Source organism: Xyrauchen texanus, chromosome 1, assembly GCF_025860055.1.
Source record: "Xyrauchen texanus isolate HMW12.3.18 chromosome 1, RBS_HiC_50CHRs, whole genome shotgun sequence".
NCBI lineage: Eukaryota > Metazoa > Chordata > Actinopteri > Cypriniformes > Catostomidae > Xyrauchen > Xyrauchen texanus.
In genome coordinates, this window is record NC_068276.1 from 10,354,283 (window position 1) to 10,426,371 (window position 72,089).

Consider the following 72,089-nt stretch of genomic DNA (forward strand, 5'->3'; position numbering starts at 1 on the left):
GTGAAAAAAGCTCTTGCAATGTACTCTGTTTTTGGCCGATAATTTTATTTGCCTCATTAATTACTCGTGTTAATTTGATCTTCTGTCTCATTGTTAAGTTTCCGTACCATGATACAATATGATATCAATGCCAACATTTCTAAGCTTCCTAAGTAGACTTAAATGCTGTCTAGTTTTCTTATGTGTATGGTCCACATTCTCCTGAAACGAAAGTTTGTCATCAATGATTGTACCTAGATATTTAAAATTTGAGACTTACTTTATCTTTATACCCTTTATAATAACTTGTTCATATGGGGGGCCGGCTATACCTTTCCTGTTTTGATTCCCACAGCATAGTTCCTTTGTCTTCTCTATGTTCAACCATAGATAACTGTTGTCAAAACATTGTACAAGACTTTCAATACACTCAAAATAGGTAGAACAATTCTTATCTGTTTGGCAAGAAATTCAAACCAAATCATCTGCGTATTTGATCAGGGTGAGATCATCCTTATTACACCGAAGCTCTTTAGTATAGACAGATAAAAGCAGAGGGGATAGTATGCATCCCTGTGGTAACCCTGTATTTAAAACTATAGAATCAGATAAAATTCCATTAACACAGACTCGTTGGGGCCTATTACTTAAGAATTTCTCAATCCATAAAATTAACCAGCTACTTACATCTAAATCTCGCAACCTTTCTTTCAAGATTTGTGGCTGTACAGTATTAAATGCTGATGTAAAATCCATAAAAAGCATTCTGACATGAGCATTTGTTTTATCTAAATGATGCTGAGCCTTATGAAGTAAAGTCAAAGAGGCTATTATTGATCTAATAATACCACTTATTTTAATCTGTGCAATGATGCCAGCGTCATTTAGTAAGTTTACATTTAATGGAGAGCAAAATATTGAGTCAGGAGCATGATATTTGGAATCAGCTAATCTACTGCTGGTCGTTCACATCTGGGCTAAAACAGAAGGTCACCAGTTAACATGAAAGCCAGTTGAACCATAACACCGGCATTGTTATGAGGGTCTGATCCTGGGACCAAATTTTATGGTATTTCGGCTGGCATTCACACAGAAGGCTCCCCTGCATTGATCCCGGGAATATACCAGGATCAGAGCCCAGTGTAAATGAGGTTTATGATGGCTCCCTGAACTGACCCCAGCTACATACCGGTCAGAAAGACGCAATGTCAACAAGCCCACCACAACTCCCATAAAACCCCAGCACCTTCTTCTACCTCACCCTTTTTATTTACCGTCAATAAAAGTTCCTCTGGGGAAAGTTCCTGAGTTTTCACTGCATCTGCTATCTGAGTTTCATTTGTCCCACAGGTGTGAGGGGATTTCTGTCAAGAAACTCATTAGTGTAAGATTAAAATGGCAAGACTCTTAACACTGACTGATGCAAAGACTTAAGTGATCTAGAAATTTGCTATTTTCAACTTTAAACCTTTTGACATGACATCACATGTGTTTAGAAATTAGAAAAGTACACAAACCTCGCAGTGGAATGTATTCCTCTGTTTCTTTTTAACTTTGCTGCTTCTAATGGAGCATGTTTGTGCATGCTAAAGAGCTTGATAACATGAGGAGAGCTCTGTGACTCTGGTCCTGCCCAGATTGTGAAACAAAAACACAACTAGTTGAAGCTTGGTCAGAGCAGTGGTTTTCAAAGTTTTTTTCAGTAAGAAAATTTACAATCCCCCCCCCCCCTTTTTTTTTTAGATTTACAAACTATATACAAACAATAATGTTATATAGGCCTTTATATTAGCAAATTAAATAATAAATAACAACCTAAGCTAAATGTAAAAAATAAATATATACTGTATAATAGCAGGAACATTCTGGCCACTTATTTTAAGTTATTTCAGGTATTGTCCTCTAGTATAATATTACCAAAATGTATAATTTCAGGGGTTGGAGCAATTCCAATGATGATCAATAATCTTTAATTCAGTCAGACTGACTAATTTGGCAATGTGTTACACACTGATGAGACTACATATGAAACTGCACTTGTTTCAAACGCATGAAGACTTGTCGAACCAATATCATGTTGAACTTGTTATAATGGACACGTAGATTTTGTTTCAGATTTTCTGTGTCCTAGTCACCTACATTATTAATATACATTGTTAGCGAGCATCAGAATAGCCTACCAGTCTTACAAAACAAATTTAACCATGCATTAGGCTGCATTTCCCACAAAAACATTTTACTAGCCAAATGGCGAGTTGATTACTAAAACTCCGTATCTTTGCACCCTTGATATAACACGGAGGAGGAGGAATATTTGTATGAATGAACAAAGGTAGAGCTGTGTGGCTTTAAAATAGATTTGCAAGTGTATATGAGATGTTTTGTGCATGCACTATTGCACGCACTCTCTGGGTGAGAGCAGGGAGATTTCATAAAGCAGCGTATTTGAGAGCACACTTCCAGTTTTTAGCGAGAGCCAAGGACGTTCACATACGAGCAGAGATTCATGGTCGCGCAACCGGTTCATGGATGCGCTCTCGCATGTAAATAAGTATGTAAATAAATATATAATGTATATATGTAAATTCACTCTTATTTAATTAAATAACTGTACATACCCCCAACTAGCACATACTGTATATCACCACTTGCAAATACCTACACCATTCTATGTAAAATGTCCTATCTTTTGTATGTCTTATTTATACTCTAACCTTGTTTTATATTATGTGTCTCACTGTAATGTTCTGTGTTCACTTGTTTCTCATATCACCAAAAACAAGATTCTTTGTGTTCGTTAACACACTTGGCAATAAAGCTCATTCTGATTCTGATTCTGCATGTGTTCAGGACATTAACAGTATTATAACGCCATAGAGCTACGCTCTATTAAGCTAGACCATGGTCTATCAAACAACATTTTTATAGTATTTATGTAGGCCTATGTTTTGATTTCACTTGGTGAATTTATCATCAATCTCCGCACCTCCCCTGACATGCTCTCCTGATATGCCTTGGACATATCCACCTTGGTTATCCCACAGGAAACAAATTATGTCCTTCCCTCACAGAGCCACACTAATGCAATAATAATTTCGGTGAATGGGAGTTTCGGTGGGTGACCTATGTGCCTAAAACAAGTAGGGGTATGACGCCCCAGCCCACAGAGCAAAGATTTCAGAAAATAATCACTGTATAACAGGACAGTCAAGATCAGGTATTTTAAATGCAACATAACATTCACAGGTTCTTGGAGAATGAAGGAGTATGATGTGACGTCACCAGAAAAGCTAGGTGATGCAAACATTCTTGGAAATGCAAATTGCTGTGAAGTAAGAACACAGAAGCTTTGTTTCAAGACCTAGCTGGCTGCTGTAAATTAGAAAAACAATGAATGTGCAATGCTGATTGCTAGCTAGTAAGAACAAGATGCCCCCCTACTCTCCCTGGTACTGTATAGAACCATTAAGTCTTGTTTGGTGTGTTGAAAGGTCCAACATTTCACTCATAGATTTTTTTGGCAATTTGATGGGCTTGACATCGTAATGAGGTGACCATTGTTCCATTGAGTCTAGCCTCAGACAGCTAACACTGTTTAGTCAGCCAGAAAATTAAGAATATTGGTCTGGTATTTTGCCGGGTTGTTTGAGTTAGGCTGCTCTTATGAAGGCCAGTTCAGCACTCTCATTCATTCAGTCCAACTGAAAGCAGCACTTTTGTGTTAAAATCTAGTAAATATTTCAGTAAGAATGGAACATTTATGCTTTTTTCCCCACTGTTTTTCAGGTACATTGTATATATTTTAAAATATATTTATTTGTGAGACACTTTCTTTATACTCTCCATAGTGACTAACAGTGCATTAAAGCGATACATTTTACCTTGGCATAATGCCATGCTCTTACCAGTTGAGCTACATGAATTTTATTGTTAATATTTTGGGATTATTGAACACTTGACAGTGTGGACACTTAAAAAGTTTGAAAAACTGAGATTTATCTAGTCCACACACAGCTACATGTATATCTAAAATTTATTTTTATGGAAATTCACCTGTCACTAGGTAATACGATGTGTGTTCTGATGTAAAACCTGAATCAAAGCCAGTTTAAAACAACTTTTATATTGTTCAGGAAGGAAGCATCCCCTCCTCTCCTCAAACATCAAATATACAGTACAATTAAGTGATGCCATTGCACATTCATATCAAAACATGGCCCTTCTGAGTACAATGTTTAGGTCATTTTATGTATATTAATGCTCTCTGGAGTCCCCCACATTGCAAAAAGCAAGATCACTTCCCAACCCAAATCAACTGAATACAACACTTAAATATAGCAAAGTTTTCCTAAAATTAAACATCTGCCAATGGTGAACAAACAGTAAAATCACTTTGATTACAGAATAGTTCTTGAAGCTAGCACACATATCTAACCACAAAATAAATAAATAAAAATACAGTATTTAGTATAAACAGGGGGAAAAAATTAATGCATAGGCTGGCATAATCTTTACTAATCAAGTTATTTCAGAATCAAGCAATTATTATTCTTGAAACAAGATTGTTTAACTTAATGTTCATAATTATGACTTTTACATAAGTTCTGAATAATAGAACATAACAAGTCACAACTATGCTACCTCTTTAAAACATAAATTATCATTTTGATTTTGATCTAAATAAGCCTATTCAAGACTTTCTCCGAAAAAATTGTTTAAAACTAAATGGAAATGTTGCTTCTCGAGTGAATCTATCATGTTCTATGGACGTTTAGATATTTTAAATGACAAATAAGACAAATTAGGAATATTATGTTTTGTAGTGTGATCACAAAGAAATGCACAGGACTCTATAAAAAAAGCATTATTTAATGTTTATGCTAACGCATTGCGATCAGTAGGCGCTTGCCCGCATTAACCGAGCAACTGACACGTCACTCTGCGCATTCTGTTAGCTGCAAAACATATCATGTGCATCATGCGATTGCAGGCTTTAATTTCAGTTTGCCCATTCCTCAACCTGTCTCCATTAGCTCGCGGTCAGCATTAAGGTAAAACTACGTAATTCTAGGTGGACACACAGAGAGAGAGAGAGAGAGAGAGAGAGAGAGAGAGAGAGAGAGAGAGGGACACACACACACACACACAGAGAGAGAGAGAGAGAGAGAGAGAGAGAGAGAGAGAGAGAGAGAGAGACTTCTGCTCACCAAACTCCCGCTGCAATCCGGATGAAGCGAGAGGCCATTCCATTTTCAGTGGTCAGGAGGACATCGCTCACAAGCATATATGATGCTTACAGAATGTTGTGCAATGCATCTGCAAAGAAATATTTGTGGATTAATAATTCACTTTGCAGCGAAGTCTTTGTCAGTTAAAAGATCCATGTGCAGTTTTCCAGTCTCTTTCCAGAGGACAGCAGATGGGACCGTGGAATAGGTGTGTTTTTTACGCTTATTGACAAGGCTATTTATTACGAAGCAATCAGAAATATTGCATTTTCAAATTATTATTATAATTTAGAATTATGGAACCATTTCAATTTCCATATTTCGGTCAAGTGATTTAAGTATCTTTTCATCCAGTTGAACAGTATCGTGGGAAGAACGATTGTAAATAGCCATGTTTCAATATAAACTGTATTTACGCATCGAGTCAGTGATTCGCAATTTTTCCGTGGCTTTCGCCCGCGAAGATATTATACACGCATACTTGCATTGAAAATTGATTTACAGTAACATTATGCAACTGATGCAGCACAGTTGCATGTGAGACACATCTGTTTATTAATGCATTCTTGCAATATTGCATTTAATTCAGTAGCTCAGCCACCTGATAACATGTAATGGAAAAATAATATTCTGTTGTTCTTTTCTTTGTCAGTGTTAAGGATGGAAAAAATATGCAAGATTAAGGGTACCAAATGTAAAAGTTTGAGAATCTGTCAATCTGAAAAACCATTTTGATCCACCACAAATTTAAATATTAGAGGGGACATGTCCCCCTAAACATCCAGGTCTCAATGTTCTCTACAATAGTGGTGATGTAGGATTTTTAAATGATTTTAAAATAATATATAAAAGATTATAGTCTTGCATATGGATCAGGTCACATTTATCTATTCTCATATTCACATCTATTCTCTGCAGGTTGTGATTTCTATACAACAATAAGAATCAAAACAGCAATGGATGCCATGCCAGAGTATTCCCTTTTCTTTGTGAGGATTTTGGAGGAATTGGATACTAAGTACAGCACTGTTTCATATCAAGATCTCTGTAAATCTCTGTGTGCCAGATTTGACTTGGTCCATTTGGCTAAATTAAGGAGTCTACTATTCTACACAGCATGTTTGGATCCAGCTTTCCCCGCAACCTTATTCAAAGACAAGATGAGGTGCTCATTGGAGGATCAACAGTCCAAGAAGCTCATGGTAGCTGCGGATATTGTTACCATGTTTAATCTCATCCAAATGAATGGAGGTATAGCCAAAGACAAGCTGCCAATGGGTCAAAGACCCAAATTTCACAAGAACCAGTCCTTTGAATCTTGTCGATCTGACACTGATGTTTATAAATTTAACAAAAATGATAGACCCTATAACCTCTTGGACACCAGGGGTCATCATGTCTCTCGGAATTCACCCTGCCCTAAATCTGACAGCAACGACTGCCAGCAGTTTATACCATCATCAGACCCCAACTTTCTCTTGGGAGTCACCAAGGATCTGAAATGTAGGGCAGCATCACTGGATAAGCTACAGCATCTGCCACAGTACTCCAGTGTCAGTCCTCCACAGTGTGAGATGCAGAGCACGTACTTCCCCATGGACATCGACAGCGAGTCCACCACGGACCAGGAGTCTCTCCACATCAATCCAGGAAGCAAGGATGTTTTCATGTCCAGTGGAGAGCCTTTCACCGTGCACTCTTGTGTGCAAAAACTGAATACTTTCAAAGAGGATTTCCACAACCTTGTTGCCTTTTCACCTCATGTGATCACCACAGAGTGCAAAGCAAATTCCAAAGCTGGTGGAGATTACCACAGGCGGGAGCTGAACAAGACTCCGACTTTTTTCAATCACAGTTTTGAGCTGCCGTACAGCAACCCTTACTTCGAACCTATGAGCTCACCCATACAGAACAAAGGGCGAGTGAAGCATGAGAGTCTGGACGACTTGCAAGCATCCACTTATTTTGGACCTACAACAGTCTCCGAGTTTGTGAGCAGCAGGAGGGCTTCTAGCAAGCATGGAAAACAGCCAGCCTGGCCAGTCAAGAGCTTGAGCCTCAACAATGAAGAGGGCCCTGACTATGAGAGGCCTTTCTTGAAAAGCAAAGGGGCTACAGACAATCACCGTTATAACATCAGCACCATGGACAATGACAAACAATTTCAGTTTGCAAAAGAAAAACCCACTGCCTCTCCCTCAGGTTTCTCCAAGAAGACCAATGGAACTAAAACAAAAGACATGAATTCTGTGGTTTGCGGACCTAGTGTTGAGAGAAGAGAGGTTGGGAAAAGGTATAAGGACAAGAGCATCAACTGTCCATCATTTCAGACAGTTAATGTGGACAATGGTATGAGTGTTGGGACACAGACAGAACAAACTGAACACAAGAAAGATTACACTAATCATAATAAATATGGAGAGAGGCCACCGTTCAAACACTCAGATGAAGACTCTGAAATTATTAGTGATGATATTAGTGACATCTTCCGCTTTTTGGATGACATGAGTGTGTGTGATTCTGTTGGAGTTGTGCAGTCATCATGCTACAACAGCAATGGCTCGCTTTTTCAGGTGGCAAAATCAGATGGTGACAGCTCACCTGAACATGACACGATCAAGCTGGGCAAAACTGGCATCAAGCTCGACCGACTCTTCCAGTCACTGGAAAGCTCAGATGATGAACTCAAACAGAGTGTATGTAAGCTGGTACTTAGGATTGGTGAGATTGAGAAAAAGCTTGAGTCTCTTTCAGGGGTGAGAGGTGAGATTTCACAGGTCCTCTCAAAGCTTACTAAACTGGATGAGAAGATTCAAGAACCAGAGACTAATGGGAAAATGAGCGATAATGGCATTGTGGAACAGAATAAGACTGACATGAACCTCTCGACTCATGTATTCCAGTGTAACACCACAGGACACAACATGAAGGTCGAAAAAAATTCAGAATGGTGCTGCTCAGAGGTTGAAGGAAGTGAAAGCCTGAGGGTGAAAGCATTAAAGAAAAACATGTCCACACGTAGGTCATCCAGGTCGCTAACCGAAGAGAACAGCGCCACGGAGTCCAAAGTGGCCAGCATCACAAACTCACCTCGAGACTGGAGGACTGTTTCTTACTCCAGCCATAAAGGGGAAGAAGGAAAAGAAAGGGAGCGACATAACGAAGGCAAGGATAGACACAGGAAACCCAGAGAGGTAGCGTACATGTATATTCACCAGCGTTGTCTTTATTGTGTGTTTGATTTGCAGACATACTTCTGTGAGTGTGGTAGCCTAAATTCTTATTGGAACAGAAAAAAAGTGAATATGATCAGTGTTTCCTGCATTGCTATTCAGGAGCAAACAAATTACATTAGTATTTTTAGTAAATTAGTTGTGTTGTGTTGTTATCATCTTATCCTTGCTGACTGCATTCTATGAACATATAGGTAGCTTGCTGTCCAACCCATGAAAAAATCGTTTAATTGGTGCATTTTGACTGACTCAGATGAACAGATTGGTGATCCAGAGTGTATCAAACACAGGATTGTTTACTGAATCAGTTAAAATAATTCAGTCACTGAACCGCATTTTATTTTGCCCAACTAGAAATTTGTCAAGAAATGTTACCGTGTTATGTGTACTTGAGAGCAATGTTAAAAACACAAATCTATAGACCTTTTCCAGTTTTGGGAAGTAACGTCTTTGTTCATTTTAGGTTAGTTGGCAAACTTATTCAAACAAGCATTTAGTAGCTGTAACTCATAGTGGTAAGGTTTACATGATTTTAATCAAATATGGAATATGCTGTTTGGTGGCTGGATGCTCCTTGGATTACTGGAACTATCAATTTTTTTTATTTTTGAGTACAAAACACATTAGGATGCCTGAATTTCAGTAGTGAATTGATTTGGCTAGATACAACAATTGTAGGATATTTAGCACATATTTTATCTCAGGTAAGTGAACAATATTTTTGTCAACTATATGTTTGCTTGATAGGTAGAATCTTGCTATTAGTTAAGTCTTATATTTCTTTAGGAAAACTAAAAGTGACCTTATAGATCACTCCCATTCCCTTACTAAAAATCTAAAGTTCTGAGAAAACTTGCAGAAAACTCATTATTTTCACACGCAAAGGAGCTTGCGATTCACCACAGATGTTTGCCAGAAGTTTACAGCACATTACCATTAATGGTGAACCTGCAGCAAACCTTTATCGACAATGAAGAATTTGCCGCAAAGCTCATTTACATGTGAAAATCACGAGTGGCGAATTTACTGCAAATTAGCGTTTTGGGGTTGGGTTGCTCTGTGACCATGTGCTACACTGACGGATTTCGCTGTTGCACAACGTCTAAGTGTTGATATCAGTGTCTCCCTATGAACGCATTTATATGCGCGTTCTCCCGCAAAGTGTGGGCCCTCCCTGCAGCCAGGGGCCCAGGGGCTTAAGCCCAGGGATGTGTGTGTGTTAATGCATACCTGCATATAATCATGTTGGCTGTCTTGGGGTATTACAGTCCAGAGAGAGCACACACACACCATTTAACAGCAGCCACTAGACATGTAAACAGTAAATAAAACACGACAATTCTGTCGATAGCAGCTAGCTAAACATTGACAAATGACAATATGTCTCTGGTGGATAATTTCTTTGCTCAAATATAGCAAACACAAAACTGGTTAAACAAGTGGCATTTATATTTTTTGTTCACTGAAAAAAATACTGAAGTTTTGCTGTTTGTTTATCACTTGTCAATAATCGCAACTGTGGGATTAACTCCTGTATTCCATTAAATTGTAATGCTTCAGGACCAAACATGTGCAGTTGCATTGTAATTCCTATGTTGTTGTTTACATCATTGAAACGGTCTGTACGGTTTAATTAAAAAAAATAAAAAATAAATAGAGTTGAATTGGGGGTGGAGGGATGGGTTGTCTGTGCCTCCTGCTGTAAAACAGAATCTTGTAGGAATTAGTGGTTTGTTTTATAAGGTGTTGAGTGTAAAGTGTGCTGCTGTCTGAAGCAGGTAAAGTAAAAGTAGATTATTTAGTAAATCTACATTTACATTACACATGTGGTTATGCATTCAGCTATTTTATCGACTGCCACGTGACAATCGTAATTCAATTCACTTAGAAAAATAATAGCACACCTATGGAGATGGAATTGTTGCATATTAACATACAAATGGAAAGAGATTCACAAATAAATTAAATATTTACAAATATATTTTTTAACTCACAAACACAACTCTTTCCAGCATTCATTTGTGAATCACGCGCATTCATTTCTGGATCGATTCCTGTGCATATGCGGATCGCTACACACATTTGTTGATTTTGAAACAAAACTAGCATCAAGATGTACACACAAATCTACAAATAGGTGGACTCCACCCATCATCTACTCAAGCCAATCAGATAATGGCCACAATAATCGGACCAATCGTAGCACATTCTATATTCAACCAATCATGCTTTGTTTTACTGTCAGTGTGGGACTAGTGTCACAGCTTTCATGTTTATGGAATAAATTGCATACAGATAAGCTCCAAGGTTGCAGACTTTTAAAGAAACAAGACACCATCAGGGAATACTGTGATTTAAGGTTTGTATAATTTTCTCTCGGTTATAAACCTGTGTAGTGTCTTGTTAAATGTCGACAGCTTAAAATGGCCCATTTGCTGAGTGTCCTGATCATTATCTTTATAGCAAACCTGGATGAATCTGCTATTTTAATTTTAACCAAGTTTCTTGACTGAAATGTGTCATCAAAACCTTTACTCTTAATGTTACATGGCAGATCCAAACAGACACACTACTAGACACTACGAAATATCAGTAGTACAGATAATGTCTTTATAAAACATGAATCATATTAGATCATCTTAGGAGCACAGACCATAAATTAATACCCTTGTTATATCTTTATCTTTTATATATGATAAAAATTGCCCTGTTAACTCACTTCTGTTTACCGCATCTCTGTCTTCTTGTTTACATCAACAAAACATACATGGGAATGAACTAGAGCGCCCTCTAGTGCACAGAAACATTGAGTGCATATATCACATATTCTTCCCCACATAGTGTTGTTGTACTCACTTCAGTAACAATGTTAACATGAACAATGTTTTTTACCCGTCCATATATATATATATATATATATATATATATATATATATATATATATATATATATATATCATGACACAATTATACCTCTATATAATACAATACTTATAGTAATACCAGCAATATAGAACAACTGTGATTAAACACTATAACCATTCTATTAACTGTTGTGCTTTCTCTTTTAATCTGTTGATATGCACCCCCTTTTTGAGCAAAAACCATGAAAATGACATAGCTGAACTTAAATGGTTGTATTTACTGGACCCTTTGGACTCCGGACACAGTTGTAGTTTTTTTTTTGAAAGAAGACACTTTGGGCTTTATTTCCCATGTTTCAGAATTAATAAATGTTGTTATTTTTTAAATTAGAGAAGCTGAAGTTAATAGTAATGGAAATATTTTGTGCTGAACATGTTTTTATAATCTAAAAAACAATAATAAAAGTACCAAGACAACCCAGAAATCCAATGTTCTCAAAGCCACAGGTCTAAAGAAGTTATGTTTCAAATTAGAAGATGATCTAACAAAAAATTTGGTTCCTGCAAGCTTTTTTCTCTGTAAAATCTCTGGAAGTGTACAGAGTAAAGTTAAGGCTCCGCCTTTCAAGACGACCAAAATCGGACTGCACTGCTTGGCTATTAGGAATAAAACTATGTCCCATTATTACCCCAATACCATTGTGTCCTTGAGCAAGGCACTTAACTCCAGGTTGCTCCGGGGGGATTGTCCCTGTAATAAGTGCACTGTAAGTCACTTTGGATAAAAGCGTCTGCCAAATGCGTAAATGTAAATGCATTATTAAAAATAGACTTTGGAGACAGGCTTGTTTTGTTTATGAGACTCTAATATATAAGATAATATACAGTTTTACAACATGAATGCTGCTCAGATTGCATAGCGGTTGAAGAACGATGACGAAAGTTAATTCTTTCAGGCGAGATCTCATGTAAACAATTGAGAATATATCAATATTTCTTATATTTATCACTTTTATGGACAAAAAGTGCTATTGGATGTTTTTAATAAACGCTTGTCCTGGACAATTGACTCAAGTGTGGTGAACTGGATTAATCTGGCGATCACGTTTTCATTAAAAAAGTATGAAGTCCCGTTTTGATATTGCATGTTTTCAGTTTTACTCCTGGCACAAATAACTAAATTGCTGTTTCTGGAGCATTGCTATCATGAAAGATAGGATATCAATGTTGAACCCTTAGACCTTCGAAAAGATGTATAATTTGTTAACATTAATTACATTTATAGATGGTAAATTATATATTAAATGTAAGCAGAGTGACGACTTATCGACTTATACCCCAAGGTAAACCTTACAAGCTAAACCATATTGGGGGCTTAATTGTATGTTCAGGCTATCTCTTTGTCTCTTTGCGTGGAGTGCATAACACCTCCCATGTTTCATTTGGGAATGAATCAACAAGTTGTTCTGACCCAGTCTGGATTGGATCGAGACTAGGAAGTGATGTGTCTTCTGACATGGGATGTTCACAAAGATCTGTCAGATTACCCTCAGGGACATCAATGACCTCTGGTCCAATCTCATCTCCGTTGCCACAATCAGTTAGACTTGCCAACAGCTGATCAACATGATCAAGTGTACTGAATGTCCCACATCGACAGTGTATGATAAAAGCAGGGCCTGTGAGGATATGTGAGTCCCGTTATCACTAACCAGGACTTCTGGGAGTCCATAATGACTCAATCCCCTCAACACCTGAATGGTCTTGGTAGACATAGTTGATTCTATCACACACACCTGGGGCCATTTGGAGTGAGCATCCACCACCACCACCAAGTACACGTGTCCTTCAAATGGACCTGTAAAGTCCACATGTAAGCGTTTTCAAGGTGACTCTGGCCATTTCCATTACTTGTGACATAGGTCAGACCTTGTTTCTTTACAAACATCTGAACACAGCACCGGTAAGTAATCAAGATGCTTTACTTGAAGCAACTCCACCGTATCCAGCTTAATCCAGCTAGGTGTGGTAGACAGAGGTAGTTGTGATAACCCATTCATATTACAATGATGTGCACTCTCTATACTTGATATCGTAATCATTTGTAGTTGCCAACAACAAAGCAAAGCGCTGCATCCGAGCTGCAGCCATGGATGGAATGGCTTTTGTTGGACTGAAGATTGTTGTCAGTGGACGGTGGTCCATAAGCAATGTAAACTTCCTCCTGTACAGATATTGGTAGAATTTCCATACTCCAAAGACAATTCCAAGTGCCTCCCTTTCAATTTGAGCATAGTTTTGATGTGCTTTGCTCAATGTTCTTGTGTGGGAGGATGTGTGAGATGACGCGCCAACACTGTATGACGATGCATCGCAGGCCAGTCTTATTGGTAACTGTGGATTATAATGTGTCAAAACGCTCGGTGACAGCAACAATTTTTTCGCCTTGTTGAACGTAACCTTACACTCATGAGACCACAGCCACTGCTTTCCTTTGCACAGAAAAGCATTGAGGGGTGCTAACACTGATGCAAAGTTAGGGATGAATTGACTGTAATTGTTTAGAAGTCCTAGAAATGAACGAAGTTGACTGACATCCTTCGGTGCAGGTGCATCCACAATTGCCCTGACCTTTTCTGGTGACTTATGAAGACCCTGAGCATCTATGATGTGCCCCAAATACTCAGCAAATCTTTAAAGAATTCACATTTCCCACATTGGACACATTGCCCAAACTCATCCAGACAACTGAGGACTGTGTCTACATTCTTGAGATGTTGCTCGTCATCTGACCCAGTCACTAATATATTATCTAGATAGCAATAAATATCGGGAAGACCTTTGTAAGATCTGATCCATTGCCCTGTGAAAAATTGCAGGAGCCGAAGCAATACCAAATGGTAATCGATTGTAACAGAACAGCTTTGGCGTAGTGATGGTGAGACATTTGAGTGAACCTTCTGTCAAGGACACTTTTAAGTATGCATTTGAGAGGTCCAGTTTGGTGACACGTTGGCCCCCTACCAATGATGCGAATAAATCCTCTATTCACGGAATCAGGTAACGTTCAACACAAAGGGCCGGATTCACTCTTACCTTAAAATCTCCACAAATACTCACATTCCCATTCCTTTTAACAACTGGCATGATAGCCGTAGCTCATTTGCTTCATGTCATAAGGGAGATGAACCCCAGCACCAAGAGTTAATTTATTTCGGCCTCAACTTTTGGCTTCAGTGCACAGGGGACATTGCGTGCTTGGCAAAATCGTGGCTGAAACTGTGGTTTGAGTGACACTGTGGCCTCAATACCTTTTAGCAAGCCCAGTCCTTTCCTGAAGACATTTTTGTGCTTTGCTTGCACCGTTTCAAGTGACTCCTTAATCATGCTCTTAATCTCATGCCAGTTCAGCCTGATTTTCTTGAGCCACTCTCTGCCGAATTGTGGTGGGGCGGATCCTTCCTCAACATAGTGGTCATAACGAATTTTGTTAATTCATTTTCACTTTGACTATGATGACCCATACTGGAGACACCATCTCGCCTGTATACGTTTTCAGAATCACATCTGTCATGTGCAGTGGTTTATGGGCTAGTCGTGTGTTTTAAAGTTCTCTTGAAATCAAGGAAACAGCAGCTTCGGTGTCTAATTCCATTTCCAAGATTTCTCCCTCTACATTTGACTTAAGATAGATGTATGACAATTCCTCCTTTCTAATCATCACATGCATTGCAAGCTCTGTATCTGTAGTGTCAAAACTTGACGAGTCTTTAACATTCATCTGATGTATTTTATTTAATTTTTTATTTATTTTTTTTGTTTCTGTTGGACATTTTTCATCCTCACCGACTCAGGAAATGTGGCCTTTTTACCACAGTTGTGGCACTGCTGTTCTTTGTAATAGCAATCTTTCTCGTTGTGGTTTGTTCCATAGAGGTAACACTTGCTTCCCCCTTCACTTTCAAAGAGCCACTTAACGGTTGAGATTCCCTCGCTGCCGTTTCTATAGACACTGAAATCTTCACGGCCTTTTGGAACGTGAGAGCATCTTCCGTCAGTAGCTGTTTCTGTATAGACTCTGTTTGCAGCCCGCACACAGTGATTTCTTAGTGCATCTTGCAGATGCGTCCCAAATTCGCAGTGTTCACTCAGTTTATTCAAAACTGCGACACACTGTGCTACTGTTTCTGTTTCCTGTTGACAGCGGTTATGAAACTTTATGCAATCACTATCGTTTAAGATAAATGTTCTTTCAAAACAGTCACAATGTCTTCGTATATCTTCACACCCGGCTTATCCGGAGCAAATAAACTTTGCAGCAGTCCGTATGTAGATGAACCATTACACTCAGTAACACCACGACTCGTTTCTCATTTCAAATCAAATCAATTTATTGTCACACTACCATGTACACAAGTGCAACAGTAGGTGAAATTCTTGTGTGCAGTTCCGAGCAACATAGCAGTCATGACAGTGACGAGACGTATACCAGTTACAGTAAACAACATACTTGCACAACACAATTTACATATCAAATGTGTACACATACTTACACAACACAATAATTATATACAATGTACAGTAGACAATACACACAATATAGAATACACAATATACAATAAGTAAGAGTATATGAAATATATATATATATAAGTAGTTGTATTGAGGAGAATATGTTGACAGTCCAGTGTGAGATTATAGATTAATAAAGTGCAGTGCTAATTATTGATCCTGATAGATCAAGTGTTCAACAGTCTGACTGCTTGGGGGAAGAAGCTATCATGTAGTCAGCTGGTGCGGGTCCTGATGCTTGCGATACCGCCTGCCTGATGGTAGCAGTGAGAACAGACCATGACTCGGGTGGCTGGAGTCTCTGATGATCCTCCAAGCTTTTTTCACACACCGCCTTGTATATATGTCCTGGAGGGAGGGAAGCTCACCTCCGATGATATTTCTGGCCGTTCCCTTTGTAGGGCTTTGCAGTTGTGGGCGGTGCTATTGCCGTACCAGGCGGTGATGCAGCCAGTCAGGATGCTCTCTACAGTACTAGTGTAGAACCATGTGAGGATGTGCTGGTTCATTCACTTCCTCAGCCGTCTCAGGAAGAAGAGGCGCTGGTGAGCCTTCTTCACAACGGCCTCAGTGTGGACGGACCATGTGAGTTCCTCAGTAATGTGGACACCGAGGAACTTGAAACTGCTGGCTCTCTCTACGCTCCATTAATGGTGATGGGGCTGTGTTCTCCGTCTTTCTTCCTGAAGTCCACTACAAGCTACTTGGTTTTATTGACGTTGAGGGAGAGGTTGTGCTCCTGACACCAGCGTGTTAGAGTGTGCACCTCCTCTCTGTAGGCTCTTTCATCATTGTCAGTGATCAGACCTACCACCGTCGTATCGTCAGCAAACTTAATGATGGTATTGGAGCTATGTGTTGCCACACAGTCATGTGTGTATAGGGAATACAGGAGTGGGCTGAGAACACAGCCCTGCGGGGCTCCAGTGTTGAGGGTCAGTGATAAGGAGGTGTTGCTGCCCATTCTAACCACCTGACGTCTGCCTGACAGGAAATCCAGGATCCAGCTGCACAGCGAGCTGTTTAAGCCCAGAGCCCGGAGTTTCTCATCAAGCTTGGAGGGCACTATGGTGTTGAATGCTGAGCTGTAGTCTACAAACAGCATTCTCACATAGGTGTTCCTTTTTTCCAGATGGGAGAGAGCAGTGTGTAGTGTAGATGCAATGGCATCATCAGTGGAGCGGTTGTTGCGGTAGGCAAACTGCAATGGGTCCAAAGAAGTGGGCAGAACAGAGCAGATGTAATCTCTGATTAACCTCTCGAAGCATTTGCTGATGATGGGGGTCAGAGCAACAGGACGCCAGTCATTTAAGCAAGTGATTATATCTTGCTTCAGTACATTTGCAATGTCATCTGCAGAAACAAATTGTCCAAACATTACTACGTAGGTAGCCCACTGTTAAGCTGACACATCAAAGGCATCTATATGACCGATAAACACAGCCATTTCGCTGGGTCTTGATGAATAAGTTCACTACATTCATCAGATCTGCCGTATTCAGTAGCCAGTGCTTCACGTCGCACTAAATCATGAGTTCGACAACGATAGTACTCGTCGTAAATATGTTATATTTTGATCTTTTATTCATCATGAATGATACGCTGAGACGATTGCCCTGTTACATCAACACGACATACATGGGAATGAACTAGAGTGCCCACTAGTGCACAGAAACATTGAGTGCAAACCCTATATTACACCCTGTACAAGATCCCGCTCCCGCTTTTGTCTTCTTAACTTATTCCCCTACTGGAGGACTGCCAGTTCCTGTACTGTCTCTTCAGATCTTTTTGAGGAACCATAAGTGCCAAAAATCCATGCATTTCTGGTCCAAGCTGTAGTTAATTCTAGTAAATGGTCACACAGGGAACTGGTAGGTAATCAAACTCATTCACATTAATGAGAGGGAGTTTCCAGTCAGTACTTCTCCAACAGATCCCATTTGATCCTTGATCAAGTGTAAGTCTTTTAATTAATTTATTTATTCAGTTATTTTGTTGCCATTTCTTATGAAATATAATCTGAATATTTGTATTAATTTGGTAGATGCAAAGTGACTTACAGTCAGGGTTGGGATGGTTACTTTGAAACGTATTCCACTACAGATTTTCAGAATACATGCTGTAAAATGTTAATTGTAATGTATTTCATTAGATTACTCAAGGTCAGTCATTTATTCTAAATACTTTGGATTACTTCATCAGCACTGGTAGATTATTTTTTTTTTCACTTGTTTTGACTATTAAAATTCTGCCAGTACAGTAAGACAAAATATACATGTTAAAAATACATTCTTTGAAAAACCTAAATATCTTATGCAGTGTTCTTTCAACAACAAGATAAATCTAATTGATCATGTTTTGATCAATTATATCAAAAATTATTTTTAGATATTTTTACAGGAAAACAATACAAATTATTATCAAGAATAAGATTTTTGCCCTAATATCTAAGGTCTTACTAGAAAAATAAATTATGATGCAACATGAATTTTGTTGATGAAAAAATATATGTAAAATGGCTAGAAATAATATTTTATCTTAGCGTAAAGCTGACCATTTACACAAGATTTATTTCTATTTCTTGTGCTCCAGACTTATTTCAAACTTACTTCTCTGTCTGGTCGTATGAATATAACACTTCATAAGAATGTGTTTCACCACTGTTCAAATGCACTTTGGATCACATCATTTATATGTATAAATTTTTCCATCTGAAAGGACAAAATATTAAATGAAACAAATGACAATAAAATGCAAAGTAATCTCTTCAGTAATCAATATACTTTTTGAATGTAACTTTATTCTGAATCCCAATGATTTAAATTGTAACTGTAGCGGAATAGAGTTACTTATATTTTGTATTTTAAATGCGTATTCCCGTTATTTGTATTTCATTACTCCCCAACCCTGCTCACGGTACATGCAAAGTAAACATTTTAACAGTCCGTTTCCTGGAAATCAAACCCATGACCATGCTAGTGGCTCTAGTGGCGAGTGGCATGAATAATATTTATAAGGATATGTGAAGATAATGGTAAATAATCTTTTACGGTTTTAATAGTCATTCTTGATGACCAATTCAAGCTCTCCAATAAATATTTCACATAATGAATTTGATAATTTCAAGTTCAATGTTTTAATTTCATCATCTAGCACTGCCAGTATACTTGGAGGGTGTTAATATGTTGGATAAATGCATGGATCAGTATGATTTTAGCCAGAATAACTGATTGGTCTCTGCAGCTGCCGTATGTGTGTCTCTCTCTCCTGAACTGCTGCATCTGGCTTGGCCTTATCCCTCTCCTCAGCTGATTAGCCCGATTGGGGGCTGGCCGTGCACACTCACGGCCCGGCTCCACCCTCCTCCTCGTCACAGTCTCATGGTAAAGTTAATTTAATAAATTAAGAATAGATTGTCTTAAAACGCATGAACCCATGAACTGGATGTCTTAAAACACATGAACGAAGGAAACTCCTGCACAAGAACTGGACAGGTTTCTTCTGCATTAGTCACTTAATTTACGAAAGCTATTTCAAAATGTGGTGGGGACAAAATTGGCAAAGGCAAAAAAGTGGTAAGGACACAATTCACATGATGTCATGGAAACTGGAAGTGTAATAATCACAGTATTTGAGATAAGGAAATGTAGTTAAATATAGGTTTAGATGTACAGTATGTCACATTGAAGGACACTGTGCTTGAAATTTCATGTCAAAGTATAAACACTTTGCGGAGAGGATAGTTTGGTTATTTTGCATATTCATTTGTCATTTTTTCACTCTGTTTCATATTGTTATGATATGTTAATTGACTTTGCACTTATTTACTGGCCTGCCCTGATTCGACTGAGAAGTTACACTATAAAATTTTATTTCAGAGATTTGTTGTGTTTGCTATCTTTTTTTAAGAATGTTTTAGCTTACATTTAAAAACATACTTCCATCTTTTAAAATCAGAGCTGTATATAGGGTTTCAGCAAAGCACTCATTTACCAACCATCTGTAAATGTTTTGGTAACACTTTGTGTTATTCAAGTTTTATTGTATGCGACCTCTTTTGTTTTGTTTTTTCTATCTATGCCGTTTGAAAAGAAAAGTGAGGGACAGGATGCATACAATAAAACTCTTAATTCACACAGAGAAGTTAACCTAGACTTTTTGCATTACTTCTTTATTAGAGAGCACAATGAACCAAACTGCTCCGCAAGCATTTGAACTGTCAGTGGAAGACATGAGAGAACAGTCATTTCCAGACAGGCTCTTAGCACAACAGCTCACTAAGTGCCCTTGATAAAGGGCAATGTAAACTTTCTCTTTCTCTCCCTCTCTCTCTCTCTCTCTCTCTCTCACAAGCCCAGACAAAATTGCCAACCAGCCAAGCGATAAGCTCATTTCAGTGCTGGCCGAGCTACTGTAAAAGCACATTGTGTATAAACAGGCAATGCTTTTAGTTGTTTAATTTGAAGGCTGTTGGCAATGAGGTTTAAATAAAGACTGTGTGTACCCATTCAATTTAAAATTGCATCAGGCAAAGTATATACTAATGTATACCCTGAATAGTCTGATGTATTTAGAACACCAAATTAAGAGTGATCAGCTCTGTTCTAAAATCTAGTGAGCTGCCATGTTCTGCCTGTATACAGTAAACAGCTACCTTCTGACAACCTGTCCTAACCGGACATGATGCTGTAAGATTCCAGCAACAAGCAATCTATGTCCACACTGAATGCAAAACTACTGTGCAATGTGGCCCAATCTCTGCCAATCAGGATGTACATGTAATCTTTTTTGTGCTGTTATGAGAAGCTGGATTTTGGACCAATGAGATTTCATAGAGTGGGTGGGGCTACTCTGCGCTACGCAGCCAAATAAAAGGATAAAAGAATACGACACTGCCTTACAATTTGGCCAAAAGAAGGTATCTTAAAAAGCAGCATAATTTAGCCTTTAAAGCCTTCACATTGGTAACTTGGTAAATTAACCGGTTACCAGCATTTAAAAATAACGTTCTCACTCCATAAAAAATTAAAATTACTTTGTTCCCATTTTCGGTTACGATTGTTGGGGCTTCGTTCAGGTCCGGTTTTGGTTATTAGCAATAATTAATAATTATCAAAGATTATTATAATTAATAGAACATTGATTAGAATCAACATTTGCTTATTAATCCATCAAATCAACAATAATCAAAGATAACTATCAATTATCAAAATTAATAGAATATTAATAAGTGCCGGGGCACCACCCTGGAATCAGGGCCTAATAACCAGACAATATAGCAGTCTCAATACAGGATTGTTCTCTTAGGAAAGTCGACATCTGGAGAACATCAACATACAAAATGGGAACAATGACAGCTTGAATCCAAGGTCTGATATACCCTGCCAGCCCTTGGCACAGGTGCATGCAGAACAATGCCAAAACACTTCTCTTTAAAGTATAACAAAGTTTATTAATGCAGTAATGTAAATTAATAATCAATACAATGCAGCTGATAAACCTCCAACTTCCAACAACAAACTAAACAGTAACATGAGGTAACAGATAAGCCTATAATACATGAGAGGATGTTAGAGGTGTGTGTGTTTGAGTGAGGAGAGGAGGAGTGGAGGAGTGCACAAAATGGCAGGCGTGGCTCTTGTGGAAAATGCTTGTAATCCGTCCACCATTGTCATTGGTGCTTTAACCATTTCACATGTACGATCACACTGGTTTGATCCTTCCAGAGTGGTCCCTGGTGTGTACCATCATAACGGTTTGATCTAACTTCATTAACTGGCAAATTATTTTATTAAAATCTGCTTTCCCACTGTTTAGCTGCTGCTGTTACGGAGAGACTTGCTAAGCAATGCAATTTACATGTCTAAAACAGCTGCTCGAACAGTCTTTTCAATCACAGGAAATGTTTATTTTATGTTTCATGCATTCAAGCAAACACATAATACTGACCATATAAGTTTACTGTCCAGATCCACACGCAGCAAAACTAGATGATAAACTCACCAAACCTGCTTTCGCATTGCTGTATAGCTGCCGTTGCTATAGAGAGAGTGACTGGCAAAATGCTTTTCATTTACGATTTCAACCACAGGATGTGTTTATTGTATTCAAATAAAAGTTTCACGCATATATCTACACACACATGTCTATGACAGCAGTGAGAAAAACAATCACATTTTCAAAAGCAATGTTTTATTCACATTTTATTTACAGCATATTATGTTGTTAATTATTTTTATTTGTTTATCTGTGTATATATATTATCAGACAGACCTGCACTGCAATTTAAAAAAGTGAAAAAATGTAATCATGGCTATGACCATAGCCTATCACCAGTGTTGGGAGGGTTACTTTTGAAATGTATTCCACTACAGATTGCAAAATACATACTGTAAAATGTAATTTGTAATGTATTTCGTTAGATAACTCAAGGCCAGTAACGTATTCTAAATACTTTGGATTACTTCTTCCGCACTGGTAGATTTCTTTCACTTGTTTTGACTATTGAATCTCATCAACAATCAAAATACTTTTTGAATGTACAGGTGAAACTCGAAAAATTAGAATATCGTGCAAACGTTCATTAATTTCAGTAATTCAACTTAAAAGGTGAAACTAACATATTATATAGACTCAATACAAGCAAAGTAAGATATTTCAAGCCTTTATTTGATATAATTTTGATGATTATGGCTTACAGCTTATGAAAACCCCAAATTCAGAATCTCAGAAAATTAGAATATTGTGAAAAGGTTCAGTATTGTAGGCTCAAAGTGTCACACTCTAATCAGCTAAACACCTGCAAAGGGTTCCTGAGCCTTTAAATGGTCTCCCAGTCTGGTTCAGTTGAATTCACAATCATGGGGAAGACTGCTGACCTGACAGTTGTGCAGAAAACCATCATTGACACCCTCCACAAGGAGGGAAAGCCTCGAAAGGTAAATGCAAAAGAAGTTGGATGTTCTCAAAGTGCTGTATCAAAGCACATTAATAGAAAGTTAAGTGGAAGGGAAAAGTGTGGAAGAAAAAGGTGCACAAGCAGCAGGGATGACCGTAGCCTGGAGAGGATTGTCAGGAAAAGGCCATTCAAATGTGTGGGGAGCTTCACAAGGAGTGGACTGAGGCCTCAAATGTCGTATTCCTCTTGTCAAGCCGCTCCTGAACAACAAACAACGCCAGAAGCGCCTTACCTTGGCTAAAGAAAAAAAGAACTGGTCTGTTGCTCAGTGGTCCAAAGTCCTCTTTTCTGATGAGAGCAAATTTTGCATCTCATTTGGAAACCAAGGTCCCAGAGTCTGGAGGAAGAATGGAGAGGCACACAATCCAAGATGCTTGAAGTCCAGTGTGAAGTTTCCACAGTCTGTGTTGGTTTGGGGAGCCATGTCATCGGCTGGTGTTGGTCCACTGTGCTTTATTAAGTCCAGAGTCAACGCAGCCATCTACCGGGACATTTTAGAGCACTTCATGATTCCTTCAGCAGACAAGCTTTATGGAGATGCTGACTTCATTTTCCAGCAGGACTTGGCACCTGCCCACACTGCCAAAAGTACCAAAACCTGGTTCAATGACCATGGTATTACTGTGCTTGGCCAGCAAACTCGCCTGACCTGAACCAAGAGAAAGATGAGAGACATGAGACCAAACAATGCAGAAGAGCTGAAGGCCGCTATTGAAGCATCTTGGTCTTCTATAACACCTCAGCAGTGCCACAGGCTGATAGCATCCATGCCACGCCGCATTGAGGCAGTAATTAATGCAAAAGGGGCCCAAACCAAGTAGTGAGTACATATGCATGATTATACTTTTCAGAGGGCCGACATTTCTGTATTTAAAATCCTTTTTTTTTTTTTTATTGATTTCATGTAATATTCTAATTTTCTGAGATTCTGAATTTGGGGTTTTCATAAGCTGTAAGCCATAATCATCAAAATTATATCAAATAAAGGCTTGAAATATCTTACTTTGCTTGTAATGAGTCTATATAATATATTAGTTTCACCTTTTAAGTTGAATTACTGAAATTAATGAACTTTTGCACGATATTCTAATTTTTCGAGTTTCACCTGTAACTGTATTCTAAATACCAATGACTTAAAATGTAACTGTAGTGGAATACAGTTACTTATATTTTGTATTTTAAATACATATTCCCATTACTTGTATTTCGTTACTCCCCAACCCTGACTATAACTAGTCTTCCCTTTCCCCCGCATCAGAGCTTGTCATCTATTTTACACACACAACTTGAGTTAATCAGATTTATTTACAGTTTTATTTACACAATTGTCACAGAAAAAGATGTCTTCTTTCAAAAAGACAACAATATATGGAGATCAGAGAAATATTTTCTTTAATTCTAATGAGGAGGAGGGAGATTTTGACAATGAGGGAAGTGACACAGATGAGGAGATGCCCCCCAACCGCCAAGCCGCCTTGATGGTGAGGATGAAGATGCCTCAGCCACTGCTCCTACGCCTGCACACAAAACACCAAGGGAGGTGGAGTAGGTAAGTTCTTCCTGCTGGAGTGCTACCAGCTATTTTTACCCACCTGGACCTGAGGTTGCTTTTGATGACTGGACGAGCTGTGTGCAAAACCATCCAGAATCCCCCAGTGAAGTTCAATGCTTTAAGATGTTCCTTACTGAGCAACTAATTGAGGAAATTGTTGAGGAAACAAACCGCTATGCCTCAGAACTGCTGGAGGAAACACCACCTGAAGTGAAAGGGAAGATTGCAAAGTGGGTTCCAACAAATGCTCATGAAATGTACACATTCTTGGCAGTGCTCTTAATGGGAATTGTGAAAAAATCTCTCTTCATGACAATTGAAGAACAGACCCCATGCCCCTGACACAATTTTTCGGGATTTCGTTTTTTGAAGGACCGCTTCCTTCTGCTCGTCCGCTGCCTACACTTCTCCAACAATGCAATGGCAAACATCAACGACCCTCTGCAAAATATCAGAAACATATTCATATTATAGCATTTTGCCTTTGCCTTAGAGTATATTGCTGATTAATTACATATCATTATACTTTCTATTTCAACCCATTCCTAATATTAGATTTAGAATATAGACTATATCTCACACAATAGAATTTGATCAAAATGAACACGATAAAACATTAGATCACGCATGTGCAATATGCCCATAACATTACATAAGCAGTGAACTGCAGGAGCCATTACGGAAACTACAACAAGCTATGATAAATACAGATCATAAACATATTAGTCATGTGTTTATCATGGTCTACGTGTGTTTGCAAACAATTTTGGGAGCTTCTCAATTGAAAAAGACTTCAAATGTACTCACCAGTAGCAATTCTGTAATGCCTTGGCGGAAAAGTTGCAAGTGGGAGCGAAATTCAAAGCCCCTGATAATAAAGAATTAAATGTCAATATAAACAATTAATTAAAACATGTATTATAGTTTATACATATTTTAAAACTATTAGGAGGGTTTTAAAGTGAAGAAAAAAGCGAAACATGACTTCATCATTTACCTTCACTCTGTCCTCCAAATCCATGTGAGACAAGTCAGCTGTGAACCGTAATGTGACTCCCCAGTATCATGTGACAAGCTTGATGCTTCACAGTGGAGTTTAAAATTGTATACATTGTACAATATCTGCCAAAAATGGATGTACGACAGCACAGTATATCTCATTTGTGGTAGCATTAAGTTACAGTATTACCTTGAGTATTATTAGCAGCAACGAGCGGACTCTGCAGTCCATAAACTGTACAAGCAATAACCTTGATACACAAGAATAACACACTATAATAATCTATCTCTGCCCAAACGTAAACCTCTTAATTGAGTTGCGTGGGGACGTGGGTAGAATGTGTGTTCATCTGTCTCTTGACTCCGAATCTGTTCCTCGAATCTCGGGTGATGACGGGAGGCCATTTCCTCACTCTGTCGGCGGGAGGTAACGTGGCTGATTCTCGGCGGGTTGGCAGAGAAATCAGCGAAGTTGACTCGGTTGAAGAAGGAAGATAAATCTTCTTTCTTCACATCTGGATGCTCCCTTTGTTTGATTTTGTTGGAGTTTTTGTGTTATCAGGCTTTGAGAGTTCCTACAAGCCTCAGACAGGCTTTATGAATGTGTGTAGGTCTGCCTTTGTCTCCTATCTGAGCACATCAGGCCCAACACATTCAACAAAATATTTCATTTGTTTTCCGTTTTAGTTTTCGATTCTTGAACCGTTGTTAGTCCCTGATAAAATCGGAGGGTGTCCTTATTCTTTCTTAACAATTTTTTTTTAAATAAATAAATATATATATATATATATATGTGTGTATGTGTGTGTGACAGGGCGGAGGGCGGGGCCGGGTCGTGACTCTACACACCCGGTCCCGTATTAGGTTAAACAAGCCTCCGAGAGGGATAAAGGCAGACTGCGGATATTGGTGCGATAGAGTGACAGCGTTTATGGGCAGCTGCCCTGTATGTGTTTGTGTGTGTGCCTATTTATTTAATTAAATGTAATTTATATTGTCAAGCCGGTTCTCGCCTCCTCCTTTCCATTTGAAAAAAATACATAATATATATATATATATATATATATATATATATATATATATATATATATATATATATATATATATATATATATATATATTCAGATTTTCTCTTCGGAGCCGAGCAGTTGTGTATCAGCGAACTGAATACTGCTGCTATTCCATTCACCTCGTAGAAGCATATGCTGTTGGATATGCGATGCATTCCAGTCCATCTGCATGCCTAGTAAAGATTACGCCCCCTGGGCGCTTCGACATCACTACTAAGAGAGTATATTTCTGCTAAAAGAGTATATTTCCTCTTTAAGAGCAAACACAATGACGTGAACATCTTTATAAAGATGCCTTTCCGTCTTTGTGTTATTCCTGGATGCCTTCGTTATCTCTCCGCCTCCGATGGCCATGGGCGCTGCTTCACGTGTCTGGGCAGCGATCACACTGAGGCAGCATTTGTAGATGGTTCATGTTCTCAATATGACCATGGTAACATTGCGGTCGCAGCTTTCCTTCTTCCGGGGGAAAGCCCCTCCAGCCGCCCCATGCTGCGCCTTCAACCTACGCATACAAGGACGGCCCGGCTGGTGCTGGAGGCAATTTGGGTGCGGTCTCACCGGGTAAATCCTAGCGGACCTCCCATTCCCCAGCACGCTCATTTTCCCCGTTCAGTTCCGAGATGAGGCCAGCTCACCTCATGGCCAGCTTAACGTCTCTTTCGGGGCTCACGAGCAAGAGGCCCTCCTCCTCAGTCGCTTACCCCCCCCCCAAGCTGGGTATACAGAGCAAGGTAAGTGCAAATTCCCTGTGCAAGGTCAGGGAAGAAGAGGAACAAGTCATCCTTGTGGCACCATATTGGCCTGCCGATAAGAGAGAACCACGAGAACCGTCTTTGTTCTCGGATCTCACGCTCCTCGTGACAGCACCTCCCTGGCAAATTCCCCTGAGGAAGGATCTTCTTTCTCAGGGACGGGGCACCATCTGGCACCCACGCCCAGACTTCTGGAACCTCTATGTCTGGTCCCTGGACGGGATGAGGAAGACGTAAGTGGTCTACCACCCGCAGTGGTAAACACGGTCACTTAGGCCAGGGTTCCTTCTACAAGGCAGCTGTATTCCTTGAAGTGGCGTGTGTTCAGTAAGTGATGTTCTTCCCTTAGCGAAGACCCCCAGAGATGTGTAATCGGGTCAGTGCTTTCCTTCCTGCAGGACAAGCTGGAGGGGCAGCTGTCCCCCCTCTAACCTGAAGGTGTGCGTAGCTGCTATAGCAGTGCACCATGACACAGTTGAATGTAATTCCTTTGGTAAGCACGGCCTGACTGTCAGGTTCCTTAGAGGCGCCAGGAGGCTGAACCCTCCTAGGCCACGCCTCTTTCCCTCATGGGAACTTTCCGTGGTCCTGCTGGTCCTTCAAAGAGCCCTGTTCGAGCCTCTAGAGCCAGTCGAGTTAAAGGCCGTCTCATCAAAGACCGCCCTTCTGACCGCGCTCACTTCCACCAAGAGGGTCAGGGACCTGCAAGCATTCTCTGTAAGCGAAACATGCCTGGAGTTCAGCCTGGAAGACTCTCACGTGATCCTGAGACCCTGATTCAGGCTATGTGCTCAAGGTTCCCACGACCCCTTTTAAGGATCAGGTGGTGAGCCTGCAAGCGCTGCCCTGGGAGGAGGCAGATCCAGTTTTATCGTTGCGGTGTCTGGTGCATGCTTTGTGCATCTACTTTAGCTGCTCAGAGCTTTAGATGCTCTGAGCAGCTCTTTGTCTACTTTGGTAGACAGCGGAAAGGGAACGCTGTCTCCAAACAAATGCTTGCCTACTGGATTGTGGACGCCATCACATTGACCTACCAAACCCAGGCCGTGCCCGCCCCCTTGCGGGTTCGAGCACACTCTACAAGGAGTGTGGCAACCTTGTGGGCACTGGCTAATGGCACCTCTCTATTAGACATCTGCAGAGTAGCGGGCTGGGCAACACCCAATACCTTCGCAAGATTTGCGAAGCCGGTTTTGTCCTATAAGAAAACGTGCGCTTTTACACCCAGTTGAGTTCACAAAGTCATAGATCCTGGATGTCCTTCCTCCACGGCCCTGTGGCTCACTAATTCGGGCGGAGGAGTTCGCAGCCAGACCCACTATGGGTACTAATATGCTCTGTACTGGGATAGGTGCTTGACTGGTGCCGATTACTCCGCAAACCCCGTGATGTATTTTCCATGGTACAGTCTCCCTGTCAGAAGACCTGCGTCTCCCTTTGGCAGAGCTCTCTCTGTCCCCGGTCGCTGTGTTTGTAGAGCTCCTCCCCTTCGAGGCAGGACCTACCACTGCACCGCTTTCATGTGCGCTGGTGAGCCCATGTGTCCTATTGCCACATCCTCCCCTTTTGGGCAGAATTTGGTCTCCGCGGAGTCTTTTCCTCCTGAAAGAATAGGAAAAGAAAAGAACACCTTCCCCGATGCATATAATAGCATTAGATGGCCCCAGCCAAATCTAATACTCTGTGGAGAGAAAACATACAGAGAAAAGGCTGCGGCTGGCGTGGTCTCCTTTCATGCTAGTTACGTCGCTTCCCCCTCTCAGGGATGTGGGAAACTACATGACGTATATATATATTTCTCAATATTTTTCATGGTTACGTTGTGTTTCATCAGAACTCAAAATCAAAATTCAGATGATAATTGGAACATGAATGGTGACCGAAACCTTGAACCTAAATGCAGCATAAATGCAGCATAAAGTAATCCATACGACTCCATTGGTTTAATTCTCAACTTCTTAAGTTGTCCAAACGTTTTTCAGTGAGAAAAACGTTAGATCAGAACAAAATCTAACTCCTTTTTCACAATATATTTCCTTGGCCATCATGATGTCAAACTCAATTATGCTTCCTTTCACCATCTAGCACTCTGTGCATGCGTCAAGCACTAGAAAGTGTAATCGAGCTTGAAATTGTCATTGTGCCTAGAGACTGCAGTGGCAAGATGTACAGTGAAAAATGGGTTACATTTTGGTTTATTCTCACCCAAAACTGATTGCATCACTTCAGAAGTCATTGATTAAACGACTGGAGACATACAGATTATTTTATGCTCCATTCACTTGCATTATGCATTGTATGCACCTACAGAGCTGAGATATTTTAAAAAAATCTTTGTTTGTGTTCTGTAGACAAAACAAAGTCATAAACATCTGGAATGGCATGAGGGTGAGTAAATGATGGGAGAACTATTCCTTTAACTTGTTCAACATTCGATAATGATGATCCATGTAAATTATACAGAAAAATCCTGCATCATCCAGTGATGATCTTCCTTGATCTTCATCCAGATGAAGATTTATAAAAAAAATTGTATTATGGCCATATTCAATTATTAAGTACTTCATATTCTTTCTAATAAAGCCTGTTTGATTTAGTTTATTTCGTAATGTTAATTAATGCATTAAATATCAAACATGTACTAACATGTAATTAAGTTGACCATTATTAATGCATGAATTCAGAAGACTCATGTTGTAGTTAATGTTAGCTCTTCATTAGTTCCTGATTAGACCATTCTTAACTGTTCATTAATTTATGTGGAAGAAAATATTAATTCAGGTATTACTTCATGATTATTCATGTACTGTTATTACAAAGAGTTACCTTAATTGTATTATACACAAGCATTTGTGCACTAGTGTTCTCAATATGCCTACCCTGCATGATTCTCCATAGAGAGTTTTTTATATCACTTAAAAAAAAATGCTATGATGAACATTTCCTCATAAACTATTTATCTTTTACTGTAGTGTAAGCATGGTAACACCATAGTTAATGTTTTCTACATAAAATAAACGTTGTTGAAAAGAATTTGCGAGCAGTGGTTTGTGTGAACTGTTAATATAATGACATATGTGTTCCATTCAGAAGTGATCCTTATGTCATATTCCCTTCAAAGACTTTACCATCTACTGTGAGAGCTTTGGAGGGCTAATAGGTGTGGGGCTCAAAAATAAGGCTAATTCAGAACTCTCTATTTAAGTAATTTTTGGGGAAATTCAGTTTGAAACGATCTTACAGCATGACAATCATTATTGTTCTCCCTTCAAAGTCCCCACCGGAGGGTGATTTACATTTTACATTTTAGCTAATTAAACCTCAGCATTCAATTGGATGTATATCTGTATGTATAGTGTCTCATAATGCATTAATGTCATATAGTCCCTGTCTTTGTGTAGACTTTTATTTTGAAATTATTGGTTCCTGTTTGCTGTGTTAGTTTTGTAGTCCTTTGTAGTTTTATTTCATGATTGATCGATTCTCCCTGATTGTTTCCCAAAGTGTTCCTCATTCCCTGATTGTTTCCCCAGGTGTTCCATGTTTTCCTTTGTGTATTTAGCCCTTGTTTCCCGTGGTTAGTTTGTCAGTCTTGGCATGTATTGTCTATGCTCTGTGCTTGTTTCCCTGTGTTTTTCTTTTCTTTTTATTCTGAGTAGCTTGTTTATTTTTCAGTTGAATAAAGCTGCATTTAGATCCTCCTTCCTCACCTGACTTGTCACAGAAAGACTGACCTCAGATGGATCTAGCAGCTGTCAGAATTCTCCTCCTTAAGCAAGGGGACCGTCCAGTTGAGGATCACGGTTCATGAGTTTTTAGAGTTGGCAAATTGGACACTCGTCACTGGACACTCCTCGAGTTCATGGAGGAGGCTCTGCAAGTTAGTGGCTCACCTTTCACTGCTGGTGTGGAGGAAGAGGGCTTTAAATCTCCTCCCACAGCGGTTGCCCCCCCAGCCTTCCATGGCTCATCCCTCCACGCCTGCCACGGCCAACAAGCCCATGCCTGCCATGGCCAATGAGCTGGATGTCTCGTCCATCCGAGAGCCAGCTTTGCCAGCCTCGTCCGTCCCAGAGCCAGCGTTGCCAACTTCGGCCATCAGGAGGAGGAGGAAAAGAAGAAAGGCATCTGTTCCCCAGTTTCTGCCTTTACTCTCTTCCACGGCTCCGCCTTCCACGGCTCTGCCCCCAGAGTCTTCCACAGCTCCGCCCGTTTCCCCGGGGACTATTCCTCTCGTGGCTCCGCCCGCTCCCCCAGAGACTATTCCTCCCGTTGCTCCGCCCGCTCCCCCAGAGACTATTCCTCCCATTGCTCCGCCCGCTCCCCCAGAGACTATTCCTCCCACGGCTCCGCCCGCTCCCCCAGAGACTGTTACGCCAGCTGCTCTGCCCGCTCCCCCAGAGACTATTACACCAGTTGATCCACCCGCTTCCCCAGAGACTCCTCCTTCTGCGGTTCTGTCCGCCTTACCAGTGCCCCCGTCCCTTGTCTCGGCCCAGCGGCCGCCTTCCAGGCCTCGTGACCCTGCCTCGGCCTTACAGCCACCTCCCAGGCCTCTTGACCCTGCCTCAGCCTTGCGACCGCCTCCTAGGCCTCCTGACCCTGCCTTGGCCCTACGGCCGTCTCCCAGGCCTCCTGACCCAGTCTCGGCCCTGCGACCGCCTACTAGGCCAGCTGACCCATTCCATGTCCTATGGCCGCCCTTCGGGCCTCCTGGTCCTGTCTTGTCCCTGCGGCCACCTCCCAGACCTACTGACCTGGTCCCCACCTTGAGGTGGTCTCGTGGCCGTCCGCCTGATCTGCTCTGGTCCCCTTGGTCTCCTGGCCGTCTGCCTGATCAGCTCTGGTCTCCTGGCCGTCCGCTTGATCTGCTCTGGTCTCCTAGCCGCCCGTCTGATCTGCTCTGGTCGCCTTGGTCTTCTGGCCATCCGCCTGATCTGCTCTGGTCTCCTTGGTCTCCTGGCCGCCCGCCTGATCTGCTCTGGTCTCCTTGGTCTCCTGGCCACCTGCCTGATCTGCTCTGGTCTCCTTGGTCTCCTGGCCGTCCGCCTGATCTGCTCTGGTCTCCTTGGTCTCCTGTCCGCTCACCTGATCTGCTCCCTGACCTTGCCTTTTTCCTCTGTTCCCCTTGCGCCCCACTGTACCACCTGTTTTCCCCTACACTCCATGGACAATTTTCATTTTTTTTCTTTTGTGGAGTATCTGGAATCCACTCCTTAAAGGGGTGGGGGGGTCTGTCATATATTCCCTGTCTTTGTCTAGAAATTATTGTTTAGGTTCCTGTTTCCTGTGTTAGTTTTGTAGTCCTTTGTAGATTTATTTCATGATTGATTCTCCCTGATTTTTTCCCCAGGTGTTCCTCATTCCCTGATTTTTTTTTCCCCCCAGGTGTTCCATGTTTTCCATTGTGTATTTAGCCCTTGTTTCCCTTGGTTAGTTAGTCAGTCTTTGCATGTATTGTCTATGCTCTATGCTCTGTGCTTGGTTCCCTGTGTTTTTCTTTTCTTTTTATTCTGAGTAGCTTGTTTATTTTTCAGTTGAATAAAGCTGCATTTAGATCCTTCATCCTCACCTGTCTCATCACAATTATTGGCAATATACTCTTAAGTTTATCTTGACAATAAAGTAAGTAAGTAAAATTTATTTATATAGCACTTTTCACAGATAAACATCACAAAGTGCTTCACAGTAAAATGTAATACAAAAACAAGTTAAATACATTCCCCAAAATACAAACAACAAACACTACAAACAACCATAAAAAAAACCCTCGCAAAGCCTGCTTGAAGAGCAAAGTCTTCAGTTGTTTTTTAAAAGAATCAACTGAGTTCGAGCAACGTAAAACAAGAGGCAAAGCATTCCACAGCCTGGGAGCGACTGCCTGGAATGACTGGTCCCCTCTAGTTTTAAAATGGGTATGGGGAACAACTAATAGCATCTGATCTAAAGACCTGAGACTCCGGGTAGGAGTGTGCGGCTGTATCAGGTCAGTGATGTAGGTAGGGACTTGGCCATGCAAGGCTCTAAAAGTAAGAACTAGAATTTTAAAATGAATTCTATACTGGACTGGTAACCAGTGAAGTGAAGCTAAAACAGGTGTGATGTGTTCTCTTCTCTTAACGCGGGTTAAAAGCCTTGCAGCAGAGTTCTGAACAACCTGGAGGCGATGAAGCTCCTTCTTACTCAAACACGTAAAAAGACTGTTACAATAGTCTAAACGGGAGGAGATGAATGCATGAATAATCATCTGTAACTCACCTTTAGTCACAGATGATCTTAATTTTGAAATGTTCCTCAATTGAAAAAAGCAGTTTCTAACTAATTGTTTCGAATGAAGCTCCAAGGACATAGCTGACTCAAAGACAACACCTAAGCTCCTGAGGCTCGGATGGACAGACAGGCCTAAGTCGCCAATATGTTGTATTATCTTTGGGATTTTACTTTCAGGGGCGATAATTAGTGTTTCTGTTTTGTCAGAATTGAGAAGCAAAATGTTCTCACATAACCACTTTTTAATACTAGACAGACAGTTAATTAAAGATTAAAAAAAAATTTAAATTAAAGCTGGATCTGAAATAAATCAGTCCATTTGATCCTTTCATCACCCACTGATTTTATGGCATTTATACATAGACCTATATTAAATATTTATAACTATATTAAAGTGTTTCAAATTTTAAAAACTCTACCTGAATATATTTAAAAAAAAATAAATAAAGATTTCACTATGTACATATTTAAATAATTCAAATAAATGAGGACTAACCAATGTCTTGAGTGTTCTTTGAGACAAAATATAAAGTAAATATATGTATGATTATATTTTAATGTTTGTTTTAATGTACCATGATTAAGTGTGATCCATTACAGAATATTGTGTGATTGGTTAATCGATTCACAGCCTTAGATCTACAATACATTGGTTAAACTTATTATTTGCATATTTAGTTGAGGATAGTACCAAATTACTGAATCCATATGATATTAAATAGAATTTGAGTATTTAATGGATCACAGTTGTAGGGTATTACATATTTAATTTATAGATGTGGACTCAATCAGTTAAGATGCATATTTTACATGCATTTTACCATCATTATATGTAGGGTAATTTGTACGCATGCTAAATTTAGGAGGGAATTTAGGGTCTTGAAATATGTGAGCTATGAACTAAATTAAGCTGTCCTTATTAGGTAATGAAATGTATAACGGAATTAGTCGTGTTCGACAACCATTATAAATTAGATAAATAACAAATAACTAGATTATTTGTCTTAATAGATCCTCCACCATTGAAATCGTAATACAACATCTAGCTGTATCAGCTCACAATTTCTACTGTAAGGAAAAAACTAAAACAGTTAATTAATCAATTATGATTAATTCACTTATTGGAGTGATATTATTCTCATGGCATATTGAAAATAATATCACATGCTTTTAGGTACAGCTTAGAAGCGAAATCTTTCAGAAACAGGGATGAGATTATTTATCATACACCACAGTCAAGTCGCTTTGAACACAGACATAGTTTATTACTATTCTAAACATAAATCTAATCTAACACATATATACATGAGACAGGTTGGTGAAAAATGACAGAATGTGAAATAACTGATCAGTACAGTGAAGATGAACTTTACAGAGTTTTTTGACAATACCTTAAGAACCATTTTATCCCTCGGAGTCTACATGGATTTGCAATCGGATTACCCAAATTACTTGATTAATACACCAGCACTTTGAGCACAACATTGGAGATGTTCTTGCGTTCTTTGTGGTGTTTCCTTGGTTCTTGGTTGATGTTTTGACTTCTGTGTGATTGCATTTATTGTCTGTATGAATGATGGTAGCTGTGAAGCAAGTCCTTCTCACTCCTTCTCGAGTTCCCATGGATCTCACATGGGAGGACCTGGCCATCAGCAGAGTGACCAGACGAAGCACGTGCAGGCCGAAGAAGAGTGCGGAGATGAAGACTAGGATCAAGAGGATGAAGAGACCGAGTTGAAGAGACAAGAGAGAGACTTCTTTCTGTTTGGAACTGTTTGGAACTATTTGAACTGAGATTGGCTGTATCCCCCAAAGGTGTCCTGGGCCATTCAGAAGTGACTTTTCAGAGTTACATGGTCAACATGGCTGTCTTTTCCGACAGTTGAGTTATGGTCCTTTGTTTCAGACTCCTAAGAATTTCCCGCTCAAAAATAGTGCATATTTAATCATGAGCTTTCTATCTTGAGAATGGTACAAGCGGCATGATATTCATTGTCATCAGATTTTTCTTCATACACAAACAAATGTTTACATACTAAACATGACATGTTTTTATGGATGTTATTCGTGTAGGTAAGAAAACATGAAAATCTCTGGTTACAAAATCATATTGGTTTTACACATCATTGCATTTTATCAAGTTAACCTAATAGTTACCATTCTTCATAGAATGAGATAAATCATACAGAATTAAAATTATATTTATCAATTAAAGGTGATTGCACATCGCTACACACATTTTAAAGAGTTCCATCAGTCTATAATAATTAATTTGTCAGGTACAAATGTTACCACAGTTCAAAGTGATATTCAGCATTATCTAGCAAGGCTATATTAAGATGAAATGTCTTAGATTTGTGCAAATCTGATGGTAACCTTGCACAGAAGAAAAGTCTGCTTTAACTGGATGGGGGTTCTTGTGAAGGCCGGTGATTTACGACGTTGAAACATTCCAAACTGAAAGGCTGTTTTTTTCCTAGATCCAGATATATGTTGTTTCAATTCTTCTGCATATAAATAATCTTACACAGTATTCTGTATGACATTGAGCCTGATCTACGTATGATGTCACTGCTGCTGGTTTCTCATACAAATACCAGAGAGACAAAATTTGTTGTCCTCTCAGTCGGCCTTCCTTCAAATGTCCAGCATACACTGAGGTTCATTTGCAGGAGTCTATAGCTCTTTGATTAGTCATTCCTGGCATGAAGCAGAGGGTGGATCAACAATACACTCCCTGCCTATCTCACTCCTGTGGCTTTTTTTAATTTTCACCTAAGTTCAGGCCAGGCAGACTTTACAATTTTGCAGAGAGAGAAAAGTGTGTGGCCTGTTGAGTGGGCGTGTTTGTTTTTGCTAGAGAAAGGAACAGAAAGGAACAGAGAAAAAGCAAGAAACAGGTAAAACAGCATAGAAATAGTTGAAAATTCCAAATGGGTTACAATGATAGACAGTACATGATACTTTTGTCTCATACTCTGATCGATATAAGCGTGCTTTACATTAATGTTCTGTGTTTGCTGTCACTCCATTTAGGGCTGAATAATAAATAGAAATAAAATCAAAATTGCAAAAGTGCAATTATCAAACCATGAGGGCTGCGATTGAATGTAATATATAGTCTGGACGCATTGCTGTCTGTGCTTCACTCTTATGAACAGCTGTTTTGTCTGTGGGGTGCAGTGTTTTTTTTTTAAACACATGTAAATGAGGTCATTGTATTACATATGTATTTTCAGTGGTTTCTGAGCATTTCTGTGCTCAATACACAAATTCTATTTAGTGCCCTGAGTGACAGATGTACTCTAAGTTCGGTTTGGTGTGCTTATGTGCGCTGATTACATTTAAAGTGCTCAAGATTCACTTTAATTGCTTTGTTCTCTAAGTTCGGTTCTGTGTGCCTATGTGCACTGATTACATTTAAAGTGCTCCAGATTCACTTTAATTGCACATTTGCATTTCACGTATGTATGGCTGCTACAATTTACTAAACAAATCTAAAGTAACCCCATGACACAAGGTTTTTGTTGACAAAAAATGAGATGAGAGCATTTCACTGCATTAAAAGGCTGTTGTCAACTCAACTACAAACAACAGAAACTGCAGTTCTTTCAGTTTTCCACCAAAATAAATATATATGTATATAACATTAAAAAAAAAACCTTGTAACATTATAATACATTTCCATTATTACCTAAACACAGTGGCACATTCTCAGTGCCAGCAAAGCCTTCTCTGCTGGCCTATCATGCTGAATACATAAATATTTTTTCATCCTTTCATTCTCATTCACCTTTTTGCTTATGTATTTTCAATCGCTTTCCACTTCTTATTCATCTTACAAATGAATAGGGAAAAATGAAGAGTTTATCCAATCAGAATTTATTCCTTGATGCTTACAAGCAAAGCATGATGGCTGTTAAACAAATTGCATGCCTGAAGCCGAGCTCGTTAGCAGAAGCAGTGTGTGAGTCTGAGCTCCACCCCGTTAAGCCTTCAGCATTTCCAGAATCCCTCAACAGTGCAGTGAATAGGTATCTAAAGTCTGATTCATCAGCTTATCAGATTTATTTGTTCTTGGTGGCTTTAGGATATGTCCCAGTTGAGGCCTTCTAGCTGGCCTTAAGTGACACAATCATGCTTTAAGTGATGCACGTAATTCAAAAGCGGAGAGCACGAGATCTACAGTATTTACATTTACATTTAAGTCGCTTTTATCCAAAGCGACTTACAAAAGAGGAAAACATAAGCGAATCATCTTAAGGAGACAGTGGTACGAAAAGTGCCATATTACAAAGTTTCACTATCATCAGAATAGTATACAAAACAGATTTAAGTGCAACAAGAAATGTAAATAATTCCACCACCGTGGTATGATGAAACTGAAAGTCCGGGAAAGTGTTTTGGTGCGTCTTTGTTTTGGTACGATAAGGTAACGTTCCTTAGCCGACCGCAGGCTTCTGTTGGGAACGTAGCTCTGCATAAATGTTTTTAGGTATGCTGGAGCAGACCCAGTGACTGTTTTGTATGCCAGCATCAGGGCCTTGAATTTAGTACGTGCATGAACCGGCAGCCAGTGGAGAGAGACAAAGAGTGTTGTAACATGTGCTCTCTTAGGTTCATTAAAGACCAGACGTGCTGCGGCATTCTGGATCATTTGGAGAGGTCTAACTGCACATGCAGGAAGGCCTGCAATGAGAGCGTTACTGTAGTCCAGTCTAGTTATGACAAGTGACTGAACGAGCAGTTGTGTGGCATGTACAGAGAGGAAGGGTCTTATCTTCCTGATATTGTAGAGTGTAAATCTACATGATCTTGCAGTCTTTGAAATGTGGTCTGTGAAATTTAGATATAGTATATCTAACATGTCGCCTGTCATCACTGCCGCTATCACCATTGAGAAAGGTATCCTTATGGATTTAAAAACCCAAGATGTAAATATTAATTTGTAGGACAACTTGATAGGCTTAAGGCCTAAACATACTCTACCCATGTAGGTGAATGCAGATGCACCTTTGCTAGGCAAGCACGATTTCACACATTGCGTTGTAAAATGTGTCAGCGCTCAATTCATAACCCAATGCAAGTACGTGCTGCATTCTCAGCATTGATGCAAGGGACACTAGAGCAATTTTCGTCTTTCAATCAGCAATTGTCTTGGCAGACTCAGGCAGCAATTTGAGTTGAATCTTTTCTAAAAAAATATTTATGACTTTTTGTCCCCAGTCCACTCAAACAAACATATTGTTTTCTCTGTGTCTCTCCCCACTCCTCAACTATCAACTCATCTACCACATCCGGGCTGCATCCGAAAATTAAGGCAGGTAACTTGCTGCCAAATCAATTAATGGATTAACTGACAGCTGTTTTGAATGAATGGAACTCTTAAGGAAACTGGTCTCTGAACAGTTTGAGAAGCACCTTATTTTCAGCCTGCCTCTGAAGGCAGCATTTTCCTGGTTTCGGACACAGCACCGATTTCATGGTCACACCTAAAAAATCTATTGCCCCCTTGTGGTCTGAGGTTTGTAACTGCCAGTGCGCACATAATGTATGAACAACAGTACCAAGTGTTGGCCATGCGTTGGTCAAGCGCTCACGTCTGCATTTGCGTACTTGTGTGAAATATGTTTCTGCCTTTATTCTCCATTCTCCATGAAAAGAGGGAACCTCTGGATTTTCAGAATGGCAGATTCCAATTTATGACTAAAATAAAGTCAGAGGAAAACATTACTTGAAGAGATTTCCTGTACTAAAACATAAATTATACACAGTTGCCACTAAAGACTTAGTGATTATATTAAGTATACAATCACCCCCAATCTTTTTTCCCCCAAACTGTTGTATTTTTGCAATAAAAGACAATGATTGCATTGCAGAGTTACTAAGTGAATCACCACTTTCATCAGCCATGTTGAATTTATGTTGTCATAAAAGAATTAATTAAAAAAAAAACATATCATGGGCAAAGGTCAAATGTAATGACCCAAGAGACCCATGGGACATCACACTCTGAATAAATAAAAAATCTTTTGGTTTAAAGATTGTTCACAGTTTTGGTCCCAAGTCTAATTGTGCCACATCCCTCTAAACATATAAGATTTACAGAATTAGGACAATCTTTTATATTACCCAATAGGCCTTTATTTAATAAACTTAGCTCAGAAATATTGCAAGATCATAATCATTTCAAAATGTACGCTGCAGCACTTTGGGATCCCTCAAGGCAGGAATAAGCTCCTGACTCAAAGATATTAAAAACAAACATTATTCTTCATAATTGACAAAGGACTGACATAAACAGATGTTTTTTGCTCTGCAAACAAGACCAAACTCATTCCTGCAAGCACAACACTAAATTTTGAATTTGCACCATGTCTATTGGTTGTTAGACTCATGCAGTGCCAGCATTACTTTTGCGAGTCCTGCGACTTTTAGCTGATACTGTGTGCTTACACCTGCCTTTGTTGTCCCCACTGGTGTTCACCCTCTGATATTTGTACTGCTTGAGAGTAAAACTACCAAAATAACTCTGAATTGCCTGAAGAAAAAGGCATAGTTTATAATTGACATTTTTACTTTAGTGGTGCTTGCCTTTGCAAAAATCACATCCACTATGCTAGGTTGTCATGGGTGGTTGCCAGAGTATTGCTAAGTGGTGGCTAGGATGTTCTGGGTGGTTCCTAGGTAGCATTTTTTTACACCCATTGTAGAATTTGCCAGACAAAATCGTAATTTTGGTCATATAGAAAAGTAATAGTCCACCTCTACTCAACAAGCCACATGATTTGAGGTAACATTTATGTCTGTAGTGCAAATGGTGCAACTTATTTAACAAAGTACAGTATAATACTAAAGTCTGACTTATGCTTCTGTGTCGAACCTACAGCATTGGCTCTGTGTAGTGGCCAATGCATTGGTTTGCATTTATAGTTCTGTGTTGGTGTGTCTGCATCGTTCTGTGAGTACACAGCCAAAATACTAACTATATTTTTCATGAATAAACAAAAATAATGCAAGCTATTTAATTTCTGGATTGAAAAGTATTAAATTATTGTAGCATAAATAATGAGTTCAAAGTATGTGAACATGTTGAAATTTATGTACATATTATTGATTATACATGTTGCCTGCAATCAGGAAGAAACAATTGAGGAAATTACTGTACGCTTGCTATTGAGTCACTTAAATAATTATACATAAATATTTTGGCATACTTTTTACTGTAATGAACTGGCCGTGGAGACGGTGTTAGGATCCATTTGCTGGAAGTTTATAAGAACACAAGCAAAAAATCCAAATCGGCAGGCAAATAGAGGTAGTCGTTATGCAGGCGGTATAATCCAATAAACCAAAAAGACAGGCCAACAAGGCAAACAAAACAAAGGGGTATCCAAAAAGCAGTAAATCCAGGAAAACAGGCAATGGTCATAACAAATTTACAATCAGCAATGACAATGGAAAAACGCTTGGTAAGGCAGGGTAAGCTGGCAATACTTCGCAAAGTGACAGTGGAAACAAACATGGTATTTATATAGTTCAAACAGGAAGTAACCAATGAAGAAACAGTACAGAGTTAGTAACAACCTCGGATGTCACATTGACGTTCTGTGATGAAAAATAAATCATAAAATTAATAACTACTTGCCTGAATAACACAAAAACAATGCGTGGCCTATGCTTTAGGTTCGACGCAGAATTATAAATCAGCCTTAAGGGGTAAACGCATAAACCTATTTGCAGTAGTATTAGTGCTTGCCTAATCTGCCCAACAAAGGCAAAATGCTATAACTAAGACAACACTGAAACAGAAATATGTCTTAATGTTTTTGGTTTTAGTCTAAACTGTGTAGTTACTGAAATTTTCACACTCAGTTTTCTTTAAATCTGACCATAGTTGAGAAAAAGGACAGATCATAGTCATATTCAATTTTATTCAGTTATGACAAAATGTGTAGTTATTGCATTCTGCCTTTGCACTGTATCAAAATCAAAATCAAATCAAATCACTTTATTGTCACACTACCATGTACACAAGTGCAACAGTAGGTGAAATTCTTGTGTGCAGTTCCGAGCAACATAGCAGTCATGACAGTGACGAGACATATACCAATTACAATAAACAACATACTTGCACAACACAATTTACATATCAAATGTACACATACTTACACAACACAATAATTATATACAATGTACAGTAGACAATACACACAATATAGAATACACAATATACAATAAGTAAGAGTATATGAAATATATATATATATATATATATATATATATATATATATATATATATATATATATATATATATATAAGTAGTTGTACTGAGGAGAATATAGATTAATAAAGTGCAGTGCTAATTATTGATCCTGATAGATCAAGTGTTCAACAGTCTGACTGCTTGGGGGAAGAAGCTGTCATGTAGTCGGCTGGTGCGGGTCCTGATGCTGCAATACCGCCTGCCTGATGGTAGCAGTGAGAACAGACCATGACTCGGGTGGCTGGAGTCTCTGATGATCCTCCGAGCTTTTTTCACACACCGCCCACCTCCACACACATTATTATTAATAATGATACATGAATACCTTGCAATTTTGAATTGTTTTAAAATGAACATATGGTTGTACTCGATAAAGACTAGTACAGATTCACCAGCAATTGACCTTATTCATGCTAGCGGCATCTTTGATTTTTAATGGGAATAACACAAGGCTGTGAGGGACAGACTTACGATGTCTTCCATGGCATGAATGGCATAAAGCTGTATAAAGTGCCTAGAGCACATATGATTTTCCACAGTTCATTTTGTCTGGAGTTCATTGTATACTGAATGTTCTTAGAAAGATATTTTATTAATGTTTTGTCCACAGAATGATCCAAAAACACTTTAAACAGCAGCACAGCCCATTAATGAGACTGTAAGACTATCCCTCACAACCTTGTTGTCATTCCTTTTAAAAATCAAAGATGGCGCTAGTGTGAATAAGGTCTATTGTTGTTACAATTTCATCATCTTTTTTTGGCTACTGTGTTCAGTGTTATCAGTCTTACAAGCGCAATTATCTTTTCTGCTGATATGATAAGAACTGACCTTTTGTCCCATTTCTCCCCTACAGACAGATCGACAGTATGATGCCCACCAGGCCCACCGTTCCTCAAAGCTGCCCAAGGACTCCTACCTGGTGGAGCAGGTGTTCAGTCCACATCACTTCCCTCCTGCAGTCAAATCTCATGTGAAGGGCAGCCCTCTCTATACAGATTTGCGCCTGACCAGCCTTGCTGATGGTAAGCGTTCCCAGCCCTCCTGGACCATAGAAGAGTACAAACGCAACTCAGGAGACAAGAGCAAGCTCAGCCCTTTGGACTTGCAGGTGAGCACTTACCCAGGGGGCTCTAGGGGCTTTCATCTTTGATTGCAACCTTGCCAATGTGACCCATATCTGGTCGATCTTCCTTGGTCTTTGAGTCTTTGGTGTGTGTGCTGTATGTGGCAGGTTGTTTTCTCCCTGACAAGTTGGACTTAGCTTCAAAGGTTGAGACACATGGGAACTGGAGCCTTTCAATTTTCATTCAATCAGTGCTTCATTGTCAGTGCCACATAACAGGCAACATGGCTTTAGATCATCAGTACAGTAGGTGACCTTGTGTAGAGAAAAAAAAATAATTAATGAGCCATTTTAAATCACTCATTGCTAGTGAGTGACTGAACACAATTACTACACATCCTAGGCTTAATTTTAATGCCTTTAAACAGAGTATAGTGCTTTGCGAATCTGGAAATTAATAATTGTAAAATATAATAAAATACTGTAGACATTTTATCACACATCTCTCTGGAATACTTGATTCTAATTGTTCAATCTCATAATAATGGCCAAATGTCTTTCATAGTAATCTGTGGTATCTTTCTTCTCATATATAATATTATATTTTCAGCCATGTTTTTGAGAGGTAACGTTTATTTATTTGGTATTTTAGATAATGTACATCCAACCTGTCATTATTGCAAAATAAACCCCTTCAGGATAATACAAGTCCCCTCCATCCAAATTTTTTATTTGTATAGCACTTTTCACAACATACTATTAGAACAGCATCTTTACAGAGAATTGTGTTGTAACAATGACAAATTCTGTTATGTCTGTAGTGTCTTAAAGTCTTCATTGAGCAGTTTAGATGAAAAATTTATTTAAAAAATCATGCTTTAAAAATTATCTTTCTTTAGGCCTTCAGTGAGCAAGCCAAAGGTCAATTAACACTCTGTCAATAACACTCAATAAGATGTTAGTTAAAGCTGTGCTATGAAAGATTGTTTAGTTAAAAATGAACAAATTGCCATTACTGATTGAGTACATAAAGAATCGGTGTTCAAAAAAATATCCTTACCTTACCCCAATTCACTACGGTAAGCCTATACAAGTGATTTGTATTTTGAGCTGTCGGGTCAGATTTGGCGCAAAATCACTAGCTTATGTTCTTCATATTGAGTCATTATGTCATATCTGTAAACACAATAAAGCAGTACCGGCTGTCATGTGTTCCGGCTGGAGAAAATGCTCTGGCTGCAGTTCAGTACACACAGTTCAGGACAGCATCGCAACAATCTGGATGGATGTTTATCTGTTATCCATTTGGCGAAGTTGTTTACCTGCTATAATGCTTGGATATATTTTCCGGTAGGGTTGTTGAAGCTAAAATTGCTTGTCATGTTTTAATGAATCAAACAATTACTCATGTTAAGCGATTGCGATTCATCTACATTAACGGAGGGTGTTAATGTGACATGTTTAATAATATTTATGATTCCTGAAATTGACTTCTTGTCATTTTTATAGCCTATTGCATATTATTTTTATGTTAAATAAAGTACATTTTATCCCCGTCATTATTGAATCCTCATTTTATGTTTACAGTGTTATTGTGTGCATTGCATAGACACACTATTGTAGTATTACTGCTCACTTGTATAATCGACTTAGGCTGTACAATATAATATATAAATAAAAAAGTAATCCATTGAACTCGTATCAGGCATATCACGAGTTTCACCTCTTAAACTGATAAGTGTAGTATAATACAAACATTAATAGTGGATAAAACACTTGAATAATCATATTAAAATATACTGGTAGCTGGTGGTGATTGAGGAGAGTAGCCTGTTCTCTATGTAAAAAACGCTTTCAATGTTGTGTAAGAAAAGCACTATAAGAGTAAAATTAATTAATTCAAAATATGTAAATAAGAGTGTTGTTTATCTTCATCAAAGCAAGTAATATTTCAGTTATAAATGTTTAATCGTATAACATAATATAAATATGAAAATAACACATTATGACTCCAGCTCTGAGTATCTCATAGTAATGATCAAACTCACACTCAGATGTGCAGGTAAGCTCAAACCATGAGATTCATCTGCCAGAGGAGCATTGACGAAACAGGACTGGAAGTGTTTTTCCACAAATTGCATGCAATGTTAAGTTTCAACCACAGATGGGAGCACAAAGTTATGTAGTGCAGCTTTATTGGATAAATACATTTAACCCTGCATCAAAAAAACAAAAGCAAAAAAAAAACTATTTACACAAATTGCCCTAATTGATTTTGAGCAGATTCTAGATTCTATATAGAATCTGAATCTATATAGAATTCTATATAGAATACAAAGGAGTTCCTAAAGCTTCTAGACAGATGGAAATAGTTTTAAGGTTGGCTACACTGCATAACATTTTAAAATGTATTTTTTATGTACAGTGTATGTTTGAATTGGACTGCAAAATAACAAGTGCAATTACATTGTAATACTTTCTTAATGTTACTATTGTGATGCAAATGCATTTCTCTCAGAGGACTCAGTAGTATGCAATAACATGAGTTAGTGATAAATTATTTTCCCTTGGGGTAAGCCCCATCCTACGATTCAGTGTCAGGATTCTTGCTCGAACTATCAGATCCTACCTAAAGTCTGCAGGGAAGAAGAGCTTACTCCTTACAGCAGGACAGGACCTAAACTGGTGGTGTTGGGGTGGCAGTGGTGAAAGCAATGTGACGTAACAAGCAATGAGAGACAGCTGTGGGACCATATATAGCAATTCATAGGCTAGATCATGATTGGAAGAGATGCAAAAATTTAATAAATTAATGACGTAACCACTACTAATCCTCTGCGAGTATTATCGCGCAGGCTTCCGTTTCTTTTCTGTGAGAATAAAGTAAAATATGAAAAAGTTGGTACAGCATATAAAATCACTGACCTCCTAACTGGCTTGAGCAACCTCTTTAGCAGGGTTTAAAATGGATGCCCAATTTTTGCATCAAATCTGTGTTGCCTGTTCAGTCCAGTGCATGGGAAATTGGGTAAAACCTGGCTTGTCTCTTATTTTGCTCTTTTGCAAGGGTTAGGCTTTTCTGAAGGTCTGTTTACTCAACAGTACCATGAGAGGTGCAAAAAATTGACAGCACAGCTTGACAGAACACTGCTACAAACCATTGATTCTTTAGTGACCCAGTATGGCATGTTCCAGCTTCAAACAACAATATTAGACTGACAAAGAGAAAAGAATGTTACCTTTTTCATGATGTGTTGCAAGGATGTACTCATACAAATAATATAACAAGAGTTTTTTATATATTATTTATTTTTTGCATTAGCTGTTCTATTTTATTCTGTTTATCCAACCACAATAAAGTGAAATAATATCTTGCTTAACCCAAATGGCATGGTGAGAAAATCTCATGGTACAACACAAAAATTATTTGTGTTGTGAAATGCGCTATACAAATAAAAAATACTTGACGTACTCATTACAAAAGTTATTTCTTATTGTGGTTCTCTCTTCTGTCAGAGCGTACGCATGGAATCTCTATTCAATCAAATGTTTCCCCCCAAATATCTAGCCAAGTGAATTGCAACCATGAGTTCGCAGCATAGGTTTGCAGTGTTAGGTTTGTCTCAATCTGTATATCATGGGCTCCAATGTTTGGTACCCTTAAGAAAAATACAAATTTTAAAAATGAAACTCAAATTTTCATACTTTGATCTACAGTATATGCTAAACTCAACTTAATGGAAAAAAAAAGTCACCAGTCTAACGCCCGTTTCACACATACTCCATGTACAGTGTGTATGCGGTGCGTATACGGTGTGTATATGGTACAGGAGCAGCACACGCTATAGTGCTTTCACATATGCTGCGTTTGCAGTGCGCTACTGATCCGCAGTTTCTGTGTGCCACAAAATCAAAAATGTGTAAGGAATTTTGATTTTAAATCCAAACGTTAACTTTGAGATTGTTTAAGGCATTGAAACAGTATGAACATTTATTTTAATCATTGTGATTCTTTGTTTTAAATGTAGTTCGAGTTGTTGAGAGAAGAAAAGCTATCGCACTATATCTGTTGCTAATAAGGAGAAGAATGAGACTCTTTTGGGATTTAGGGTAAAAAAATCATATATGATGGCATTTTGCAACTTTTGGTACTATAATCATACTTTTTTGTTTTTCTTGACCCTGTAATTTAGTAACTGTAGAACACATTAACTGTAATTATGCGTATATGATGAAATTATTACAGTTTCTTAACAATCTATGTCTATTTTAATGTGAACAATGCGCTGCCACTTTAATTCAGTGCGGTGCAGCACAGCAAAAATAGACTCGGTCCGTAAACGATCGCTGCACTGCTGTATACGCACCGCAACTGGAATGGATCGACGGACTGCATCCGCGTGCAGTGTAAAAGCTCTAACCTGTTAACATGGGTACGGAAAAAAATACGCACCGCATACGCACTGCAAACGGAGTATGTGTGAAACGGGCGTAAGTTGCATTTTGAATGCTCGTCCACAGCATGGGATGCTGATGTTCCATCAAGGCTCTTTGACTAGCTTAACTTCATTGGTTAACCAGCATTAACAGAAAAACCAAACTGGTTGACCACCTTCACCAGCTAAGATTTGCTGGTAAAATATAGCTATGGTGTTCCACCTGCTAGGCCAGCACTTACCAGCATAAATCAGCATAGACCAGCAAGCAATTGCTTGCAGAACTGTGAACCTTATAATTTTATAAAAGCACACATTAATTCTTCTGTTAAAACTCATATATTGTTCAAGCTGTAAAGTTGTTTAAATTGTTATTTTTACAGTCGTTTTAGGATTTTAGGTTTTGTTGACATGGCATCAGATATGTAAAATTGGCAATAACTTTACACAGAAAAGTAAGTGATTTCATCACACACAAAAAATCATGTTAACACACATATTGTTTTTGTCTTGTGGCTAAACTTTTGAGACAAAATTGGCCCCCATTCACATACATTTTTAGTGCCTCACTATAACCAAGATTTTTGGTTTTTGTTTTTTAAAGGAGGGACAAGTCAAAATTAATTTTTGTGGTAATCAATATTATGCTACAAATGCTGTTGATTGAACTTAAATTTTATTGAACCCGGCAAGCCCTGCTGGAAAATCCATCTTAAGCTGGTAGCTGTGTTTTGGAACATGGTAGCTGGTTTCTAGCTGGTCCAAGCTTGTCTTTAGCTGGTCCAAGCTGGGAGATGAGCTTAGACCAGTTACCAGCTTGACATACCAGCTCAAGGTGGTCAAGCTGGTTTTTGGAACATTGTAGATGTAAGGACCAGCTTGGACCAGCTCATGACCAATTTGAACGTGCTATGGACCAGCTCTTGACTAGCTTGGACAAGTTACCATGTTCCAAAACAGGGAGGGATTCCTGTGTAAATGGCAAAGGGAGAACACACGTCCCACCATAAGCAAAAGAACGAGAATGATAGTCGCAACGATCCAGACGTCCTTCTAGCACAGGGGTGCTTATTACGTCAATTACTATTGGCCAGTAGATCACAAGACAACCACTGGTCGATCTCGTTAACAGGTCAAACTGTAGAGAGAGAAACTACTCAAATAACAAAATTAATAAAGATAATTTTTTATTTCCTTATTCCGGTTCCCATGCGGGTGGATATCCAAAACGTTGGATGACAGGAGAATACTCATTCATATTTATGAGGAAAGCTCTGCCTGACTGGTTATGGTTATGGTTAGGGGTAAGGCATTAGTTTCATCGACCAATCAGGTAGTGCTTTCCTGATAAATATGACTGAATTGTCCAATCAGGTATCACTTTCCTCATAAACGAAATGCTAGCTCCATTCACAGGATCTGTGCCAGCGGATGAACCGGGCACTCCTTAATATGTCACCTGATTAATTAATTTGGGATTCCATCAAGATTGTTGTGCATGCGACCCATTAAATTTACCATGGAGAAGTTCAACCATGTGAAACATCTTGACAATGCTGACATTCTGAACAGCACTAACAAGGAAAAAAGAAACACCTGCTCAGCTCCAGCCTCAGTTATAAGACTTTACACATCTACATATCAACACCCTTACTAAAATGTATCCCAGTTAACTGTAACAGAATTTTTCATTACAACTGTGGAAGTTGTAGCCAAGAAAAATGCGGATAGCATGGATAGTTAGAAACAAGTCATGGATATGTGAGTATTTTGAATTGGACTAAACTGAAAAATTAGCTGTCATCAAACGACACTTGTCACTTGTGTGTGACGCTATTTTATATATTATTATGTGTATAATATTTTTCAACATCTGAAGTACCTTATTTTATTGTGGATGTCCCAGTGTGTAAACAGAGAGCTGAATAAAAAATAATCAAATCATATTTTGTTGCATTTGAATTATTGATTGTGTAAAATAGGCACATAATATCGGAATATCGATTGCAGGGCCCTGAAACAAATTGTTTCGTGGCAGACTTTGAAGTATCGGCAAATATTGGATTGCAGGCCAAGAGAATCAATTCAAAATCGTATCGTGATGAAATATCCGATTTATACCTGTCATGTTTAAATGTGTTATTGTTCATGTTTTTATATTGTCTGTGATGTCTTTTATTTTGAAATTTAATTGCATGTTTCCTGTTCCTGTCATGTGATATCCTGTTTCCCTCCATGTCCATGTGTCTTGTAAACAGTCCTATCCTGGACCCACAAGCTCTATTACAGGTGGGGCATATATTTGTGGTAGTAGTTGTGGTATTGATGGCAGCCATGGCTGTGTGTCTCCTGGCTCTTTCCTGTTGTCTTTTGGTTGTCCTCTCCATCTCCAACATATGTGCCCCATCCCTACAAAGCCGTCGCCAGATGGTACAATCAACAGCAACATACTCCAGGTCCTCGGGTCTGATCTTACACTTTCTCAGAGCAATCTTCATTTGATCCTTATTCGGCCCTCCAGCTGAGCGTCGACCATGATGTAGCTGGCCATATAGCACTCTGCGGGGTAGTCGACATGGGGGCATCCTTATCACGTGACCAAGCCATTGTAGCTGGAGCTGGGTGATCATGGCCTCAATACTTCTGCAGTTGGTCCAGCCAGTCATGTTTATTAGTTTAGTCTTGTCATTGGTTGTCTGTCATTTGGTTACTCATGTCCATGTGTTTAAGCCCTCATGTTTGCCATTGTCTTTTGTCAAGTATTGTTTTGCTGTAACGTTGTCAAGTCATTTATGTTAGTTTTGTTTTGGATTAACGTTTTTGGATTTATTGCACTTTCTAAAATAAACTGCACTTGGGTTCTCACACTTCATCTTCATCTGTTCCTGTGTCCTGCCTGCCCACACGTTACAGAATACTTGACCCACAAAATGAACCCAGCAGTCCAGCTACTGCGTTTACACCAGGAAAACTGTTCCATAGAGGAATATGTGGAAGACTTCTGCACTCTGGCCTGAAGGTGGATTTTAATGAGATCGTCCTCGAGGACTTTTTATGGGCAGTCTTGAATGAGCCTGTCTACTCCATGATGCCTACTCCTTTTGTCCTGCAACTGAGCGGTTCATCTTTCACTGTAGGAGTGGCTGATGAGGAACTATGCACTCCTACAGTGGCCGCCATGTCAGAGCCATCCACCATCATGGCCACCAAGCCAGAGTCCCCCTTCATGGCCACCAAGCCAGTGTCCCCCATCATGGCTGCCACGCCAAAGTCTCCCGTCATGGACGCCACACCCAAGTCCCCACACTTGTCATGGTCGACGAGCCAGCGCCCACGACAGCCATGTTCAACGAGCCAGCGTCTATGCCAGCCACATTCGACAAGCCAGCGCCCACAACTGCCACGGTAGACGAGCCAGTGCCCACACCTGCCACGGTCGACGAGCCAGTTCTGCAAGCCTCGTCCGTCCTAGAGCCAGCGTTGCAAGCCTCAGCGGCCATGTCATTCCATGTTGCCACGGCAGCCATTCCTACCTCGTCATGCCATGCTGCCACACTTGCCATTCCTACCTTGTCATGTCATGTGTCATGACAAGGTAGGAATACCTTGTCATGTCATGTGTCATGTTGCCACGTGCCATTCCTACCTTGTCATGTCATGTTGCCACATCTTCCACATCATGCCATGTTACCATGCCTGCCATGCCTAGTCAAGAAGCCCTGCCATGTTGCCACGTTAACTATGTCATGCAGTGTAGCCAAGTCTACCTCGTCATGCCATCGCACCTGCCATGTCAAGCCAAGCCACTACGCCTGCCATGCCTAGTCAAGCAACCCAGCCTTGCCATGTAGCTAGGTCTGCCCTGCCTTTTCAAGTTGGCACGTCTATCCCATCATGCCAAGTTGCCATGACCCCTGAGCCTGCCATAGCTCCATCCCCTGAACCTGCCACAGCTCTGCCTTCCTTCATCGAGCCTCCCACATCTCCTCCCCTCGAACCTCCCATGCTCAGCATTCCAATTCTCCCACTGCAGTGTTCACGTCCATCCAGAAGCAGAAGATGAGAAGAAGGGCTCCTACTCCCCAGTCGCTGCCAGTGCTCACGACTATGGAGGTCATTCCCAAATCTTTACCCATGCTCACAGCCACAGTGGTCATTCCCCAGTCTCTGCCAGTGCTCATGACCACAGAGGTCGTTCCCCTGTCATTGCCCATGCTCACGACCATAGAGCAGTTCCCATGTCACTGTCTGTGTCCATGACCACAGATGTTGTTCCCTTGTCCCCTCCTGTACTCACAGTCACAAAGTCTGTTCCCCTGTCAATGCCAGTGCCTATGAATGTGGAGGTCAATCCCTCATCACTGTCACCTGGAGCCTCTTCTCTGGCCACTGGCTCAGCCCTGGTTTCTTGCTGCACGCCCAGTCTCACCAGGCCATGTCTCAAAAAATAAACTGCATTTGATTCTCATCATCTTCATCTGCTCCTGTGTCCTGCCTGCCTACACGTTACAACACCCCTAATGGTAGATACTTCTGTAAAAGCATTATGAAAAATTTGATCTCATACCATAAACGTGTAAACACCCCTGTTCTAGCATGTTTACATCCTGCATAAAAAATGTATAAAGTAAAATAGAATGCAGATTGAACATTAGAATGCATAATGTGTGAAAGACCCTTAGATGTCTCAGACTAGAAGTGCTGTTGCCATAGCAAATACTCTACCAACAATTAATGACAGGTAGCTCACAGGAAGGCATTGTATTACTCTGCATTCATCCCTGAAGATGCATTATTTCCTAACCAAATCAGAGATTGCATATTAGCAGTTGATTACAGATACAGCTAACAAAAAACCTACTTTGTCAACTAGTGATTGCTAATTCTCATTTGGATGGAATTGTGGTGGTCTTTTTCAATGGAGAAAATCAGATTAATCTTATATGCACACTGGCAGTTTTGATACAAGATAACGCTTAGTTAATCGGTTAAAGAAACAGCTAATACTTTCAGTGGGCATGAAGGTATACATTCTAAGTGTAGCAGGGGGAAATGTCATTGGTGATAAAGTCCTGCTGCCAAATCATACGATTCCTTGTCAATAATCAGGTGATGGAAAAAGGATTTCTTACAAAATAAACCCAGATGGGACTAGTGACAAAAATCAAGTACTTTGCAGCCTTTGTAGGGTGTAATTTCATTAAGCACTTCAAGTCATAACTATCACCTTAGAGCCAAACATACGATAAACAGCTCTGATGAGGGATCGCTGTGGTAGGCTAGCTTGTTCTCCTGTGTATAGTCGGTCTCCCGCACTTCTCATTTCAAACAATTTCAACTTTAAACCCATTGCTGCTGATTTTTCAAAGCATCAGCTAATTATTACAGGACAATTTGGATCAAATATAATTACATGGTCAGTGCTAGTGCTAAAAGCAAAATAAGATGTTGGATGTGATCTGAATGGCATACTACAATAGATATGACAGATGCAGTAGTATGCCATTCCAAACTCGTCCATTCTCTGCAGTGCTTTTCATGTGGAGTTCAAAGTGGGGCTTAATTCTTTTAGTAAACAATGTGTAAAACTTTGTAAATGATGGGTGTGCAAACTCTTGAAATCCGTGGAGATTTCAATGTGGTTTGTAGTCTAAAAACAGAAATGGATATTTGAAATATTCAAGGAAACAAGTCAATATTACTCTATATTTACTTTTACCTAACACTGTGTAATGTTTTTAACTATTGTAGGGTGATTTCCTGCTAAATGTGTTAACACAATGGGTCTGTTTCAAAAGCTAGAGAGCATCCTTCGTCAGCAGCATTTTAAGACATCAATAGGTGCACTCCCGATGTGAAGTCTGTTCCAAAAGGTAGGTATCTTAATGATGCTGCCTCCTAACATATCTCCATTTGGCCAGATGGATGTATCCTTTCCCGAGTAGGTGGTCCCAGAATGCACCGTAATGAGCGTAAATAGATCCAAGATGGTGGACGAAGCGAGAGAAATTTTGATTATTTAAATATACTTACAATATATTCAATACTGAAAAGTGTAGATAAATAACAGTTTATTATGATACAAAGCTGAATATATTACCCAAAATGTGTGTGTGTGTGTGTGTGTGTGTGTGTGTGTGTGTGTGTGTGTGTGTGTGTGTGTGTGTGTGTGTGTGTGTGTGTGTGTGTGTGTGTGTTTTGTGCGTATTTATGCTCATTAGAGGATTGCGTAGTTTCTCTTGCCTCACCTGTGTTGAAAACAGTTTGGGGATGCTAGTGGCACAGAAGTGACACCCATGCAAGCTTTTTAAAGATATAAGAATATTCTGTCATTAGTGTATAATTTTTTTGTGGTTTCATCCTCATTACCTCTAACTCTGCCAGTTTGACATTAAAGTGGTGGTAATGAAAAGTTATAGAGTCTTGTGGCCCCTATGCAGGGGCACAATTAAAACGTAAACATTTCTGCTCAAAGACTTTTTCAACTGCCTGAAATTCCTGAAAAAGCAAGGCATTCAATTGAAAATTCCACCATTATTGGTTTCAGTGGTGTACAATGAACAGTGATGTTCATTGTAAAATGATGTTTACAGTCAATTTCTCTGTTGCTTTGGACTTTGTTTTATCAGAGCTCTGCTTTAGATGGCAGTCAGTGGCTTTATCAGAATTCATAGCTACAAGGAAGGCAAAAAAGGGTTAATGATGGAGATGTTTAGTTGTGCTTGCTAAGGCTATCACTTTCACTGTTGCTTAGAGGTCTGCACGGGCCTTAAAATGAAACCGACCCGTACCCGAGAAGTGTGGCCTAACACTACCCGGCCTGATTTATACCGTCAGATTATTTGCCTTAACCCAACCGTAACTCGCTCACTATCTTGATAATATCTTCTCCTAGCAAGTATTGTTGCAAGTACTTGCAAGTACAACACAAGACGCGATTACTCAGTTTGTATCTATCACTGGGCTTTATAGTCAAAAATTCTATATAATAGTATATAATAGACAAAGTTATTTTGTTTATTTAAGCCTATACATTTTTGTATACTGTACTTTTGAATGATAACACCATGCTTCAGCTCAAGCTATATAATTCAAAGAATTTCACTTTGTTTAAACATTTTACATCTGTTTTTTCTGGTACATTTCTTCATGTTCTCTAATTAATATAAAACACACTAGACTAAAAATAAATACTGATTCTGTGCAATTTCAAATTTTTCTTGTAAACTCACATTCATGATGACCATCAACAGTCACTTTAATTGAGCGTGTGCAGCACAGCACAATTAGACTCACTGTAACTCTTGCTGCAATGCTGCTGCTGAGACGCTCCTACCACGCCACGCTGATTCAGCTTCCAATGTAAATGCTTAAACCTGTGTGACGAGGAGGAGCCCCAATCAGGCTAATCAGCCGAGGAGAGGGATAAGTGCAGTGAGATGAGACAGTTCGAGAGAGAGAGAGAGCCATACGCAACTGCTGTATGTGTGTGTGTATGTTTATTGTTGTGTCTTTTTGTTTCATTAAAAATTATTTTGATGGTTTGTCCGGTTCCTGCCTCCTCCTTTCCACTGAATCTTGTTACAACCTGTTAACATAGGTGGCAAAAAATAAAAAATACTTTCTGCTCACTCGGTGATCATGCTTGCAATCTGAAACAGGCCTACCCTGCTCTTTCATTCTTATTTGATTTATTTGTATCTCTTTTCACTCTTGACTTTTATCTTCCTGTATATCGTACCTGAACATCTCTCTCTCTATCATGCCTTAAATGCATTCCAGATCCCTCCTTCCTCCTTTCCCCCTCAAATGAATATTGTAATGTGTGCCCCAATGAAAAATTCCATCTACCCAGAATGTGTTGCTTCAGTAATCTGTATGCAGTTAGTCTGATGAGTGAACAAGAACTGCATTTGTCATCCACAGCTTTCATTTCACACACGAGACCTTGCACAATCACATTCAGTTCTACACAGCTGCTTTTCCTCTTAAAATCTCTCACCTTCTCTTTCTGTCTGACCTCCTGCAGGTCCAGGAGTCACTCAACCCCAACAATCTGGAGTACTGGATGGAGGACATTTATACACCTGGCTATGATTCACTGCTCAAGCGTAAGGAGGCAGAGTTTCGCAGGGCCAAGGCATGTAAAATTGGCGCGCTGATTGTGGCGGCTGCCTGCACTGTGATACTGGTCATTGTAGTGCCCATTTGCACCATGAAGTCTTGAGTTTTCTATTTTCCTGTTGGATGGTGTTCAAATCAGTGTATTGCTTACTGGCATAATAGACACCGGGTTAACCCAAATTTGGGACTATAGGGAAGGATTCTCCTTTCAGTCTGTGATTAGGTCTAATTTCAGCCACTGGCCTTAGACTTTCTGGGAATGTCAATCGAAATATATTAGGATTGCAATTTGACATTTTATTTTTTATTTTCAGAAGTCCGTATTTATAACTTGAATAAATAATTTGTTATTATGTTGTAAGAGATGCACCCTTGTTTTATAGTCCAAATATATATGTAATAATATGTTTTATGTCTGGTTTTCTGGTATTACAATTGAAAAAAGGAAAGCTTTATGTTTATGCATATTATAGTTTTTTACTTTACTATGATTATGAGAATTTTAATGAGAGTTATTTTTTGATGATTACGCAAACAGAATGTTACAAAGAGGAGTGGGATTTTTCTTTGGGGATCTCTAGAATGTTTGGGCTTGTGCAATGCCTTTTTCTAAGGAAAATATACTCAGATAGGGAAAAATATAATTAATTGATTTGTGTATTCAATTCAGAAACCACATCTGAACTTATAAGAATAATACATCTTAAAATGTAATTCTATCATTATTTACTCAACCTTGTGTCTTTCAAAACCTGTTATTTACTTCCGCGGAACACATAAGACCATTGAAAATAAAAATGCCATTTGTTCTCACTCCTGCCGTATCCTAACATGAAGCGAGTTGGATATGCGGAATGGAGAATTCGATTTTTTTATATTTTAATGAAATGTATGTATGAAATTTAGAGAGATTAGAAATGTCTGTTATTCACACAACAACATTGTATGGATTTAGAAGACCTGGAAAATAGGGCACTGGTCATTTGGGCTCATTTTTAAGAGTTATTTTATGTTGTGTTTAGGTCCTTTATGGATCTTGACAGGCATGGTCAATGTGAGTTTTTATTGTTGCATGAAGATTCTTCAAAATTAAAAATTTGTGAAATATTTATGAATAAGAGCATATAGGTTTGCATTGACTTGAGAGTAAGTAAATAATGGCAGAATTGGACGAACCACTCCTGAAAGTGAATGTGTGAGGGTTTTAATGTTTAAAATGACTCATGATATGTATTCATAATATTTAAATAGTGAGACTTGACATTATTTCCTTTTGATTGTACATGATTTTGAATACAGTAATTCAAAAACAACAATATCATAGCACATAGCTGCTTACTTTTTGATTGTGATTATCCTTTGCCTTGTTATTTCATAACTAATCATTCTATACTTGAATTGCCATATCACTTTAAAATTAGCTCAGTTTTTCTGAAAGTGGAATGTTTTCTTGAACTTGTTTACTGGTGTTTTGAGTTTCGAATATTGGATCTGACAAACACATCTGTGAACTTTCCTTAATAATGTTCACTTCAACATGTTTGCTTCACACCCATAATAGGAATGATGTATCAGAGAATTCAAGCTGCAAGATCACTGAGTGATACTCCAGCTGTTTCAAAACCATATGAGCTGCCTTGTCTACTGCCTATGTAGGCAACATCCTAACTGAAATGAAACCTCATAATTGTGATGTTTTGGAACCCTCTGCATAGGCAGATAATACACCGATCAGCCACAAAATTAAAACCACATTAAAACCACCTGCCAAATATTGTGTAGGTCCCCCTCGTGTCACCAAAACAGCGCCTACCCACATGTTGATGAGAGAGGTCAATGGAGAATGGCCAGACTGGTTCAAACTGACAAAGTCTACAGTAACTCTGATAACCGCTCTGTAAAATTTTTATGAGAAGAATGTCATGCGGGTTGTTGCTGTTTTGCAAAATAATAAATTCATCAATTCCAATTAGACAATAATAAATCAAATTGTAATTACCTGATAGAAACTACACACAGTAAACTTTGTGGGATCGTCTGACTACAGAGAACCATGAACAATGTGTCACATTTCCTTAAATACCCAAACCATGAACAAAGGGAATTTTGGGAGGGGTTAGGTTTGGAAGTCCTGGGGACATAACTCATTAACATACAGACAGGGATGGGGGCAGACCTCCAGAATTATACAGCATTTGGCAAAGCCCTTATATCTTTGTTACCATTAGTTTTATATACATGGGAAAGAGACCATTATACCAGTCGCACTGATACATTTATAGCCTAGTCATATTATATGTATACATCAGATATGATATTTTATTACATGCAGATCAGGTGAGTTTGAGGTGTCATGAGCTGAAGGGAAACCGGATGGGTAGAGGGGGGCAGAGATTTGCATTTTATGGTCCTTGCTCAGCAGGATGTGTTGACTCAGGTGGAGATGCTCATCAGTGTAAGAGTTTTTATGACTTGGTTCTCGCAGAGTTCTTTGACTTTTATGACACCTTAATCCAGCCTTACAGGCATGAGGGGGACCTTCACAATATTAGACAGGTGGTTTTAATTTTGTGGATTAATGAATGAGTCCATTGCAAGACATTTTTATTTGCAGGGGGCATTATGGGATAGTAAAATGTCCAGTGGATGCACACTTCAGAATTTTGTCAGAAAGAGTAAGGTCTTCTGTGTATTTCTAGCATGCTGTTTTATGAATATACAGGTTTTAGACACAACTACATTGGCATGTTTTTGGCATATTATATTAGGGAAGTATGCATATTTGGATGCAGGTTGAGCTTGTCACGTTGTAATTTATTATGGGATTGCATTCTCTCTGATTGCATTCTCTATGCTGAATTTGGCCAATAGAAGTCCCTAAGAAGGCATCGTAATTATGCCTTTGCGTCATAAGTGTGCATATGATGCGTTAAAATACTGCCTACATAGGCAGCTCACTAGATTTTGGAACAGATCCTGAGTCTAGGAAAAACTAAACAGAAGTGATATCTAGTGATAACCATTCGATATTTACAAGTTTTTCTGTTATCATTAATCTGTCAGTGTCAAAGGGATAATGGCTATCCAATCATTTTTGAGGTTACAGCACATAACATGAAAACACAATGACAGCTGCTTATGACATAATGGTATATTTCTTGTACCCTGACCAATACAAATGGCTTGTCTGTTCAGTCTGTGTGTCATGGCATGGTTGATGCTGTGGAATTTAAAAGTGAAGAATGTAATTTTCTAAATGTTAAAATGCTTTATCCTATCCCTGTTTAATATGCAGTGTCAACTTCAGGCCACACATACATTGACTTCCTGATGAGTGTAAATGCTGTGCTACTTTTGAAAACACTGCTCAGTTTCAGCGGTCCAAACTGTCTTCTGGCTTGACCGAAAACTTTTTGGCCAGCCAAAGGCTGATTAAGGTTATGGAAAGTAGTTTGGAAGCAGTTCTTCTGCAATTCTGTTTGTTGCCACAAGTGGCATAGAAATTTGACCTTGAGAAGAAACTGGATTTGCACATCGAAGTGGTATTAATAGAAGGTTTATTTAGGGCACATGTAAGAATTTACAGATACTACTTTCAATAAGATGTTTGTTTCTTATATAGTTGATGAGAATTCCACAACAATGTTTCAAAATATACCTATACATTCATATGACAATTTCCACTGTAGTTTTGCAATGTTATACTCAGAGACTTAATTGACATGATCAGTAATTAGGGCATTTGAATGTGACCTTTTCTTTGATTGGCTGAATGTCCAGTGACCTCGCCTTTTGGCACAGGAACTGTGTGTTGTAGCACGTTGTAGAGCCCTGTAAATAATTTCAGGTTCAAACCACAATCGTGTGAATAAAGTGTTACAGGAGTCATATTCCAATAAATTCATACTCCAATAAATTCCAATAAGTTCAGAGTGTTGAAAAGTCTCTCACTATTATGATTTATTTTTCATACATGTCCCTCTTCCTTTGAATATGCACTCTGAAAGCAGGTTAGAATAAGTGTTTAAATTTGGAAGGTCTAATGATGTAATTTTTGTACTGGGAAAGTCAAGGTGACGATAACACTTCTCTAAATACAGTATCTCTTGGTTTTAAGGGGCTAAATCAAACAATTGTCATGTTATTGTTACTTATAATAAACTTAGTTTTCTAACCTTACTGTTAGTAGATTAAAAATGTAATCTTAGAGGGAAAATGTAACCCCTGAATCACACTCGTCACCGATTATGCGATCTTGATTACTTCCACGCTGGATGAGAACTGACGCAAGGTGCTTCCAGTCACACCACAGGAAAATGTAAACACGTTTGAACCAATGCAAAAATGTCTGATGGGAGATGATTGTCAGTAACTCTGAATATTGGAGCTGATGTCAGGGTACTGGAGCATTGGGAAGCAACGTGCTGACGTCCCTTGTGATCATTTTGCCCGGAAAAACATTCCTGTTAACCAGTCACTGCCTTCTGGTTTGGGGTTAGGGCATGATACAACATGATCACGGACATGATATTCAAGAATGGAAAATGCTCAGTCAGGTCTTGAATTTTATGAATCAGGAATTGACCCTTCGCTAAGTTACTCCCACCTTGGTTACGGTTGCTCTCTCTGACAAGCTCTGCAGAACTGCAGAACCATTGGAATGAATGGGAGATTGCAGTGAACAGCACAGTTTTTAGCAACATTTTCTCATAAATGGAATGGGTTATTACATGGACTGGACTGAAGTAAATGCATTGCAAAGCATACTTATCTGATGTTTTTTGCAAAAAAAACTAAACAAAGTTAGTTAAATTTGATTGAAAACTGTGGAGACTGAATCAGAATTGAGGCAAACCATTATAACAGTCACATAAAAAGAGAAAAGCGTCATATGATTGCGATTACACACCTGATAACATTAGCGTAAGTGAACAGAACTGCTCATGACATCCTATAACACACTCACTTTGATGTCTTGAAATCTTCATTTACTATCGCCTTTACTAAATGAATCAATACATAAATTAATAAATGTTAAGTTATCAGCAGAGGTTGGTAGAGTAGCCAAAAACTGTACTCAAGTAAAAGTACAATTACTTTATAAAACATAATTACTCAAGTAGAAGTAAAAGTACTAACATAAATAATTACTCGAGTAAGAGTAACAAAGTATCCAATTAAAAGAGTACTCAAGTAGTGAGTAACGCGTTACTTTCACAAATGTCATAATAGACGTTTACTCCCCTATATTCCATTCCATAACACACATTATTAATGGAAATTCTGTCATCATTCACCATCATGTTGTTCCAAACCTGTATGACTTTCTTTCATCCAAGTAACAAAATAAGGAGATATTATACAGAATGTTTGCCTTTCAGTGAATGTTTTTATATATATATATATATATATATTTTGAAAGTGAATGGTGACTGAGACTGTCAGTCCCTACCATTATGTCTAACATATTTTGTGTTCCACATAATACAAAGCCTCACACTGGTTTGGAACAACATGAGGGTAGAGAAATGATGACAGAATATTAAATTGTGGCTGAGCTATCACTTTAAAGAGATAATTTACCAAAAAAGGAAAATGCTCTCATTATTTACTCACCCTCATGCCATCCCAGATGTGTATGACTTCCTTTCTTCTGCAGAACACAAATTCTGATTTTTAAAAGAATATTTTAGCTCTGTAGGCCAACATTTTTATGTTCCAAAAAGCACATAAAGGCAGTATAAAAGTAATCCATAAGACTCCAGTGGTTAAATCCATGTCTTCAGAAGTGATATGATAGGTGTGTGTGTGAGCAACAGATCAATATTTGTCATTTTTTGCTAGACAGCAGGGGGCAATATGCAGAGAAGAATGTGAATCACCAAAAACACAAGAAGAATGTGAAAGTGATCTGTTTCTCACCACACCTATCACATCACTTCTGAAGATATTGATTTAACCACTAGAGTCTTATGGATTATTTTTATGCTGATTTATGTTTGTTTGTTTGTTTAGCTTTAAAATGTTGTCTTGTCATGCCATCCATTCACTTGCATTGTGTGGACCTACAAAGCTGAGAAATTCTTCTAAAAATCTTAATTTAAGTTCAGCAGAATTGTAATTTTTAGGTGAATTATCCCTTTAAGGGCTCTTGTTAGATCTGGATGAATTTGTCAATAAGAAGAGAGGTTTGGAAACATTTCTAGTAATTATTACAGTGAAAACATGTAAATGTCCAAGGACATTATATATAATGCTGAAATATTGCCTTATTTTGCTATTTCATAGCTTTTAAAGTACTGTGTGAATTCTTATTTCAGTGTAGTTACAGTTTTCGTAAGTATGTAAAACAGTACTGCCGCTCTCTAAATATAGAGAGCGCAGCCTACGTAGGGCACCAACCCTGATCGTGGAACACTCGCTATGTCTGAAACCACCCCCTATCCACTATATAGTGCACTATTTCGAGTTTTTGCTATTTTGTAGAACAGTCTGAATTCTGACTGAGCCACTCATTCCCTACTTTTGTTCACTCATTCTTACCCACAATGCACTCTAATTTCAAGTGTACATTTCAAGTACACTCGATGACGGTTAATTTCCCACAATCCACCACGGGAGAAGTACGAGCTGGGAGTGTACTGCTTCACTCCTGCAATGTTTTATTTCATGCTGAATGTAGTAAATTACTTTTTGACAAATCATTACTGGATTAAAATAACATAATAACATATAGAGAGACAAAACATACAGATACATTTTAAAATGTACTCTTTACTTGATCAAATGTGTTTACTCTTTATATTAACACAGTATATATTATAAATGACAAACAGAATGAAGATTTATTGTATTCATATCTTATTTAATGAGAATAAAAAATCAGGCCCAAGTATTTTAAAATTTCATATATGATGTTTCTGCACCAGCTCCAGAGCTCTGAAACTCTTGTATGAATTCTCTCATTTCGTTCACTTTCTGCTGAGATATAGTGCACTTACTGCCATTCACTATATAGGAAATAGTGAATGAGTGAACGATTGCGGACACAGCCACTCTCGTCGCGACGAATGCCTCGTGCACTTCACACACGCGAGCATCTCGCTGTCCACGCGCCGAAATGTTGTTTGTTCGTGCTCCAGTTGTTGACCACGCGAATTACACTTAACTTGGATGTTTACATGAATTTATACAGTTAATCCACCTGAAGTAGCTGCGATAGTTTCCAGTTCCCCCACGAGGGCGGAGAGTAAATGCATAAATACTGCTTATGATATGCGGGACAAAGCACACTGATATATTGCTGCACTGATTTAAAAATGTACACTTAAAAACTGATGTCATAAGGGCCCAGTTACAGAATCACCCTGAAAATGACCATCTCATTACACAGAAAAGCCTGCGTTAGAGTTAGAGCCCAAATTTACCTCAGCGTGCTGCCTGAAGTTGGAGCTGTGACTTTAATCTTGACATATCAGCTTGTTTTGGTGTTAAATGAAGGTATTGCATGACGGAACTATTCTTTTTTCACTGTGTGGAGCGAAGAAAGTATTCTTCTTCTTGTTTTACGGTGGGAGCGTGAACTTCTGCTCTCGTAAAAGTCCCATTCAATAATCTCTCAATAAATTACACATTCATTAAAATTAAACCCAGTAATGTAACGACAGTAATGCCACACATTGTAAAGAAGTAAAAGTTAAAAAAACATTCGAAATTTACTTGAGTGAGAGTAAAAACCCACTTTTAAACATTAAATTTGACTTTTACTACTCTAAAAGTCAAATTTTCCACAAAATGTTACTCAAGTAAATGTAACGGAGTAAATGTAACGAGTTACTACCCACCTCTGGTTATCAGCTTTAATATACCTCAGAGCAAATGTATGTGTCCTTGCTAATGTTCTAAATGTTCATTTGGGAATGAGTAATGAAGCAATTTAATGCATGCTCTTCTCAAGATTTATGTAAAGATAAACCAACCCGTTTATGTATTCGTTTAAACGTTAATAACCATGATATTACTTTATTTGAGGAAGATAAATACACTCTTAATAACATATTTCAATATGTTTATTCAGGTGTTTTTTTCATTACACGTTCATGTTTGGATTGTACTACACATGTCAGTTTAAGAGGTGAAACTTTTGAAATGGCTGATATGAGTTCATTTGAAGACACTTATTTATATTTTACAATCTACAGCCTCAGTGGACAATACAAGTGAACTGTCAAACTACAATAGTTGGTCTATGCAACAATAAGACTGTAATATAAAAATGCAAAACAAGAATTCAATAATGATGGGAATGAAATCTACTTTGGCCCAAAGCAATGTCTAATTATTTATCTATTGGTTAACATTAACTGATTGTCTATGCTGCCTAGGTGATGACAGCTGCAAAGGAAAGTGGTTTCAAAGGTGTATAAAGTTTTTACATTTTGATGAAGGATTACAAATAAATACTTTTTTTTTTCTTTGGAATAACAGGCACTTATGAATTGTGGACAATAAAACCAGGAATGTGTATTAAACATGTAACCAGGGTCAATTTAGATTTCATGCTGACTGTAAGAATTCTAACAAAATTGCATCTTCTCTCATGTAGGTTCTATACATAATGTCCATCTTAGCATCCTAGCCTGCTAACTAGTAAGAAACTTGGCCCAGATGGCCGTAAAAGGGTGTGTGTGTGTGTGTGTGTGTGTGTGTGTGTGTGTGTGTGTGTTGTTTGTGTAAATGGAATTGATGCTATGAGATCAAGAGCAGATCCAAACTAGAGTGCCAGAGCTTGCTGAGGCTAAAATAGACTTTTCAGAGGGACTCTGTAATGAGAAAGGCAGTATGAGAAGATATTTTAGAGTGAATTTAAAGGGCATTGAGTGCTAGTTGCCTGAAAGTGCCCAGAACTGCATTTTTTCTTTTTTCTTTGCAGGGCAATTTATTTTCTTTGTGATTCAATAGCAAATATTTCAAGGACAATTTCACCAATGCTAATGCACAATTTCTATTAATTAGAGGATATTGTATTAATTGGGGTAATTATAACTATAAAATTATAGTTGAATGCCATCATTATTAAGATTAAATAAACAGCAAATTATTAGACTGTTGATTTGGTTTTTCATTTATTTACAATAATTGCAGTACAGAACATGATAAAATAGAATAAATAATTTAAGAAATGTTTATTTAAAGTTATGCATGTCTAAAGATAAGATGTATACATAGTTTATATCCTATACAACTTTAATGCCACAGTTCATTTAATCAACATTGTAGCTTTCATTTACACATTTTAATTTTTACATTTATTTTCAATGCAATGATGCAATTTGTATGGTTTCAGAAGTATCAATATTTAGTTGATATAACGGTCTTCAGCAAGGGAGTAGGAACCATTATAACTGAGGGGGGCATGTCCCTCTCACTTTCACTTTTAGATATAACGTCATGGTTACTGTCGTAAACTCCGTTCCCTGAGGGAGAGAACGAGACGTTGTGTTGAATGAAGTGACACGAGGGGTCTTCCTTGGACGGCGAATCGTACCTCTGAACCTGAGAAAAGGCCAATGTCAAGTTGGTAGACAGAATTTGCATGGCCCGCCCCGGACATACGGGTATAAAGGGAAGTGGGACAGCGAATGCCAGTCAGGATTTTGCACTGAGGAGCCAAAAATGAAGCACAGCCAATTACAGTGCTAGGTCAAGTGCTAAGGCAGGAGGGACACAACGTCTCGTCCCCTCCCTCGGGGAATGGAGGTTACAACAGTAACCATGACGTTCCCCTTCTGTCACTCACTCGACGTTGTGTCAAATAAAGTGACACAAGGGGTCCATAAAAAAGCTACGTTACTGTCGAAACAGGTGCACAGCAAGCTATTGCATACCTGTGCTGGCTTCCCAATGCCCCCAACTCTTTTTTTTTTTTGCATACAAACCTTAGGTTTCCCACATCCCAGAGGGGGGAAAAAAGGTGTTACATGCCTAGCATGAGAGCAAGCCCAGCAGCCGCGGCCTTCTCTCTCACTATGTCTCTCACATAGAACGTAAAGCGGCTGGGGCCTGTCTTAAGTCGGGGAAGGCGGTCTTTCTCCAGGGGGGAGCAGGAGATAGCATGTCGGGACCTTTTAGGATGTCCCGAGGCTAGGGTGCTGAGAGAAGACTCGAAGCCCTTACCCTGCTCCATGCACCCGGCATGGGGCGTTTGAAGACTGAGGAAGACAGTGATGCTCAGTGCACTGGCTCAACTTGGTCGGTTGTGCCGCGTTACAAGTTCTACAGGCTCGGACCTGACAAAACACGGGACGAGACCGACTCAACCCTGAGAATCAGAATCAGAATCAGAATCAGCTTTATTGCCAAGTATGCTTACACATACAAGGAATTTGTCTAGGTGACAGGAGCTTCCAGTCAACAACAATACAAAAAATACCAAAACAGCAGCAAGACACAGGTAATTAAAAACAAAAAAGAACACAAAATAAATAATTATACATATACGTACATACACTCACCTTCATACATACCCACATACACACACGTAGTGCAAATCTAATACAATCTGTTATATAAAGAACAAAAACCTGTATATTATGTACAGAGCAATGTAAGTAATGGCAGAAGTGGATATGTTGGATAATATAAATTAAAATTAAAATTAAACTGTGTATTGCACATAATTATTGCTCAATGGGGCAATTTAATTGTTCATTAGATGGATGGCCTGAGGGAAAAAACTGTTCCTGTGTCTGACGGTTCTGGTGTTCAGAGCTCTGAAGCGCCGGCCAGAAGGCAACAGTTCAAAAAAGTAGTGGGCAGGGTGAGTGGGGTCCAGAGTGATTTTACCAGCCTTTTTCCTCACTCTGGAAGTGTATAGTTCTTGAAGGGGGGGCAGGGGGCAACCAATAATCCTCTCAGCAGACTAAACTGTCCTTTGTAGTCTTCTGATGTCTGATTTCGTAGCTGCACCAAACCAGACAGTTATTGAAGTGCAGAGGACAGACTCAATGACTGCTGAGTAGAACTGTTTCAGCAGCACTGGTGGCAGGTTGAACTTCCTCAGCTGGCGAAGGAAGTACAACCTCTGATGGGCCTTTTTCACAATGGAGTCGATGTGTATCTCCCACTTCAGGTCCTGTGAGATGGTAGTGCCCAGTAACCTGAATGACTCCACTGCTGCCACAGTGCTGTTTAGAATGGTGAGGGGGGACAATGTTGGGGTGTTCCTCCTAAAGTCCACAATCATCTCCACTGTTTTGAGCGTGTTCAGCTCCAGGTTGTTTTGACTGCACCAGAAAGCCAGCCGTTCAACCTCCTTTCTATATGCAGACTCATCATCATCATCTCGGATGAGGCCGATGACAGTGGTGTCATCTGCAAACTTCAGGAGCCTGACAGAGGGGTCCTTGGTGGTGCAGTCATTGGTGTACAGGGAGAAGAGTAGTGGGGAGAGCACACATCCCTGGGGGGCACCAGTGCTGATGGTACAGGTAGTGGAAGTGAATTTTCCCTGCCTCACAAGCTGCTGCCTGTCCGTCAGAAAGCTGGTAATCCACTGACAGGTAGAGGTGGGAACAGGGAGTTGGTTTAACTTAGTCTGGAGTATATCTGGTATGATTGTGTTGAAAGCCGAGCTGAAGTCCACAAAAAGGATCCTTATGTATGTCCCCCGGTCTGTCCAGATGTTACAGGATATGATGCAAACCCATGTTGACTGCATCATCCACAGACCTGTTTGCTCGATAAGCAAATTGAAGGGGGTCCAGAAAGGGTCCAGTGATGTCCTTCAGGTGGGCCAACACCAGTCTCTCAAATGCCTTCATGACCACAGATGTCAGGGCGACAGGTCTGTAGTCATTAAGTCCTGTGATTTTAGGTTTCTTAGGGACGGGGATAATAACTGAGCGTTTGAAGCAGCATGGGACTTCACACTGCTCCAGTGATCTATTGAAGATCTGAGTGAAGATGCAAAGGTATTGTGTGTTGCCCAGCCGGCTGCTCTGCAGATGCCTGCTAGGTTGGTGCCATGGCTCAGTGCCCACAAGGATGCCACACTTCTAGTAGAGTGTGCTCGAACCCACAAGGGGGCAGGCATGTCCTGGGTGTGATAGGCTAAGGCAATAGCATCAATGACCCAGTGGGCTAACCTCTGTTGGGAGACGGTGTTCCCTTTCTGCCATCCACCAAAGCAGACAAAGAGCTGCTCAGAACATCTAAAGCTCTGCGTGTGGTCCAAATAGGTACGCAAAGCCCACACCGGACATAGCAACGAAAGGGCTGGGTTTGCCTCCTCCCGAGGCAGTGCTTGCAGGTTCACGACCTGGTCCCTGAAAGGGGTCGTAGGAACCTTGGGCACGTAGCCCGGTTGGGGTTTCAAGATAACGTGAGAAAGCGCCTGACTGAACTACAGGCAGGTGTCGCTGATAGAGAACGCTTGTAGGTCTCCAACCCTCTTGATGGAGGCTAACCTGATCAGGAGGCCCGAAGGCAGCAGCCCAGTCGAATCTTCCACGTCAAACGCCTGGACGCTCTCTGATGCAGCGGTGATATCATCATCCAAGCCCGGGTGCTCGAGGGAGAATGCCGGCTGGCCACGAGGTGAGCCGCACTCATCCTGAGCCCGGACAGAATGAGCATGTCGGGGGACGGGTGGTTTGTGGGGATTTACCCGCCGAAACCGAGCCCGTCATCATCCCCTTATCGCCTTCATCGCCAGCCGGGTCATCCTCAATCCCATGGGAAGAAGGAGCGACGCAGGGGGCGTGTGTGTTTGAGATCGCTACCCTGGCACACGAGGCAGTGTCTATGGCCATTGTTCTTGAGAGAAATCGACCGCATCCAGGAACAACACAGGGGCGGAAAGGCAGGTGATGTCCATAACACCCGTTATAGATGAACAGCCTAAGTCACAACGGTATTCAGACAGATGTAACCACAGTGGCAGACTAAAAGCTGGTGATGTCCATAACACCCGTTAGCAGACGGTGAAAAACAGTGGCTGAAACTTTGTGAGTTAACAAAACCCCACATAAAACAAACGAGACACGCACATGTACAGTACAGCATGACTCTTTCACATTAAATGATTTGACAGACAATTAGTTGTCCAGTACGGTTCCATTCACACAGCACAGGTTTGCCGAGAATGCAGTTGTGAGACATGAAAATGTGCTTGTGTTAGTTTGGTTATAGAATGCGTTTGTCACTCTCATAATTGACGAGTGGTATTTGCATGCCCCTCCCCCAGACATACAGGTATAAAAGGAGGGGACGTGCATACCGCTCATTAGATTTTTCTCTTCGGAGCAGAACGGTCAATGGTTCAAGCTGAGTCAAGCGATTTTCCTTACGCCGCATTACAGCGGCTTTCTCCCCTCTCTGCACGGGTGCACTGTAGAGATCACCCTTGGGCGCTTCAGCAGTTCTTAAAAAGAGTATATTCTAAAAGAGCGGCACACATCGGAACGTCTTTTTCAAGACACTTCTTTTTAAAGATGCCTTTCCGATTGTGTGTTATTCCTGGTTGCGGTCGATACCTCGCGCCTTCTGATGGCCTGTCTTTCGTGCCTGGGTGCTGCCCACGGCGAGAAATCTTTTGTGGAGACATCATATCCTCATGGCTCCCTCCCTCGGTCATTCTACCTACATGTATGAGGCCAGTGCAGCGAGCACTGGGGGAGATTTGGGGACCACAATGGGACCACCTCCGCCAGTTAAATCCCCGTGGACCTCCCATTCCCCAGCACACTCATTTGCTCCGGTTAGGCACACGGATGAGTTTGCCAGCTTGTCCCAGGGCAGTTCAACCTCTTACTCGGTGCCCGTGAAGGTGATGAGCTCTCAAGCGCAGCATCGGAGTGCGGGCTTGTCCTGTTTGATGCAGAAACCTCCGCTGGGCTTCTCCCCTCGGGTGTGTTCGCCCAGTCACAGGTGGACTCTGAAATGACAGACATGCTTTCCTGGGCTGCCACGACCGTCAGGCTGGAGTGCAACCCTCCACTCTCCACTGAACCCTCGTGGCTGGATGATTAGTATCTGGGCTTGTGGCGCCACTCAAAGCCACGCCCCGCCCTGCCCCAGTGCCTTTCTTTGCAGAAGTGCACGAGGAGCTGATGAGTTCATGGGAGGTACCTTTCTCTGCTCGGTCCTGATCTTTTGGCTCCCCCACTCTCACTACCCTTGATGGTGGAGCGGCCAGGGGTTACTCGGCAATGCCCACAGTGGATAAGGTGCTTGCGGTGCACCTGTGCCCGTGTAGCTCTGCCACCTGGCACAGGCGCCCGAAGCTCCCATCCAAGGCCTATAGGTTCACATCTTCCCTGATGGCTAGAGCCTACGGCACCGCTGGACAAGCGGGGTGACAAGACACTCTTCTTGAATGCCCCATATCCCAGGCCGGCCTATTTGGCGACACCATCGGGGACTTTGCCCAGCAGTTCTCGACGATAAAGCAGCAGACGGAGGACATTCAACACATCCTGCGTGGCTCAAGGTCCCGCACCCCGTCTGCTCGTCACCAAGGGCATCTCCCTGCGGCGGCTGCACCGGCTGCCTGTATTTCAGTGGTACTGTTTTCAAAGTGATAGAGCCACTCCATGTATGAGACCACACCAGTAAGGTAGGTCATAAGCTTTTGCCTCCAGCTCTGAAAGTTTATTGCCACACCATTTAAAGCTACTCTTCTGAACATCTATGTAGAGCTTGCATGGGCATCCTCATCTGCGTTGTCCCAGGCCAAGTTCTCCAAAGAGCAGTTGCTTTGGCATCCACTCATTGCCCATCCAGATCACATGGCCTGACCAGCATAAATGAGCCTTCAGCAACAAGGCTTCAATGGAGGATGATTTTGCTCATTCCAGCACTTCATGGTTTCAGATTTTGGAGTGCTGTCATGTAGAATTCTCCAGCTGCTTTGTTTGACAGCAGTAGAGAGTCCAGGACTCACAGTCGTATAACAATGATGTGAGGAAAACATATTTGTAGACCTTAAGCTTTATTGTTAAGGATACGCTATGGTGGTGAAGCACAGATTGAATAGGACTGGTGCCAGGACACAGCCTCGTTTCAGTCCATTTGATATTTAAAAAGGATCAGACTGGTCACTGCCAGAGAATACCTGGCCTTTCATGCCATCATGAAAAGTCTGATAAACTTATTTTATACTCAATAAACTTTTTGGGGAAGCCAAAATAGGCTAAGACAGCACTTTATGGTTTGAGATTTTGGAGTGCTCTCATGTAGAATTCTCCAGCTGCTTTGTTTGACAGCAGTAGAGAGTCCAGGACTCACAGTCGTATAACAATTATGTGAGGAAAACATATTTGTAGACCTTAAGCTTTGTTGTTAAGGATACGCTATGGTGGTTCAGTACCCTACAGCGAAGTCTTCCAAGGGCTTGGCTCACATTGATGATCCTTGAAGAAATTTCTTTGTCTAACGGTCCATCATTTGAGATTATAATGCCCAGGTACTTGAAACTCTCAAAGGTCTTCAATTCTGTGCCATCAATAATGATGGATGGCTGGGAGATAGCACTTTTAAGGGCAGGTTGGATAAGAACCTCTGTCTTTCCAAAACTGATGGTAAGGCTGAACAATCTAAATTCATTTGAAAAACTGTTCATCATTGTTTGGAGAACAGAGGGATTATGGGCCATAAAGTCATCAGCAAACAGCGCTTCCTGGATGAGACACTTTTGTGTCTTCGTCTTTGCAGAAATGTGCCACAGGTCAAATATATAGCTGTCAAAGTGGTAACAAATGTAAATACCTGTGTCAAGTTCCTGTACAGCTTACTTGAGGACACAAGTGAAGCACAGATTGAATAGGACTGGTGCCAGGACACAGCCTTGTTTCAGTCCATTTGATATTTAAAAAGGATCAGACTGGTCACTGCCAGAGAATACCTGGCCTTTCATGCCATCATGAAAAACTTACTGATAAACTTATTTTATACGCAATAAACTTATTGGGGAAGCCAAAATAGGCTAAGGCAGTCCAGAGTTAACAGTGCTGAATGCCTTCGGCAAGTCAATGAACACAGCAAACAGGTCCAGATTACATTCAAGGCCTTTTTCTTAGACCTGTTTCACAGAGAAGATCATGTCTACTGCACTAAGCCCTGGTTGGAAGCCACACTGATTTTCTGGTATATTGGCATCTGATATGGTTATAAGCCTGTTCAGGATGACTTGGGTGAGTATTTTCCAGAGATGGATAGGAGAGAAATGTTTTTGTTTTTATATGCGGCGACTATTAAGGCTTCCCATAAATCTTCAGGCATCTTCTTTTGATCCCAGATGCGTGAAAGGATGTCATGAAAGACACGTTTCACCCCTGGGCAAGCTGCTTTGAATATCTCAGCTGTGATATCATCTTTTCCTGAAGCTTTGTTGGAGTTTGTATGCTGAATCACCTTCATGATCTCAATGTGTGATGGTGGTTAATCGAGCTCCATCATGGTAGGCTGCTGAGGAATCTGGTCTAGTACAACAGTGCTGACTGAGGATGGTTTGTTCAGTAAGCCAATTAAATGTTCTGCCCAGTGCTCTCGGAGATCCTTCTGATCCTTTATCAGCATTGATAAGATGGGGCCGGGACGTGATTTTACACACCTAGTCCCTTATCAGGCTAATCAAGCTTCCGAGTGGAATAAAGACCGACTGAGGATGGTGGTGCGACAGAGAGAGAGCTGTCTGTCGTGTGTCTTTTTAGTT

The 72,089-nt window shown here is 39.8% G+C and overlaps 1 protein-coding gene across 1 annotated transcript; it reads left to right on the top strand.

Moving 5' to 3' along the window:
• The first annotated feature begins 5,306 nt into the window (after nucleotides 1-5,306).
• On the top strand, nucleotides 5,307-59,281 carry minar1 (membrane integral NOTCH2 associated receptor 1). The gene is made up of 4 exons (XM_052129532.1): nucleotides 5,307-5,415; nucleotides 6,126-8,401; nucleotides 42,606-42,860; nucleotides 55,281-59,281. Exons 2-4 carry the CDS (start codon nucleotides 6,164-6,166, stop codon nucleotides 55,476-55,478), a joined length of 2,691 nt encoding a protein of 896 aa, XP_051985492.1. The 5' UTR covers nucleotides 5,307-5,415; nucleotides 6,126-6,163; the 3' UTR covers nucleotides 55,479-59,281.
• Nucleotides 59,282-72,089: the final 12,808 nt, after the last annotated feature.

What these genes read in the sequence shown, in the direction of transcription:
- minar1 (XM_052129532.1), top strand. Translation starts at nt 6,164, where the DNA reads ATGGATGCCATGCCAGAGTATTCCCTTTTCTTTGTGAGGATTTTGGAG. An exon ending in GACACAGGAAACCCAGAGAG is followed by an intron (nt 8,402 to 42,605) that starts GTAGCGTACATG and finishes TCTCCCCTACAG; the next exon opens with ACAGATCGACAGTATGATGC. An exon ending in TCAGCCCTTTGGACTTGCAG is followed by an intron (nt 42,861 to 55,280) that starts GTGAGCACTTAC and finishes GACCTCCTGCAG; the next exon opens with GTCCAGGAGTCACTCAACCC.